Here is a 68377-nt window from a genome sequence, read left to right on the forward strand (position 1 = left end):
TTAAAGAAAACCTCTCGGGAGACTTGGGTGGCTCAGTTGTTAAGCATCTGCCTTCGGCTCAGGTCGTGATCCCAGGGTCATGGGATCGAGCCCCGCATTGGGCTCCCTGCTCTGCGGGAAGCCTGCTTCTCCCTCTCCCACTCCCCCCTGCTTGTGTTCCCTCTCTCGTTGTCTCTCTCTCTGTCAAATAAATAAATAAAGTCTTTTTAAAAAAAAAAAGAAAAGAAAACCTCTCTTAGGGAGTGACCAGTGTTTCTTACCCCATGAGCTTCCCTCATCTGGATTCCTGTGGCTGCCACCTTGCCTGGGGCCCAGAGGTCCCAGTGTCCTTTCTCCAGCAGAGGCTGGGACATCTCTGATCCCTATGACACGCCCCTCATCTTGGCCTGCAGGGACCATGGCATTTACCAGAAGAACATCATTTGAATTCTCTGCCCCCACTGCAAAGAGCTGCTACCTCTTCCTTGAAACCGGGCACTTTTGGCTGAGCATATGAATGAGGTCCCTTCCTTGATCCCTCCACCCCACCCCCCGATTTCCTAGAGAGTAAAAGTTTCACTGTGGGGACTTGATTTAAATTCAGATTGGCTTCAGACTGCCCCAGACCTGGGAGCCAAATCCCTGGTTCAGTCAACTCTGTATTCATTTCTGAGTAGAGGGTATTAGGGAAGCACGGAGAATCTTCTCCTGAGCTCAGCTCTCCCGGGACTCGGAGCCTTTCCTGATGAGATGCGAGGTCTGCCTGCCTCCCACCCATAGTCCATGCTCCAAGGACCCCAACCTCTTGAAAGGGAGGAGACACTTTTTCTTGCTCCGTGATAAAAGTCACACTATAGAGAGACAGAGGCAGGCAGTGCTTATGAAGCCCCCTGGGGGGGAGGGGGGAGCTATGTATTTAGATACACTTTAAAATGAAGATGGGAACATGCAGTACGCAGTACAGTACGATAGCTTTGAACATTTCTGCACGCCTTTGGATACTGTTCTGCAACAAGGACAGAGTGATTCCGGGGGAGAAGGTGCCCCAGCCAACTACCCCTCCCCCTCCCCCCCCAGACACCCACAGAAGAGCCGTGGTGGCTGCAGACGCTATCCAGGTTACTTCCAGCCAGCCCCCCCCACCCCCCGCCCCAGGGAAAACAGCCACTAACAGGGCGTGGGTAGATCTCTTCAGCTGTGGGCCAAACATCACAGGCTCCCTTAGCCCCGGAACCCAGTCTCTAAGCAGATGGACCCTGTTCCCTCGGCTTCTCTTCAGGTGTCACCTTGGGGACTCTGTAGTTTTGCCCTCCTGGCAAGGCAGGAGCTTTTACTTCGCATTCAAAACAGGCTTCCTTTAGCTCTGTGAGGCCAGCGTACTCCAAAGCCCCAAACACTCCCGAGGGAGTGTCCTCAGCCTCTTGACTCTTTTAACTCAGAAACCTGTCTTGGTGCCCTGGAAATAGTCACCCTGGTGCCTCTGATAAGCCCTCACAGAGGTGAGAGAAAGTTGCTCCTGACTGTGCCTAGCAAGTGCACTTCAGGCGGAGCCCTGACTGCAAAAGGAAGGCTCATTTACTGCATTATTACTGTTCCCTAAGCACCGACATGTCCTATTTCTAATTCTCATCAAGGTAGACAGTATGTCCATTATGCAGATGAGGAAACTGAGTCTTGGGCATCGGAACTTTAGTTCCCCTAGGGTCACACAGTGAGTACTTCAGAACGGATTTGAACTCCTCATCTGTCTGACCTGGAGATGGAGAACAGAGGTCAGCAAGTACAGCCTGCCTCCTGGTTTTGTATGGCCCTCGAGGCAAGAATGATTTTTACTTTTTTTTTTTTTTAACGTCAAATGAATGAGTGTGGGGATCTAATGTACGGAATGATGACCACCTGTCAACACCACCACACTGAATACTGGAATTTTTACATTTTTTAACAAAAAAATTAACAATATTTCATGACACATGAAAATGACATGAAATTCCAATGTCAGTGCCCACCAAGTTTTATTGAAATACAGCCATGCCCATTCACTTACGTCATGGTCTATGGCTGTTCCCACATTATAAAAGCAGACCTGAGTAGTTGTAACAGAGACCTTACCATCTGTCAAACCTAAATATTTGCTGTCTGGCCCTTTACAGAAAGAGTTTGCTCACCCCTAGTCTAGGATCACTTTGGGGGTCAGAGAGAGAATGTTCTGATTCTCTTGGAATCCTAGAGGATTGGAGCAGGCAGGTATGACTCAATTTCCCCTCCCGATGAGGCCAGCGAAGCCACAGCTGCCCTGAGGAGGGAAGTTCCAGGTAAGTAAGCTGACTGGTATTCATGCTCTCAGTGTGGGCAGCGAGTTGTGGCCTGTGACCACCTTCTTAGAGTTTTCAGGTGCCTTTGTTCCTAGGAGTGAAAGAAACTGAACACATTAATCCTCTGCCCGGAAAAGGCAAAGTGGGTAGTGGGGATGGAATAAACACCCCAAAAGAGGAAAGCGGATATGAGCAAGGGAAGTTAGCTGGCGCCAGGATTTAGGTCTCTATGCCATGGCAGTGTCTCCATGAGTGGTAGAGAAGAAGGAGTATCCACCAAAGAGCTGAGGTGATGGGAAGGAAATCCAGTCAGGAAGACTGCACGGCCTGAGCCGCGGCCTGGCTTAGGGTGACAGTGAGAGAGTGTCCTGGGCTCAGAGCGAAACTGGCTTAGAGTGACAACGTTTCAGTCAGCTGAGCTGGGAGGAGCCCAGCGGTGAGGCCAGATTAAGGACCGGAGGCGGCCCAACTCTCCCCGGTTACTTATTTTAAATTAGAATTGTCTTGCCTCTGAGAAATTTAGTCTATTTGTTGCTCCTGACAGGCCCAGCGTGGGGACATGGGGACGGGTAGTCACAGGAGTTGACAAGCTCTTTGCCGAGTGCCGGCCCTCACCGTAGGAGGGGCTCCCTGGACACGGGGCCGAGAGAGCCACATCATTCCCACAAAGACTTGCAAGCAGAGGGAGAGCCAGACAGGCAAACAACTAACTAGAATACACACATCCCTCTTCGGAGGGAGGACTGGTGAGAGCTTCCTTCCATCCCACACTGTCAGTGCCTTCCTTGTCCATCAGAAAACCCTCTTCCTCTACCTTTCTGGAAAGAACTGTGGCCTTAAGGTCAGTATTTCACATCGGGACATGGCTGGGGCAGGCCTTCCAACAGCCTCCCCTCCCCAGGAGCTTTCTACACAAATCCCCCACATTCTGGGCACTCAGCATTCCAAAGCCTATGTGCCCCGCACCATGTGGGCACTGGTGATACAGAGACGAGAAACATGATTCCAGTTTCACAAGCTGGGGGGTGGCGTGGTGGAGAGGGGCTTGAGGAGCATCTGGTAAACAGATCATCACTATCACTGAACGATGGTAATTCTTAGAAGAGTCTGTAGCGGGGGGAAGGGCACCAAGGATGTTGTGTCTGTCCTGATTTCCAGGGGAAGGCAAATCCATTTCCTAAATGAATCACTTTCTTCCTAAGAAAGTAGAGAACCCCAGACTTACAAGTCTTTTTAAAAAAAATTTTAAGTACAATCTACCCCCCCAACATGGGGCCCCAACTCATGACCCCAAGATCCAGAGTCATATACTCTATGGACTGAGCCAGCCAGGTGACTGAGGCAACCAGGGTCCCCTCGACTTACACGTCTTAATAGAGTGCGCCACCTTCTGGCCTGGGTCCTGCCTACCTCCCAGCCTGTTTGCATCTGAGGGCCAGGCTCTCTTATGGTATCACACATTTGTGACTGGAAAACAGAATCACTCCTCTCTACCCCTTAGAGGTGCTGGTTGGAGGATCACAAAATCGATCTTCCACTTTATGATGAGTAATGTTGGGGAAAGCAGAATTTTGAGGCTTCTATCATGGGTAGAGGATTCTAATAAAATCCCACTTTTTTTTTTTTTTAAATGCAGTTAGGGTCAAGATCTGCACAAAATTGGGGATGAGAGGAGTCCGATGCTGTTCTGTATGATAATGTGAAGAAGCACTCCCAATGCAGTTGCTTTTGGAGACATATTTCTCCACTCCAATCAGGATGTCGATGGTATTGTCTAAAACTAATGGATGTCTCTGACAAGTGTGTGTGTGCATACATACAATATTTATCTGCTGGATAGCCAGAAGTAAATCCTTATCACATACCTCACTCTAGTGGGCAAGTCTAGAAGAAAGGGGACTTGGAATGCCAGTGCCCACCCAAAGCTATTGTGCTGATCCCCCTTGTGGTGTGGGGCTAGCGTGAGTAATTCAAATGTAAGGGTGTGGACTGTTGGGGATTACTGCATCCCTTGGTTGGGGGGAGGGGGTGAATGTTCCAGCATGATCAAGTCCTGTGGTAGTAGGTGGGACTTCTCTAGAAAGGAGAAGAGGTTCTATGCTGTGAGAAAGAAATCTCTTGGGAATGGAGTGGTGTCTTTAGGTCTGGATATCAAGGAAAGAAACTGGAAAAGAAGGGGCTGACAACTTTTGAAGGTATTTTGGTTTGGTTTGCTTCTTTTTTTTAATGCATTCCTCTTGAACTGTGAGGAGAGTCTTATGAAATTTCCCATTTTACAAATATATTTTTCATTTCTATTACAATACCTTCAGTTCCTCAACCCTTCAGCAAAGTACATTAACAGTCTCGTGATGCTGGTATGGAAAATGAGAAAATGGAAATCTGGCTGCTTTATGTTCACAGGTCAACAGCTGGTCAGTGGAAAGGCATCCTGCCAGCCCACTGAGGTCCAAGGTGCAGGAAATTCTGTTGTGCCTGTAGCAAAGCAGGGGAGGTTTAGGGAATAGCCATGGGCAGAGGGAAGGAACTTATGAGCCAGGGGGGCTTCTGTTGAATGGACAATTCTTGTAAGGCACAGCACCTCCTTCCCAATTTATACTAAAGGTAAGCGACATCTGAAGCAGAGAAAGCTGATGCTTGGATTGTAGATAAAATGCAATCTTTGTGTCAGAAATGCCCTTGTTCCCCACTGTGGTCCAGGGAACTCACTGTCTCCTCAGGCATACAAGGAATCCTGTGTACCTGACCACTGATCATAGCTCTTTCAAAAGAACCTACAGCCCTGTCTGATCAGATCCCCTTCTTTTTGAGGCCCAAATCCTCTGAGGACTCTCTGGGTATATGGTCATTATGTCACCTGTCTCTTCAGACTAATAAGCTCCATTTTTTATTTTGAAAATTCTCTAGAATGCATAATTTATTAGTCTTCTAAGGAAGGCAGCTGTAACCTGTATCTTATTCCTCATGGGAGTATCCCATTTTGTTAAGGTCTGACAAAACATCCTTATTCCTCAATTCATTCTGCATAGAGCTGTCCAGTCATTTTCTGTTCTCAGTGGAAAGTGCTGATCTTACGTTTCCATCCTCAACCCCCAATGTAAGGTTGAAACTGAGCCCACAACAGTTCCTAAAATCTGCTAATGCCAAGAGCCTACCTGAAATTCTTTACTGTCAGCCCAAGAAACAAATTCTCCACATACACTTTAGGCACTTGCTGTGCTGATTCCCATCTGCTTTCTTGGAGTCATATGGGACAGGCTTCTGGTGGTACTTGTCATTTAACTCAATGTTCTTGTTTTTCAGACATAGCTGATTCTAAAACTTTTAAGCATTAAAATCTTTATTCTTCATAAGTGCAATTAGGATTTACTTAGAAAATACTCTCTTTTGGTGACTTTTAATTTATATTCAAACATAACAGACAGAATTTAAATGTGTAAACTTGGTTTCTATGATAGCGTAACTAGAGGCACAATTTTGCTCAAGATTCTTTGATCTATACTGTACCGAGTTAGTAACTTTGAGTCAGAATCTTGGAGTATCTTAAAGCTCAGCTTTTAAAAACACCTAAATCTGCTTGAAGCCTCCAGTTTGCCCAAAGCCTCACCACCCCCATATTCTTCCACTCCCAACTCCTCAGACATTCCTTGCCTAGCCTCTGAAAGCATTGTGTTTGCCACTCTGGATTTTCATTCAACTCCCTCATTCTAGAAAAACAGACTGCAAAGAGAGGAAACAACTTGCCTGGGAAAAGCCGCTCTGGAGAGTGGAACACAATTTCCTGCTCTCTCACTATAATATTCTTTCCTTTTAGGCAAACAGTACCATGGCCAAAATCAACATTTGTTACCAAAGAGAAACGGAGAATCTACGACTCTCCTACAGTTTCAGAAAGGAGAGTTGTGGGAACGGCAACAATTTCTTGTCTGTTAAGTGTGTCCACGTAGGTAGATATTTCACCCAAATTCAACCCCCAGTCAAACTGACCGCAGATACCAGGGAACGCGAAGACGGTGTCCGCAGCAGGAACCTTCTTTCCTAGCTCACGTTTCTACCCGAGCCCGCAGAGATACGGACCGGAAGTGACGCGTAGTCGGCAGACAGAACTACCTACGTATACCGCGATTGCTCTGGCCGGAAGAGAAAGGTGCAGCTCTTAGAAGGCTCCCCTCCTAGTTCCTGCGTCTCCGCTGTTGCTGTCGCGGACGTAGGAGTGGATACCTGAAAGCTTCCGCGGCTCTGGGTTGTGAGATGCCGGGCGGCGGTCACTGCCCCGATTGCGGGTCCACTGAGCTCGTGGAAGACTCGCACTATTCGCAGAGCCAGCTGGTGTGCTCAGACTGTGGCTGCGTGGTCACCGAGGGGGTCCTTACTACCACCTTCAGCGACGAAGGCAACCTCCGAGGTATCTGTGCCGGCCTTTCCCGGGCCGTGGGTGTAGCCTGGGGTGGTGAGGGATTGACGTCAGAGTCCTCTGATTCCTCTCGCGCCCTCTCGCCACGTGTGTGTTAAACTACGGGAGAAAGCGACCGAGTGAGCTGCAGGAGCTCAGGGACTGCCCTTCATCTGTGTTTTTCTAGCACCTAGTGCGATATCTGGCATCCAGGTGTGTGTGTGTGTGTGGAGAGAGAGAGAGAGAGAGAGAGAGAATAGTAAACGTTGACCAAGTGAAACAAAGAGAAACAAAGTTCCACTCAATTTACCTAGTCTGGGTGTGATGGAAGGATTGTGGGTCAATTCTTTACAAATACGGACAAATTATTACCCCCGAAGTAGTCTTTAGTACTAATTGGCAAAAACATCCTTTTTTTTCTTTGCTTTCTGAGTCCCTGGCCAGTGCAGCCCTCAAAATCAAGTCAGGAAGATTGCCTGGATTGGATATGCAGGAGGGTGGGCTGAAAATTTGGAACACTCAGAGCCACTTTAGTGCACTCCTAACCTTCCTCAGTCTCTGTATTTGATACTGCTTGTGGACATAGAAGACTGGATAGACTTCTAACGCGCAAAAATGGGTACCTTCTGTGAGACAGGGAGCAGAGCCTAATGATACGATTTCTCTCTGGTTTTGTGTGGTGGGAGGCCAGGGGTCTGGTGAATAAAGGCTAAACAAGCTGTTTCTTGTCCATTATCTTTCAGAAGTAACCTATTCCCGAAGCACAGGGGAAAACGAACAAGTTAGTCGCAGCCAGCAACGAGGTGAGAATCAACCTTTTGTGATGTGGTGACCTTAAAGAAAATTCTCCTGATGGCCCAGCCCATCCTCTTGCTTTTCAGCATTATTGTGTACGGTAGAGTAGAAGAGAATGGTAAATAGAAATAAGGAATGGAGGTGGTTCTAAGAGCCTACAGTTCTAATTCAGTGTACAGTTTGGGTTTGTCGGCCGTGTTAGAGGTAGAGCCGCATATCCCAGATCATACTTTGGCTTGGCTCTGAATCAAGCCAGCCTCCAAAGAATGGTGGGTTAAACTTGACTCTTTCCACAGATCTGTCTTTAGAATGACCTCACCAAATGTCACTCTTGTCATCGTAGAAAGGTGCATTATTCTTGCATCTGGTGTTGGAGGCAAATTTAGCAAAAATTGCTAGGAGCTGCACGGTAGCGCCTTCAACCCCTCTTAACTCCTGTGGTGGGCTTTCTTAGGTCTCCGCCGAGTGAGAGACCTCTGCCGAGTCCTGCAGTTGCCATCGACATTTGAGGACACAGCAGTTGCCTACTACCAGCAGGCCTACCGGCACTCTGGAATCCGTGCTGCCAGGCTGCAGAAGAAGGAGGTGTTAGTTGGGTGCTGTGTCTTAATCACCTGCCGGCAGCATAACTGGCCCCTCACCATGGGAACCATCTGCACCCTGTTGTATGCAGATCTGGATGTGTTTTCTGGCACCTACATGCAGATAGTGAAGCTCCTGGGGCTGGATGTGCCATCTCTGTGCTTGGCAGACCTGGTGAAGACTTACTGCAGCAGGTACTCGCCCGCTGGGAAACCCTGGGATGGGCTGGCTCCTTAGACCTACGTCCTTTGACCTGTGGCTGGCTCTTTTTCACCAAAGCCCCTCGAAAGGGATTTGGGAGAAAAATCTATTCTCCCTCCCTCGTGTCTAGTATTAATAAGGTTAATCCGTTTTACAGTTCTAAACTGGTGCCATTTCCAAATCCCTTTGGCCTTACTGCAGCCTAATGTTGCAGGCAGAGTGGGTGTTAGCCTTGGCACGGGGCTGCTGAGTTGCAGCTCTCCTGTTGTGCATGGCCTGCTTGGCTGTGTGTAACAGCCCTGCCTCAGCAGGATCATCTGTGAATGCAGGTGAGACGATGTTAGTGATGGGGCTGGAGGCAGAAGCTTGGGCCTTTTTTTTTTTCCTCCTAAGTAGCTGTGTTTCCTTTTTTTCTGAAAAATACCGTAGAAAGCAAAGGCTGTCAGTGTCAAGTGGTGTTGGTTTTGGTTTGCTTGGTTATTTCCTAGCTGGATGACTATGGGCCTGTTTTTTTTAAACTATAAATGCATATAATGGGGTGTAGAGGAGATGAAAGGAGAACATTTGGAAAGCGCTCAGAATAATGGCTGACGGGGGTGCTGACAAACGTGCGCTTCCTTGTGGGTTCTCCTGCCCTTCACCACACAAGTAGAACACTCCACCTGTCTTCTCTCAGCACCTGTAGAAACTCGCTGCCCAGCGAGCTTGAGTGTTCCAAGGGGAGAGACTAGCTTGCCCGTCGTGAGTAGACTGCTTTTCCTCACTTTGGCAGAGCAGCCCCCTCCCCCATAGGCACGGAGCCCAGACTCTCGTTTTGGTTCTTTCAGCTTCAGACTGTTCCAAGCTTCCCCATCCGTGCCAGCCAAATACGTGGAAGACAAAGAGAAGATGCTGTCGCGCACACTGCAGTTGGTGGAGCTGGCGGATGAGACGTGGCTGGTGACCGGGCGGCATCCCTTGCCCGTCATCACTGCTGCTACCTTCCTGGCTTGGCAGTCGCTGCAGCCTTCAGAGCGTCTGACATGCTCCCTTGCCCGGTTTTGTAAGTTGGCAAATGTGGACCTGCCCTGCCCTGCTTCCTCCCGCCTGCAGGAGCTGCTGGCTGTGCTGCTGCGGATGGCTGAGCAGCTGGCCTGGCTGCAGGTGCTGAGGCTCGACAGACGGTCTGTGGTGAAGCACATCGGCGACCTCCTGCAGCACCGCCACACGTTGGTCCGCAAGGCCTTTCGAGACGGACCGGCAGAGTCGGAAGCCGGGGAGGAGGAGCGGCAGGCACGGGGCCAGGGGCCAGGGCAGGGAAAAGAGGAGGTGGCGAGTAGGTCCTTAGATCTGCCCGAGGGCAAGCGGCCAGCCAGTCCTGCCCTTCTCCTCCCACCTTGCATGCTGAAGCCCCCAAAGCGGGTCTGTCCCCCACCCCCTATCTCCACGGCCACCGGAGATGAGGATATTTCTGACAGTGAAATAGAGCAGTATTTGCGTACCCCTCAGGAAGTTAGGGACTTTCAGAAAGCTCAAGCTGCAAGACAGGCTGCCACGGGGGTTTCTAACCCTCCCTGATGTGCATCTGAGGGAGCACTCCCACCATTTGGACAGCAGCTTGATCATAGGCCTGTCCTATCCGGAGAAATAAGTGTATGTGAGTCCTGAGGCAGGTTTGTTTTTTTGTTTTGTTTTGTTTTCCTTGTTTAAAGGAACCAAGGGACTCTGCAGTTAATTGGACCCTGGGTCCTGGAGCAGAAGTCAGGAGCGATGCAGGGACAACTGGGTTGGAGAGAATCCCATCCCTGAGAGGAGGGTGCACACATTCGTATTATGAGGGATGGCTTCCCTCCTAGACTGGCTGGAGAATGTCAGGCTTTCCCCTGGTTTGGCTTTGGGTACACTGCTGCTGCAGGCCTTATGGGCCCTCCCTGCTGGTGTGGAGCGGTTGGCGTTGCGAATGCCATCAGCCCTCAGCGGATGGGAACTGGGCACCTCTTGATCCTGCGTCCGTCTACAGGCATGGGTGGTTTCTCATGTACAGGGGTCACAGAATCCTCTACCTCATAACAAAAGGACCGTGGGTGGACTAAAGTTATATAGCTCAAAGGGCTTTGCAAAATTTTAATATATTAAAACAAGAGGCATCTGCTAGAAAACATTCTATTGTATAAAACCCGAGCTTTTAAAAACATGTTTTCTTTGGCACTTTTCATCCCCTCCCTCCCTTTTCCCCAGCGTATTGCAAAAAGCTCTCCAGTGCTAAGGCATTGGCAGGGTATGTAAACAGCCAGCGTACGTGGAAGAATAATACGAAGCTTTTTTTTTTTTTTTTTTTTTTTTTGGTCTAATATTGTCTGTGCAGCAAGCATAAATAACAGGATTCATCCCAAGGTGTGTGGATTTTCTCCCCTCCCTTTTGTCTTTTGCCTTGGTGATCAGACTGCGGGAATATGGACACTGAGAGGGGACCTGGACCAGGTCTGGTTTTCCTGTTCCTCTTCCCCGGGCTCAGCTTTCCCTCCACTTTTCACTGGGTCCTGTAGTAAAAGGCTGGTGGTTGCTTTTAGGTTGGGGGAAATATGGGTGCTGGTGTTTGAAAGTAGTAAAGGCTCCACGTGAGCCGCAGGTACCCTACCTGCTGCCCTGGGGGATTCAGCTTGGGCTTCTGTGAGGCAGGAAGCCGGTTAGATGTTGGGGAGGTTTCTCCCTAATACGGAGCTAGAGATCAAATTCTTGGAATGGTCCTTGCATATGGCCTCATGGAGGCAGGGAAGTGCTCTTCCCCAGTGCCTCAGTGTTGGCAGGTTGAGACTGGGGATGTGGGTCTTGTCATCAAACAGTAAGTGCTTCTCCAGCCCCGCCTGCGGCCTTGTGGTGGCGCCTCTCTTCAGAGCACTGTTTATAGGGTCAGGTTTAGGGCAGGACTGCGATCAACTCCAAATCTAAGCACTACTCTCTACTTGCCTCAGATCTTTCCTGGGTATCTGGCAGAGGCAGCTTCTTAGGCGCAGGGCCTTGGCTTTGTCCTGAGGCACCACCTCTAAAGCCCTGCTGTATGATTTGTGCACCACTCCTGTGGGACGTGTCTGTCCCCGATTGTGCACCCTTTTCCTAGAAGGCCATCTCCAGGGCTGCCTTGCACACTGTTCCACCTTCTCTTGCATAGTTTATCTTAAAAGCAGCACCTATGGGTCCTGGCCACCTGGCACATCTGCTAGGCTGGCCGCCTAGTTGGCTGAAAGCTGGGTGGGGGAGAGGCCCTAGGATCTAGGCACAGATGGCTGACTGCAGAGGAGGGCAGTGAGGAGAGAACACGGTTCTCAAGCTCCCGGCATCTGTGTTTTCCTGATGCGGCGGACGGCCACCAGCGAGGCAGGGTGGATGAGATGTGGGGAGTACCTAGGGAGGGGCCCACCTGGGGGCCGACAGCACCTTCCCCCACTACCCTGGACGGCACTGAGTCGACTGCCCAAACTAGCCTGGGCTGGGACGGAAATGTATCCCGCTCGCGGTCCTGGGATCGTCGCTACCCCGGAGGGACGGCGCTCAGGGCGGTGGCAGGCCTTCTGCCTGTCCTTTTCCCCAGCCTCCGGGACTAACGCCGGTGTGCCTCCCTCAAACCTGCTGACGACGCACCGGTGGACGTCTTTAGGGCCCCAGGGAAGCCGCGTGTCCCACAGGGTCGCCCGCCCCCGCCCTAGACGGTGGTCTCGCTCTTCCAGAGGCCCGTCTTCATGCAGGCGCCCGCCGCCGCGGCCGCCCCGCCGAGGTCGTCGTACTTGGCCCCCTTGGGCGCGCCGTTGAGACTGGCGGCGTTGAGCGGGTACGAGCGCCGCTTGCTGTCCCGCTCGGACGCGCCGGCCCCGCCGCCCTTGAGGTTGTCGCGACTGGCACTGCGGCGCTGGCCCGGCCGTCCGGCCTCGGGGGGCGGCGCGGCGCTCGTGTCGCTGCCCTCCGACGGCGTGAGCATGGGCTCGCCCTCGAGCTGCAGGCCCGGGCTGTTGCGGCTGCTGCCCGGGTAGCTGTCGGACGGGCTGTTGTGCAGGCTGCCGCTCTCGCTGGACAGCAGCTCGGGCGCCCCGGCCGCCGCGCCGCCGCGCAGCGCCTTGAGCCGGTTCTTGGCGCCGGCCTCCCCCGCGCGGTGCCCCTTGGCCCGACTCTTGTGCGCGCGGCGCCCGTGGTGCACGTTGTTGGGGTGGCGGGCGGCAAGGCCGCCTCGGGAGCCCGCGGGCTCCGGCTCCCCTTCCCCGCGGGCCCCCGCCTCGCACACCTGACTCTGGGCCAGCTGCAGGTTGGTGAGCTTGCAGGAGCCCAGGGGCGGCGCGTGGCCGCTGCTGCCGCTCGGGGAGGACTTGAGGGAGGGGGCGCCCTCTCCGAGTACGGGGGAACCGTCCTCTGGGGCGGCGGGCTCGGCCCGGGGTGAGGCGCGGGAGGCCGGGGCCCGGGGGCCGCAGGCACGCCAGGAGGCCCTAACGTCCCGGCGGCGGGCGCAGTGGTGGGTGAAGACGAAGAGTCCCAGGGCGGAGGCCGCCGCCCCATATAGGCAGCTGCACACCACCCGGGGCAGCCAGTGCTGCGACACGGCCAGAGCCCCACAGGCCCACATGGCCAGGTACAGGAAATGCGTGGTCACCAGCGCCCCCAGTTGGACTCCCGGAGAATAGAGGCCGTCACCATCCTCCGGGGGCCCGGGTGTCACCACCCCAGCGCTCCCAGTAGCCAGAAGGGAACCTGAGTCATTCAGGAGGGGGCCGCTGCTCCTGAGCCTGGTGGAACCCCTCAGCTCCTCCCCTGTCTCCAGGGAGACCCTGCTGGTGCCCCCCTTTGGGCTCTGTGCCAGAGGACCCCTTAAGCGCAGCCCCGCACACAGGAAATAGATCCAGGTGATCAGCAGAATCAAAGCCACCGGGATGTAGAAGGCTCCCAGGCTTGGACGCCACACCAGCCAGCAGCTGAGGGGAGACACAGGCAGTGGGTGAGGACGGGGAGCATGTCTGAGGTGGCTGGGTGGTTGGGGACATAGGACACGGTGAGTGGCAAGGCAGAGACTGGCTTAGGCAACATGCGTGGGTTTGGGTTGGGTCACTGGCCGGGTGGGCCTGCAGGTGCCCCCGCCAGTGAAGAAGAAGGCATCCGGTGTAGGGGCGGGTAGGTGTGGGGCAGGCAGGCAGCGGCGCTCACTAGGGGCTGTGGTCCCGGTAGTTGTGGATGCTCACTGCAGCTGTGATGCCACAGATAATGAGTGGGATCCCTCCGGCGATCAGATAGAACCTGGAGAGGAATGGGGTTTGCGGTCAGAGATGTGGGGAACCAAGTGGGTTGGAAACAGATGCTCAGAAGCCTTGACTCGGGGTCTCTGTCCCATTCTCTTTCCCCTTTAAATTCTCTCAGATTTTTTTTGCAGGCTCAGTAGGTTCCTAGGGGACTTGGCCATGACTGCTCTAAGGGACAGAGGCCAGAATTGTTCTCTCACTTGAAACAGTACAGAAGTCAGCGTGCCACTCGGGTTGCCAGGATCCCTACCCAACGCCCTTTGGAGTCACTTCCTTCCCTGGCCTTGTCAGCCCTGAAAAGCCCTAAGGATGCACCCACTCCATGGCCTTGGGCAACCTGGTGCCACCTAGGGCTTTGCCTCTTCTCTCTTTGGAGAGTGCTCACCCAGGACTTTGGACCCGCCCTGCCTCCACCCTGGGAAAACAGACGGTGGTGTCCTTCACCCGCCTGGGAGCCCTTCACCCTTGCAAAGCTGATAGTTGGAGGCGTCCTTCACCCGCCTGGGAGCCCTTCACCCTTGCAAAGCTGATAGTTGGAGGCGAGTACCGGAGCATGGGGCGGGGCGCAGGCGGGGCCGAGTCCCCTTCTTGTGGAGGGGGCGCTCTCCAGGTGAGCTCCTTGTGGAGGACTCGGGCCTTCACACCCATCCAGAGCAGTGTGGACAACGAAGAGTAGTGCAGAGTGATGCCCACCTGCGGGGTCAAGCCACAGAGGCTGGGGGGCCAGGCTGATACTACTGGAGCCACCCCGGGGCCCCAGTCCGCAGTATTACTCTCCCATTCCTCCCACTGTCCCACCCCCAGCTCTACCCTGAGCCTCCTCAAGGTTCTGTCCCTGCTGTCACCCTCTCTCCTTCCACCCCACGCTTCTCTCCCACTTGGGGGACTTTTCACAACCCTGCCGTTGCTGTCTGCCTTGTCCCTGACCTCTCCTCCATTGAAGATCCCCAATCTCCACTTTGAAGACCCATCTCGTAGTCTCTCTATTTCTTACCACCCCGACTCCCATGGCCCCCACCCCAGCAAGGCTGGACACAACCGTGCAGCTGGGACCTATTAGCATGAGCCCCTGTTTTTTCCCCTGCACCTCCCGACTCTGTGCCTAGGCTGCCATCACTCATCTTGGAGCGCCCCCCGGCCCCTTCTCCTGCTTACTGCCTGGCAGACCATGTGGTAGTTGGTGAGTGTGATTCCTCCTGCAAAGACGGCGGAGGTCATGGCCATGTGGAAGCACAGGTTCAGCAGCATGTGCCAGCCCTTCCGGGACACATGGATGGAGCTGCCCCAGAAACAGTCTTTAATTAATGGGCCACCCACCCAAGGTCAGGCCCATGGGGTCTTCAGGCCATTGGGAGAGCAAGGGGGGAAGGCAGATATCTGTGCACATGCATGTGTGTGAATGTGAGAGAGGCCCCAGGGCAGGGAGGGCTTAACCCCCAAAATGTGTTTTCCAGCCCTAGAGCCTTCCAGTAAAATGCTAGGCAAGCCTGGGAACGGCATGTGGGCCCACTTGGGAAAGGAACCCTTGGCCAGTACTCAGGGAGATCCACAGCCTTCCCTCCATGCCCTCCCCCCCGCAGGGGCCCCCACCTGTGGTTGAGGATATAGGTGATGATGGTGGAGAAGAGGCAGAGCAGCAGCAGGCCCGTGCAGGGGTACACGACAGGATGCAGCCCTGCCCCGGAGCCCCCAGCCTCCCTGGGGAAGGCACTCAGCTCCTGGAAAGAGTAGGGAGGAGGAAGTAGTAGGAAGCCAGGGGTAGAGGCCACCCCATGGAGTCCTGGCCAGTCCCCCACACCATTCTTCCTCTTCCCAAGCCCGGTCAGCTTTGGTCCTCAGCTTCGGCCCCTCGTCCATCCAGGTGGGCGAAGACGTAAGTGCTGAGACAGCCACTCATAGAAAGTCCCAGGTAGTGTTAATGATCTACCAGTCCCTCCCTCCTCGTCTCTTGCCCCTCTGGGGACTTTTCTCAGCCTAAAAATCAGAGATGACGAAAGGGGGGGAGGTTTCTGTCTATAATCCAGGTGCACGTCTGCTCAGGATCTGGGAAAGGGGAGTGCAAAATGTGAGGGAGGGGGAGCCGGACAGGAGTGAGGAGGTTGACCAGAAAGGAGAAATGGTCCCAGATTTTTTCCCCCCACTTTAACAATCTGGGTCTCAGAGAGTGCAGGATGTGAAGACCGGGCTGGGTAGTTCCAGATCCATCTGTCTCGATGAGTGGGGGCAGGACCTCCCTGTCTCCTGAAAGATGAAAAGGTGTGGGGAAGACCAGAGGGACATTTCCCCATGAATCCTACAGTCACGAGGCCTGATGAGGCCGCTGTCCTTTCTGTAGTTCAATGTGGCTCCAGGGGATCAGAATACCCCTACCCTCACCCCCACCTCAGCCCCGTTCCCTGGTCCCTGGTCCTCCCGAGCTCCCACCGCCATCCCACTCACCACGAGCACGGCCACGTTGCCCAGGTGCCGGCAGTGCAGGGAGCTGACATTGGGCTGGCTGGAGTGGAGCTGGCAGCCCTCGGAGCTCCACCCCCCAGGGCCCCCCGGCCCGTCCTGGCTCCACCAAGCTGCCACAGGTCCAGCCCCCTCAGCCCAGTGCCGAAGCGAAATGGCCACTGGCTCGGTCAGGTTGCCCACACCACAGCCACCTGCAGGGGAGAGGGAGGTCCACATGGGTAGAACCAGGCCGCGGGAGGCTCGCCCTACAGAGCTAAGCAGCAGCGAGACAGCAAGGCCCCCCGGGGCAGGGCGTGCGCTGGGCTTCCAGATGCAGTTGGATGCCAGTCCGGGCCCTGCCTTCCAGGTTGTCCGTCTCACCAGGGAGACCCAAGGATGAATCAAAAAGCACTGGGAGGTGGCCCATTCTAAATGCCCAATGAGTGATGGCTGGGCTCAGGGAAAGGAAGGGGGAAGGTAGTTCTGAGGGACAGGAAGGTGACGAGAGGACTCGGGGTGGGGGGGGGGTTTGTAACCCTTTTGAAATTTGACAGATCTGGGATATAAATTCCAATGTCTTCCAGAGCCTTTTCTCCAGCAGTCCCTTCCTTGAGAGGACGTCCCTGTCCCTTATCCCTCTGGGAAATGCTGAGTGGCCACTCTCCTTGGCCCCCTCCCCCAGGGCGTTAGGGGGGCTGTGGGTGAGGGGAGGGCAGGGGGAAGGGGCACGGGGCAGACACTTGGGAGCACTCCGTGCAGCACGGGGAGCTCAGTCCCTTACTGGTTCCAGCAAAGATGACGGGGGTGGCCACACCGCGTCTCTTGCCAGGCCCAGCAGCTCCAGGGCGAGAGGTGTTGCCGTGGCTGCGGAAGAGGCGGCCATTTCGGAAGACCAGCAGTTGCAGGGTGCAGTCTGGGGGGACAGGGGGAGCCAGGGCAGCCGGAAGGGACGAGAACAGACTGGGCGGCAGCTGGATGGAGGCCAGGGCCACGCTGTTCTGGGGGGACATTGGAGTTCCTCAGAGACATCTGGGAACCCCTAGGACTCTGAGGCCTTCCGGTCCCCTCCTCCCACCTCCCCTGAACCCCTTTTCTGGATCCGCTTCCACTCACACACACCACCCCCCTCCCCCCCCCCCCCCCCGCCCCAGGCACCTGCGTCTAGGCACGTCCGCCCCCACGGCCCTCCCCCAGTGCCCACCTTGATGTGGAAAGAGGACAGAGAGATGCTGGGTCTCCCTGTGGTACAGCGGAAGCGGAGCTGCTGATCAGCCAGGGGCTCGGGCTCTGGTGAGGGGTTCTGGCCAGGGCCCCCGGGCCGCACGCCTGGCACTCCTGCCTCCCTTCTCTGGAAGGCTGTGCAGGTCAGCCCCACGTAGCTGTGGGGCTTGATGAGGTAGGCCTCCAATGCCACGTTCCTTGAGTTCTAGGGACAGGGAGCTTGTCACACCCCCATCTGAGATACGGCGGCTCTCTCTTGGCTTCCTGCCCGCCACTGCCCAGTCCCTCCCTGCAGGTTCGCTCAGGCTGTGCCCCCCCTACACGTTATTCCTGACTGCACCCTACCTGGTATCTGGCTCACCTCTTAGCAGATACTAGTCCTGCCACCCCAGCCAAGCCATGGAGCAGGGTCCACGTCCAACCTCCTTACACCACCCGGGGTGCCTAGCACAGTATCTTGCATGTAGAAGATGCTCTGTGGTGGTTGTTCATTGGTTCACAACCCACCATTGGCAATATCACCCTCTTCTTAGGGAGCAGGAGTCTCCGTGACTCCTCATTCCATCACAGTGCTGTCGCCCTGCTTCCAAGTCTCCTCTTATATTCATCCCTTCGGCTCCTTTTACTCTTCCTCCAGTTTATTTCCGTTGGGCTAGCGTTACAACTCGGTTCCCCACCATGAAGCCTTGTGTAACTTCTCCCCGTCACTGGCCCCTCCCTCTCCACTGCCCCTGACGACTTGGAGGCAGATTCTGCACAACTGAGTCATGCGCGGGGGTTCTTGCTAGCTGGGCGCATGGCAGGTGCATACTTGGAGGACCTGCTGCCCGGAGACAGGAGTGTTTTCCTCCTGGCAGGCAAGGGCCGGCCCCAGTTGACTCTAAGGTCCCTCCCAGGGCTGGGCTCCCCAAGGAGCTCCCTCCCAGCTGACCCATATTACCACAGAGATGTGCTGGGCGTGGGGGCTGAGGGCAGCCCCCCCGATGCGCTCCAGGGCGCCCACGATGCCACTGCAAGCCTTGTCCTCGCGCTGGGCCAGCCACAGCAGGTGCTCATCCACCAGCATCAGGTTGCTGGCCATGTCCACCATCACCTCCACCAGCTGGCGGGGGAGGGGGGAGTCACTGAGGGCAGGAGTGGGGTGTGGGGCCCAGGGGCTAGGGGCACAAGAGGCTTGAGCAAATGGGGGGCGGTTTTCAAGGGCCCCAGAGGCCGGGTTGAATCTCACCTCTTTGATCTGGTCGACATAACCCAAAAATTTCTGGATCATCTGAGCCACGTAGACAACATCCATCATGTCTGAGAAGCTGGCTGCCTCCGCCGTGTACACGCGCAGCTGGTGAGCCAGGGTCAGCGCATTGGAGGCGTTGATGGGCATCTGGGAGAATTGAAGGAAGAAAGGAGATGGTCCAGTTGTGCCCCTTCTCCCCAAGAACTGCCCCTAGGGGGCCCCCTTGTCTGTGCCGAAGCTCAGGGCGACAAGGCCTGGGGAGAGGGGTCTAGCCCACCAGCTGGGTCTAATCAAGACAGGAGGCACATGGAAGGAATGAACTCATCAGGACTCAGAGCCGCCCACTTGTAACACCACTGGCCTAAGGATAATGGGACGACCTCACACTGTCCTTGTTTTCCTCCTTCAGGCTGCCCTTGCTGTGTTTGGGAATAAAGATGCTTGGAGTGGCCCTGGAGGGGGAGGAGGAGGGATCTGAATGCCCTAGAAGGAGAAAAGCTAGAAGAGAAGAGCAAGAGCCCCTCACTGCTCACGCCCACAGATCGGAGGAGCAGCAGAGCCCACAGCCATGAGGGGGCTCCCTCCCCATTCCCCAGAACCAGAGCTGATGGGATGCCACCCCTCCCCCCCGCGCCCCTCTCCTCTCCTGGCCTCACCAGCACGAAGGTGTAGAGCACCCGGGTGATGTCGTTGGTGTACAGACAGTGGGAGTAGTCCCCTGGCTCCCAGCGGCCAGCTCGGTCACACCGGCGGGAGGCTCGGGTGCCTGGGGCCCCCCCGCTCAGGGGCACCGAGGTGAAGGGGTACTGTAGGCAGGACTGGTAGGCTGTGATGCCAGCCAGAGTCCGAGGCCACCTGGGGGCAGAGGCGGGAGGTTGCTGATGCCCCAGCTCCTCAGAGCAAGGGTCCCTCCTCTGCCCTTAGACCTGGGATGCTGAACCCCTCGGGACCTGGGGGAGGGATTCAGAGAGAGGATTCGGACTGGCCTTCGACGGGCTCCGCGGGGCTCCCGAGCTCCACCTTCTCTCTAAGTCCGTGTTTCTTCAGACTTGGAGCCCTGATTTCAAGCCCCTTACCCTTTCTGGGCTTGAGTGTTCTCAGCTGTCCATGGGGAGGATAATACCTGCCCTTCCTCACGGAGATGCCCATGGGGGTATTAAAATCTGATATCCATTGTGGAAAAGTTTTGTAAACTATTAATGCAAAGAAGACAAAGAAACAAAAAAACCCACCCAAACTTTTTGTTCTGCACAGCATATGTCAGATGGGGACTTTATACAAAAAGATAAGGTCTCTGTAAAAACAACAGCAAGACAGTGGGACTTGGGGCCGGGGCCTTACAGAAGATGGGCAGCCCGGGCGGGCGGGGCGTGTTTTCCGACGGGGACGCAGGAGCTGGCACGGGGCGGGGGTGGGGGCGGGGCCGGGGTGGCAGAGGGCACCGCACCTGAAGTCCCCGCGGTTGTTGGCGACGCGCTCAGCGGGGCAGTAGGAGGCGGAGGTCTCCAGCACCACAATCTCCACCTTCTTGCTGGCGTTGCCCTGGGCCGTGGACACGGAGCACTCCCACTCCCCTGACGCCCACACGCCGATGTGAGACAGGGTCAGCTCGCTGCGGGCGGGCGGAGGGCTGGCTGCGCGCGAGGCACTCTCGGTGGCCGCGCCACCCTCCCTACGCGCCCTGGCCCCGTCCACCCGCACGCAGCCCCTGACTGAGGGCGTGCGGGGCAGGAGCTTCGGGGCTCTTCTCTTTGACGGAGCGAGGGATACAAGTACATACTCCTTTAACTCCGACTGGCCCTCTGGTATGGTTTTCCTGAGCTTCAATTTCCCCACCCTTAGCATGGAGCTAATTAATAAGACCTCCCTTGCAAGTCTCTTGGAGAGATTCAGTCCCATAATTTGGTGAGAGTCACTATATACATTGTAAAAGCACTAAAGAACCGTCAGTTGTAATCTTTTTTTTTTCTTTCTACCAGGCGTTGACTTTCTATCGCCTAGCCAAGACCATTTATGACTCAGTCCTGGATTTCCATAAACACACACGTGCGCTCTCACGCACAGGACCGTACTCTCCAGAACATGTCTGACTGAGCAGGGCTCCTTCGGGGGGCGGCTGATGGGCACTGTAGCCTCCCCCACCCCATGCCTCGGGCTGGGAAAGGGCAGCAGGGCCTGTACCTGGTGATGAAGGTGCAGTCGTGGATGAGGCTCTCGGCCAGGAGGATGCCCGCCTGCTCGTCGCCCTCTAGGGGGGCCCGGTTGTGGTACCAGCGGATGCGGGTGTCATTGCCCAGGTAGCTGGCGGAGCACTGGAAGGGCAGCCGGTCACCCTGGAACACGACTTGGCGCAGGGACGGGATGAGGTGGTGCGTGTGCAGCTCCAGGGCCCCTTCTGTGGGAGGAGACACGGGTGGGGAGGCCTTCATGCACCAGGGTGGGACCCCCAGCGGGATCTGAGGGAGAGGACGCATGCCCTGGAGAAGGCGCCCACCACCCAGTAACCCTTAAGGCAGAGGGAGCGCGGAGCCAGCGGGGGGCCCTTCTGGAGCGCGTCTGCACCAAGGGGCAGGTGTGCAGGGGGGGATGTGCTCACCGCAGCGCAGCTGGGCCTCCTGGAGGCCCCCCAGGGCCTGGGCATGCAGGGCGCTGGGGTAGGCACAGAGCGTGTGCTCAGACAGCTGCAGGGAGCGATTGCGGGCCCAGGACAGTAGCCAGCGCAGGCGGCAGTCACATGTCAGGTACTCGGTGCCCAGATCCCTGCAGAACGGGGAGAGGGGCCACCGACTAGAGCACAGCGAGTGTGGGCTCCAGGGTGGGGATGGAGCCCTGCGAGAGACTGCAGCTGGAAGGGGCACACGGGGGTACGCGCGCACCCCCAGCCTGGCGATGGTGGGAAGGCAAATACGGCGGTTTCAGCCATTGCCCATCCTGCCTACTCATAAGGCCGGCCACCGTGGTCATGATGCTTATGTGTGTCCTTCCTGGGCAGAGAAAGGCAGCAGGGCTCTGAGTCCTTGGGCTGGGAACAGATACTCACACAACCTTAAGGGCTGGCAGCTCATCAAAGACCCCAGGTTGCAGATTGGAGAAGATGTTTCCAGATATGTTTCTGCAGGGAACAGGGAGCCAGGATCTTAGGGTCTCCCTGGGCCGGAGGAGGGAGGAGCAAGTGAAGGGAATGCAGGGGGCCTAAGAGGGTCTGCTGCTGCCTCCTTCCTCCCAACCCTTCCTTGGAGGCGAGCCTTCCCCCCACCCCCACCCCAACTGCCCGTCACTCACAGTCGGAGAAGCCTGGGAAGGCCTTGGAAGGTCTCAGACGTGAGACAGCCAATCCGGTTGTTGGAGAGATCTCTAGGGGGACATACACAACCTCAGCAAGCCGGCCACACGGTCCACACGGATCCGCATGTGCGGGACACACGTGTGTGGCCGGGGCTCATGTGGGAGCAGGAGGAACAAGGAGATGGGCTTGAAGTGTCTCCCCCATCTACCCCCCACATGCACTGTGTGGAGAGAGAGGTGCTGTGAGTGGGGAGACAAGAAGGGATAGCTGGTCATGGGATCCAGGGGACCATCTCCAGGGAGGGGGAGGGCTGGGAGGGCTTGGGGAGCGGGACATGCCACTCACAAACGCTTCAGCTCCCCCAGGCCCAGGAAGGCACCAGGCTGCACCGTGCTGATGACATTGTTCCTCAGGTCCCTGTGGGAGGCAAGTGGGAGCCTTCAGCCCTCTCCCACTCTGGGGGCCACACATTCCCCTGGGGTGGGGAAGCCCCATTTTTACCAGCAGTGTTGGGAACTGGATTTTCTTCTAATCTCCTCAGCCCCGGTGGGGAGGTTGGACGAAGGACCCCAACTCTCAGATAGGTCTCCTTGCTGCCCCCCCCCCCGGCTACCATCAAGGGGTGCTGGTCAGAAAGATGTCAGGAAGAATATAGAAGCCAAGAGATGGGATGGGGTCCCCTTGGGTGGAAACAAGGAATGGAGCCAGCACTGAACTAGGAGCCGGGAGGCCTCGCCCAGGTCGCTCCCATCTGAGCTGCCAAGGATCTCACAGGAGCTGCTATGAGAACCATTTGAAAATGGGGGGTAAAGTCTTTTGTAAATTGCTATACAAAGGTAAGATCTTCTGGAGCCTGGCACTGGGGGAGGTACTTCCATAGCTGTTCTGTCCATGTTGATCTCTCCACCTGACAGGTGAGGAAACAGGTCAGGCAGCTGATGACTGCCTGCAGGCTGACGCAGGTCTCTGACTCCCAGGCAGAATTATAAACCCCCATGGCAGCCCCTCATTCCTCAGAAGAGGAAGGCAAGGCTGAGGGGGTAAAGGCTGGCTCACCTGCCTCCCCCCGCACCCCCCAGGGTCTCCTAGGAGCCCACAGTGCTGAGAGAAGGTGGCAAGGGAAACGCCATCTCTGGGCTGAACTCCAACAGGTCCAGACAGTAGAAGGTGGTGCCCCCCCCACAGGGCTCCATGGGGCCAAGGGCCACCCACTCAGGGGAGTGAAGTGCAGGTCAATCATCCGAGCAGCTTCTGTCCCAGGATCTGGTTGCTCAAAGGCAACCACATGACCAGACAGCAACCCTCCTCCCTTACATGCCCTCCCCCAGTGGTGGCAGGGACAGAGCTGAAGGGGCAGTTCCTGCCCCCCTGGGGACCCACCGGTGCCCACCTGGCCCCAGCTCAAAACCAGACTGGCAGCTCTCTGGGGCCACTAAGGACCAAGGTGAGTGCTGGCCCACTGGCTACCCTCCCATCCTGTGCTTCCTGAGCACAGCCACCAGAAGAGGTGCTTAGACCACCAACTGGCCATTCACCCAACTACTCAAGGACCACCTGAGTCTTTCCTGAGCCCAACCAGCACGACTGCAGCCCCACGAAGCAATGTAGCAGGAAGCCTCCCTGCTCAGCCAGACTGCCTGCCCTCCTGGGACCCTGGGATGGGGGCTGCGGCCTCCTTGCTAGCTATCTGCTCTCCATCCAGGCAGAGGGTGCTTATGAGCCAGAGGGCTGGGGTGGGGGATTCCTGGAACAATCAACCTGTTGGAAAGAGCCTGCACAGGAAGGAGAAGATTGACAGAGATATCTGGGGTCAACCTGTTTTCCAAGGCCCTGTGACCCTCCAGCCCAGGCTGACACACGGGGCACTTGGCCCTGCCTGCCAAAGTCTCACGGACATGGCTGGATTATGGGCACGAGGGGGTTAACCAGCCACTCCCAGCTCTGGGAGAGGAAATGGGTGTCCAGGATGGGGAGGTGCCATCCCACCAGGGGGCCTGTTTTCGCATAGCCAGTCCCAGCTGGGGACAAAAACACCCAGAGAGAGAGAGAGAGAGAGAGAGAGAGAGAGAGAGAGAGAGAGAAATGAAACACCCTCATACCAAGGACTTGGCCTCCTTAACCCTAAGCCCCTTGAGAAAGAAGGGAAAGCCACCAGAAGGGGCCAGCTTCCTAAAGAAGGAATGGCTTCCATACCCAGGCGGCTGGTGGTACCCCAGCAGGGAACGTGCAAGAACGCAGACCCTGGATGCTCACGCAGCATGGAGACTGGAGATGGCCGGGGTTGGGGGGGAGCGCCCCGCCTGCCCTGGGTTGCCCCTCCTGCCAGCACCCCCCTTTTGGTTCCCCACTCTCAAAGCACCCCCCTCTGGTGCTGTTCCAGCATGTGCCCCCTGGCCCCGGTTGGGGTCTGGCCATTCTCAGGGCTCTGCCTCCCACCCCCACGCAGGGGACGGGCAGAGGGAAACACATTCCTCATTGTGTCACTTCCCTTCATGGGCTGCCAAGGGGCTGAGGCTGCAGCCCCCCGCCCCTTCCCTCTCCGCTCGCTGTGTTTATTCTCATTTCCTCCCCGGCCCCCCTTGAGAGCCCCCACCCCGCCTGCCCCACTGATGCTCTGCAGATGGGAGCAAGGCGGCCACTTGGGCCCCAGCCCCTTCCTGCCCTGGATTTCCTGCCGCCCAGAGCCACGCCGGGGCCCTCTGAGAGGGGAGCTTCCACCAAGCACTGGCATTCCTGCCCCCTTGCCTCACGCCCACAGAGTGGTTTCAGGGGTGACCCAGGCAGCCCCTCGACTGCCCAGACGGGCCAGGCCTGGGTCTTCTCCTGAGGGGTGCAGGCCCACGGCTGCTCACTGGGCTGAGCTCTGACAGCCCGATGGGGTCCTGGTCCCTAAGGTAGGGGAAGCAGGTTGGGGCTCTACCCTCCCTAGCAGCAGGAGGAAATGCTATCCTTTTTTTTTTTTTTTAAAGATTTTATTTATTTGAGAGAGAGAGAATGAGAGAGAGCAAGTACATGAGAGGGGGGAGGGTCAGAGGGAGAAGCAGATTCCCTGCCGAGCAGGGAGCCCGATGCGGGACTCGATCCCGGGACTCCAGGATCATGACCTGAGCTGAAGGCAGTCGCTTAACCAACTGAGCCACCCAGGCACCCCAGAGGAAATGCTATCCTAGAACTGGGATTTTTTTTTTTTTTTTTGGACCAGCAAGGCCCCTATAGGTTGGTGCTTCTTGCTATGGACTCCTGCCTCAGAAAAATTCACTCTACCCAACACTGTCCATGACTTCAGGGGGCTTGTGGAACCTAGGTGATGAACCCCTGCCCTGGATTGTCTAATCTGATCCTTCATTTCTTTCTTTCCTTGAATTCCTACACCCAGTGTGGGGCTCGAACTCACAGCCCCAAGATCAAGAGTTGCACACTCCACCGACTGAGCCCTCCAGGCACCCCAAGATCCCTTCATTTCTTAGGTTAGGTTATGAGGGTGAACAGATGTTACTATGATGTGGAATCTCTCATCTTCTCCCTGCCTCCATAGAGCCCAGGTCTTGGAAGCTGGGAAAGGTGTGGTGTGTGGACGGCGCCTCCGCTCCCGACCACCCCTCGCCCAACCCAGAGCAGGCTACCCTGACTCAAGGCATACTCCTCTCCCTGTATCTACGCCAGAATGGAGAAGGACTCTGTGGCAGAAGTCGGGGAGGGGGGCTGTTCCTGGGAGCAAATCATACCCTATACCCTTCTTAGGAAAGCTGGAGCTCAGGAAGCTGAGTGTAAGACTGAGTGTGGGAGTAGAAGCAACAAAAGAGCAGATTAATAAAGTGGACTTAATAAAAACTTAAAACTTCTGCTCTCTGAAGGACACCATCAAGAAAGTGAAAGGCAACCCAGGGAATGAGAGAAAATGTTTGCAAATCATATATCTGATAAGGGACTCTTATCTAGAATATACAAAGAACTCTTCCAACTCTATAATAAAAAGACAAACCAGCTGAAAAAAATGGGCAAAGGACTTACATACAAATGACCAAATAACACACGAAGAGAGATTCGACACTGTTAGTCAGTAGGGAAATGCAAAGCAAACCCACAGTGAGATATCACCTCATACGCGCTAAGATGGTGATAACAGAAAAAACGGGCCACAGCAAGAGTTGCTGTGGGTGTGGAAAGACTGGACCCCTTATACATTACTGGTGTAAAACAGTGCAGCCACCGTGAAAACCAGTTCGGCAGAGTTACCAAGGGACCCAGCAATTGCACTCCCAGGTACATCTGCAGGAGAAACAAGGGTACATCTGCACAAAAACCTGAACAGGAATGGTCACAGCCCCAGAGTGGAAACATCCCAAGTGCCCGTCACCGGATAAAGCTTCTGTGCTCTATTCGCACAACAGAATACTGTTCGGCCGTATTGTATGGAATGAACTGATATATGCTATAATCTGGATGAAGCTTGAGACCATTATGCTAAGTGAAAAAAGCCCAGTTATGAAAGATTACATATGATATGATTCCATTTAGATGAAATGTCCAGAATAGGCAGATCTATAGAGGCAGAGAGATTAGTGGTTACTGAGGGCTGGGAGTAGGAAGGGGAGCGGGGAGTGGCTGCTAATGATGCACGGTTGCTTTTGGAGATGACAATGTTCTAAAATTAGACGGTGATGGCTGCACAACTGTGTAAATCCGCTCCGAGCCATCGGATGGCACACTTTAAGTGGGCGAACGTTCCGGGATGTTAATTCTATCTCGAGTGAGTTTGCACGCCAGAGCGCGCACGTGTGAGGGCGAGCCGTGTCCCACGTTTGGACAGGGTGGGGTGGCCCCAAGATGGCTCCCTCCGGCCCCCACAGACCTCCCTGCTTGTGGGTTTAGAAACCAAATTATAGGTTCGGAGGCCGCAGAGCAGCTTTCCCTGGGCCCTCCAGGACTTCCAAGGTTCTTTCGGAAGCGGGGGCTGGCCGAGAAGCCAGCCAGACCCCCGCGCAGGTATGGAGGGCGTGGGGGGCAGGGCAGGGAGAGCATCTGGCAGGAGAAAACCGAGCTGGGCCCACCCCGGGCCGGGCCCCTCTTGTCTCTGAGATCATCCAACAGGTATTTATTCAGCATGTACACTCTGCCAGGCGCTGGGGCTACGAGAGCAGAGGGCTGTCCCCAAGCCCACAAGCCTCCCTTCCCAGCCCTCAGCTGTTCCCAGAGTCAGCAGCCTCTCTTCTGCATTCCTCCCCAGTGTGAGTGGGGATGGGAAGGGGAGGAGGACGCGGGCCAGGCGGCCTCGCTCGTGGCCCCGCCCACAGATTAATGGAAACCACCTGGCGGGTGAGAACCACTCCACCCCCAGAGCCCCCCCATTCCCATGAGCATCTGCTTCTAATGAGTGCCCCAGCACCGCTGCATACCAGCCCCCTGGGCTCATTAATCTCATTAGGCAATGACAAATCATCCTGGGGCTGACCAGGCTCCCCTCACCACGTCCTCTCCTCCAGGCATGCACAGGCCTCTGGGGCCGTGTGTCCACACAGAGCCCCTCGCTCGCGTGCATGCCCAGGCTCTCTCCCTTGGCCTCTTCTGGGGGCTGGCTGTCCTGCGGCCCACTTGGTCCCCAGTCTGGGGGCTTCTCACTGTGGCCGGGGCACCCTGGGAGCCCGGGAAGGTCTTCTGGTGGCCTGCTCCCTGTTGAAGGCGCGTGGTGGGGGATGTGGGCGGAGATGCCAGGGACCAGACGGGTGGGCCAGCCGTGAGTACTTTCGGCACGCATGCACGCACGCTCGTTTCAGCTCCAGGACTGCCCGCCAAGGCTGGGGAGCTCTGGGCAAATCCCATGCAACGGGGGGCTGCCGACATAACATCTTGCAACTTCAAACTCTCCCGAGAAGGGAAGGGAACAGGCATTTACTGAAAGCCCATGCCGTCCCCACGACAGCCAGTCTAGGAGTCCCGTATTGCCCCCTTTTCCAGGGGAGAAACACCAGGCTTGGAGAGGCACCCAGAAAGTAAATGACAGAGGCAGGACTCAATCCCAGGCCTCTTTGACTCCAGAATGGAGTTCTGTGCCCTTCCTGGCCCGCCCGGTCTCCTCCACCCCAGAAGTCTTTCCTCTGGGTAACAGGCTTGTCCATGCTGAGGGCTGGGGGGATACAGAGGGGAGGGCTCAGAGACAGGGCCTCAGCGCCCATCTGGACGATTCCGTACACGCCGTGGGCTGGCGGTGAACTGCTCTGCTGGACCCTGTTTCAGGTTTTCTTGTCCATCCTGCTTGGCTGATAGAGCCTACAAGGTAAGTCCCCCACTCTCCCCCCAGTCTCTCTGGAGCACCTGTCCTCCCCTGAGATCATCGAAGGCACATTCACATGCGGTGCCCTTTCTGTATCCCCTCCCAGCCTCAAGCCCCTGCCATTAACAGGGACCAGGCGGACCTCCTCCCCCCATATGCTTATACTTGACCCATTTTCAAAGGCCAGAGAGGCGCTCAGCACAAGGAGGCAATGCTGGCATTCTCTGCAGCCCAGACCTACCATTTCAGTTATTAGGCTAGGCCCCAACCCTCCCACGGGACTTGCAGCTCACAGACTGTGGGATGTTAAGCTGCCATGGACTCAGCTGCCCAAGCCTGGATGTCTGAGCTTGACAGGACAGAGAGATCAGTGTTTCCTGGCACCAACTGCACGCCAGGCCACAGCGTCTCATTTGTGATGAATAGGCCCACAGTCTCGGGGTCATCTGGTCCACTGGTTCCCAACCCCGGATGAGCATGAGAATCGTCTGCATACCTTGTAAAAAATTCCCAGGCCCCTTCCGACCTGATGAATTAGCATCTCTGGGAGTAGGGCAGAGGATCTCTCCCCATCCCTGGGATGGTGGGACAGTGGTTTTGAGGACTAGTTTTATGTGTCCACTTGGCCACGTGATAGCACCTTGTGACTTAATCAAACACTAATGGAGGTGTTACTGTGAAGGTAATTTGTAGATGCGGTGGACATCTAGGAGCAGTTGACTTTAAATAAAGATTACCTTGGATAGCATGGGTGGGCCTCATCTAATCAGTTGACGGGCATAAGAGCGAAAAACTGAGGTTTCCTGGAGAAGAAATTCTGTCTGGAGACTAAAGCATCAACTCCTGCCTGACTTCCCAGCCTGCTGGCCTGCCCTACAGATTTTGGATTTGCCAGCCCCCACAATCAACATGACCCATTTCCTTAAAATACATTTCTTTATAAAGAACTAATATAATTTCTTTATATATTTATATAAAGATACACACACACACACACACCTCCTATTGGTTTTCTTTCTCTGGAGAACCGGACTGAAACAGTGGTGATCAGCCAGGCTGGAGATCCTGGGCTCCTACCGGCCCTGCCCGGCCTTTCTCTCCCTGGGAAGCATGCATACCTGCTGAGCACAGCACACGCCTCTGCCCAGAGGCTTCCCCTCTTCTGGAAAGCCTGGCTGCAACCTTGGGTGCTCTGATTTTTTTCCTTCTCAAGCAGCACTTGTGGGTATCACACGCATACACATCCAAGGATCATAGAATTTAAAATCCATAATGTAGCTTACAAATCACCCTGTCCCCCTCTTTTGTACAGATGAGGAAACCGAGATCCCAGACCTGGCACCCACTGCAGCATCACTCTGACCTCATCTCTTACCACTTCCCATCGACAGGTCCTTCTGCTCCTCAGACCCACCAGGCATAGGGTGGACCCAAGGGCCTTCCCTTCCAGATTCCTCCCTCCCTTAGACCTTGGGCTCAGTCACCTTGTCAGCGAGGCCTTCCTTGACCTCGCTACACCAAACAGCAGCCTCCCCCTACCGTCACTGCTTTCTTTCCCCCTTACCCTGCTTTGTTTTTCTTTGTAGACCTATCACCTGATACATTATATATTTATTTGCTATTTTCTGTGTCCCGTAGAGGGTAAGTTCCCTGAGGGCAGGCGCTGGGTCTATTGTGTTCACTCCCAATGCCTAGAACAGAGCTCGGCACACAAAGGGGGCTCAGTACATATCTCTAGAATGAAGGCCTTGGGTGATTCCTAACAGAGCAGGGCTCACACTTGGGATTCTGAACTCTCATCTGTCTCCCGCCCCGCGCTCCTGCCCCGCCATGAGATTCAGCTTTTCGTCATTGTTCCTTGACCATGCTCTCATTCCTCCTGCTTTCCATGCTTTGAAAGCACCTGCTGCACAGTCACCTGGGTCCCCGGTGCTGGGGAGATTCAGTACGTGGGCAGGGGTGGGAAGGAAAGGACCCTCTTCTCTTCTTCATCAGGAAGTTGACCCTCATGAGACTAAAGGAGGAGAAGCGGGGAGACCCGGTGCGTCTTTGATAAAGTGAGAGGGGTAAAGATGGGAAGATGCCAGTGGGGCCACGAGAGGCTCAGAGCCATCTGGCTCACGGCAAGGAGAAGTGACAGCGCCTCTGGGTGGCAACGGGCTGGAGGCAGCTGCAGTTTGTCATCCTCCCAAAGATCCCTGGAAGGAGCGAGCACTTTCCTGCCACTCAGCCTTCGGAGACCAAGCTTGGGCTGAGCACAGGAATCAGAGCTCCCGCACGCCTGACTGCCTGTGGGAGAGCAAAACATTCCCGATCTGTCAGTACCCAGGACACTTTTTACTAGCCGCTCGGTGGCAGCCCTTTCTCCTCGTCTGGACACCCGGTCTGTGAGCGACAGAGCAGATGGTGGAGGGCTCTGGTCACGGCGCTGTGTGCACGCGCCACCATCAACAACCCGACACCCCCTCCCACCCCGGCACGCCCTAGACCAGACAGAACATGCTCGGCCTTCCACCCCAAACATGGGGTTGCCCCTTCCCACCGCCATGAAGCCAGCCAGGCCACTGCGCCTTCCTCACAGGCTGGGGAGTTTGCGAGACAGCTTTTCCCTTCCCCTGTGAAGTGGGCTGTCGTAGAGATGACCTCGTAACTGTTGTCATGGTTGAAAATCTACACTCCACCTCATGGAGAGACTGCATCCCAGTTACCCTCGAATTTTCCAGCCTTCACCGGTCAGTGACGTCCCTCCTTTGGGTTTTATGGAAATCCCAACCTACTGAATTCTAACACACATGGCACTGGCGGTCTCCACTAGACCGTAATCTCGGGCTCTTTGAGGGCAGGCTTCCACCTTATTTCTCTGTATCCTCCATCACACTGATCCATGCCTGCCGGGAGAAGTGGAAGTCAAGGGGCAGGGGCCCTGTTGAAGGATTTGGGAACGCCCCGCAGGGTGGGAGCGGAGGTAGGAGACCGGGTGCCGGAGGCAGGGGAGAATGCAAGGATCAGGCTCCAGAAGGGACGGAGGCCCAGGTCTCCTGGGGAGGAGACAGGACCCAAAGCTGTCGTACAGGCTGTGGTTCCTGGAGCAGGCCAGCTGAGCAGGGAATTGAGGGGCTGGTTCAGTCCCCAGTGTGGCAGGTTAAGTGACTTGCCCTCAGCTGAGTCAGGCCCCCAACTCTGGGAAAAAAGTCCCTCTGGCCAGCAGGGCCCCTGTAGTCCTGAGCCCAGTGCCAGGCTGCCTGGGCCCGTGGGGCAGCCCGGAGGATGCAGCTCCAAACCAGGGCAGGTGGGGTGGGGGCCCTTTGGATGGGATCCACTTTCCCCACCCTCAGCCCAGGGCACTAGCCCCATGGGGCTTTGTCTGTTGATCTGTTTGGTGGGGCGGAGGAAAGAGGCCTCAGTCCCACTAAATCCTCCTCAGCCCTTTATGCTGGGCCCCCAGCTGGAGCGGGGAAGTGGCATCTGGCCAGCTAAGGGGCTCAGCCCTCACAGCTAATTGCTCATTTAAGAGCGTTAATGAACTTCCCTGAGCCCCATCCTTCCCTAGACCAGCGAGGTTTCCCTACTCACTGCTGTCACTGGGGAAGGAGCTGGTCCCTCTCTCCATACCCTCCACCTGGTGGTCAAGTCCTGGGCAGGTTTCCCGTGGGTCTGACTCTGGGCCCCGCTTAGCCAGCAGGTTCTGGGGTTGAGGGGTCCCTCGGCACCCAGGGGTCCTCATCCTGCCGGGATTGACTTCTTGCCCATGACCCCCGGCCCCCAACTCTGCCCCACTCTGCCCCAGCACTTACAGCTTCTCCAGCAGGGACAGTCCCCAGAAGGATCCATTCCGGAGCCCAGTAATCTTGTTGTTGCTCAAGAGCCTGAAGGAACAGGGAGAACACAGGCAGGAGAATGTGCTGTTACAAGCCAGAAGTGTGGATGGAGAGGGGATGCGGTTTCCCTGGTATAACCATGTTGCTTTCTGTATCAGTGGCGCCCCCTGAAGTTGTGCAGGGCAGGAGCCCCACCCTCTGCTCCAGATTATAGGAAAGAGCCAGTGAATAGTTCAGGCAGACCGGTTAGCCCACTGAGCTCCACATCAGGTGTTTCACCTGCCCTTGGTTCCCCCATGGCCTGGATCTGACTTAGGGCTCTGTAGGCAAGTGGGCTGAGCGGGCGTCAAGTTGCGATGCCCCCATTTACACCTTGGAACCACAGGCCTGAGCCACAGAGCTCTCCTCCTGCCCCCCGGGGCTCTGTCCTTCGCAGGCCTTCAGCCCCACATCCCGAGGAACGTGGGAGGGAGAATGGCCCGAATTGGGTCAGGGCTCTGGCGGGTGGAACAGGAGGCCAGGCAGGTGGGGAGGCAGGTGCGAGGAGCTGCCCTTCCTTGGGCCCCACTCTGTGAGTGGAGGACTTCTCACAAGGGGACTCTTCCCAGCCCTCAAAGGCCCCAGTTCAGAGGCACTGCGCACCCTTGCCTTCCTCCCCAAGCCTGTCTGCAGCCTCAACAGAAAACTGATAGAGCCCTGGGGCCTGCCTGGTGGAGGCCCAGGCCTCAGCCTTTGCCTCTGCCCACTCAGAGGTTCTGTTTATTTATTTGTATTTAGAGGGGGAGGAAAGAGGCCCCAAGCTACTGACTAGACCCACTCTGCCCACCCACTTAGCCTTTCTCTGCCAGACTCCCTCCCTGGGAGGAGGAAGTTCCAGACCAGCCAAAGGGCTCATCCTTTGAGTTAATTGGTTATTAAAACGCTTTAATGAGCCTCGCAGCCCAAACTCTTGCCTGCTCTGGGCCGAGACAAAGGGTTTCACTTCTTTGCTCTTATTGGTGGACATGGGAAGGCCAGAGGTACAAGTCTGGAAACTTCTCTTGAGTGGGCAGCCTCTGGGATGGACTTCAGCTCTCAGGTGGGGGGTGGGGACAAGGCATGCGGGCAGCTGTCTAGAGTTCTGCCCCCAAGCTTACTGGTGAATACTAGGTGAATATATCAAGACGGGCGGGGAGAGGACCCCAGACCTCTGATGTTCCAGACGTTCCAGCCAGTCCATCTTCAGGAGGCTCATGGAGAACAGACAATGGCCAGGATGGAGGCAAGAGTGGAAGGGGGCTTCCTCCCTTCTCTGCTTTCCAGATAGACCCCCTCCTACCCTTCTAGTCCCCACCTAACTGTCCTCCAACGCTGACACTTCCTAGGAGCTCCTGAGGAGTGGTTGTGTGAAGGGGTCATGGGTGCGGGGGTGGGTGTTGGGTTTCCAAATGGTGCGCTCTCTCTCTCACACACACACACACCATCTTGACATTTCAAAAAGTTCATCATAGTTGTCATATGAATAATTAGAACTCACATGGCCCCCTTTATTCTCATTTTAATTGGCATTATCCATGGTGGTGGTAAATCACAAATAATCGTGTCAGTTCTTAGGGCCTCTAATGGTCTCATTCAGGCCCTGGTGGTGGCCCCCTCAGTGGTGACAGACTCTTGACAGTGTGACTTATAAACCAAAGCTCGCCTCACCTCATCTCTGCTTCATCCCCTTCATATGCCCCCAGAGTTTGAGGCTCAGAGGTTGCATTAAATGTCAAAGAGGGTGAGAGGACCCCACAGTACTTTTAGTAATATCAGAGAGGGGTCCTGAAGTGTCAGGAAGAAGGGTGGACAAAAGGCATGTGTTTCAACCTCCCCCGTCCCGCAGTCCCAAGGGTCTCTCCCAGGGACTGCCCCCTCCTGGGTTTGTGGGGATGAGGATGCTGATGAGGCTGGTGCAGGCAGGGGAAGGAGGAGGTATGGAAGGAGACAGGGACAGGGCTGCCAGAATAGCCCAGCCCCATTCATGAAGGAGGAAGCCCGAGAATATTAGTTCTCAAACTTGAGTAGAGACCTGTTAAAGGGAGGGGAAAAGTATCTTATTTCCTGAGAATACGTCTGAGGATTCTAGTGTGACAAACATTGACTTTCGAAATGAAAATCTTACACTAGGAAAATACCTTCTAATAAATAATTATCTCAAAATTATCTGCAGACGATTTTTGTTTAAAGATCATTGAATTGAGGGGCGCCTGGGTGGCTTAGTCAGTTAAGTGTCTGCCTGCTCAGGTCACGATCCTGGGGTCCTGGGATGGAACCCCACATCGGGCTCCCTGATCAGTGCGGCGGCGGGGGGGGGGTCTGCTTCTCCCTCTCCCTCTGCCCCACCCCCCACTCATGCTCATGCATGCGTGCGTGCTTTTTTTCTCTCACTCTGTCTCCCTCTCTCAAATAAATAAAATCTTTAATAAAAAAAAAATAAAGATCATTGAATTGAAAACAGGAAATTTTAAAAAATCCTCCAACTCCCTGAGATTAAAATCTGGGATCCTAATTTGAGAATCCTGTCCAGACAGGCCTAGAAGTGGTATTGGGGTACACCCCACATTCTTCAGACTCTTCAGCCTTTAACCCTTGAACACCTTTTGCATACCCCAAATTCTTTTACCCAGAGCTGGTCAGTGGAAGTATGACGATGTGAACTGAGTATGTAATTTCAAATGTTCTAGTAGCCATATTTTTTAAAGTTAAAAAGTTAATTCTAATCATGTATTTTAGTTAACCCAATGTATTAAAGTTATCATTTCAATATGTAATCAATATGCAAAATTATTAACAAGATATTTTCCTCTTTTTTTTTCTTTTTTTGTACGGAGCCTTTGGAAGCTGTGTGTGTTCTACTGTTCTCGCACATCTCAGGTCAGACCAGCCACGTTACAGGAGCTCAGGGGCCACGTGTGGCTGGTGGCTTAACCCTTATCTGGTTTCCTCGTGGCCTGTGCCTCCCCAGGAGGAAGTCTGGGTTGCTTGTGAGATAGGAGGCAAATTGGGGTGGGGTGGTGTGTGTGTGTGTGTGTGTGTGTGTGTGTGTGGGAGTGGTGTGGGAGCAGAGCACAGAATTGGGGAGCAGCCCCTGATGCAGGTGAAGATGAGACGGTGGCCCAGAACAAGGCACAACTCATCCCTTGGTGTCCTAACCCCCTCTGGCAGCCCCCTCCCCCAGTCTGAGGTAGCCACTGTTGTGCTGGGAAGGAGTAGGAGGTCAGCTGCAGCCCACGTTTCCAGCTTGACTAGCCTGGTGCAAACCCCAGCCCAAAAAGTCTGGAAAGGAGATATTTCTCTGGGGCAGAGAACATGTCCCTGATCCCCAACTCTCCATAAGCTATTCACAAAAGCAGGGATGCCAGGCAAACGGTGGTTTGTCCTTCTCCTCCAATGGCCCCCGTTCTTGCTGCATTTCCAGCTCTTGGACAAACTTCAGGCAGATATCTCTGTGATCCCAGTCCCCAAATACCCAGAATTGGATCTTTTGGCCTTTACAACCTAGATGGGGCTGAGGAAACTTTGCTTGAGACCCAGATTGTCCAGAGAAGGGCTTCAATTGTGCCTATGGGTTCAGTGGTTCAGCTCTGGGAGCTGCCCTTTTGGGCCTGGGGGGTGGGGAGGGCAGTGATTGGGGCAGAAAGTGCTTGGGTCTGGCGCTGTTCGGGGCAGGTAGGAAGCTGGCAGTTACTGCGAGTAGAGGAAAACACACAGCCAGCCTCGTCCAATGGGAAGGAAAATGTTCCCACCACACTAGATTGTCACATGGGATGGAAGCAGGCAGGGCGGCCCCAACCATCGGGCCGGGAAGGAGGAAGCCTTGGCCCTATGGTTCTGTCCAGCTTCGTAGACACAGTGTCAGCTTGGCCCCCTCTTCACCGCCCTGCCACCCCTACCGGACAGCTACTTCCTCAGCCTGCATCAACCCCTCGCCCTGCAACCGCACAAGGAGCCTGCCAGGTGGATTTCCTTCCCAACCACGCCAACCCGCCTCTCAGACCTCTGGCTCACCCAACCCAGCATCTGCAGCTTTCTTCCCTCCCTCCCTGTCTACCACTCCAACATCATCAGATTTCACAGGCAGGGGGGCCGGTCCCTAGAGTCCCCTGTTCTCTTAGCCTAGAGTCTGAAATCTGGTCAAGGAGAGGGGGCACACTGAGTCCATTCCAGAACTATCTCCCAGCTAGGGTCCTATTTTAGGGAAGAGAAGCAAGCAAGCGGAGTTACCACTAATGAGGCTGGAGGCCAAAGGAGTGGCTGGCATCTACAGAGAGGCCATGTGGCCTTTGGGCAGCCACAGGAACTCACCAGATCCCAGCCCCACATCAGAGATGACCCTGTAGGGGTCATGTGGGCACCACTCCGTGAGACATGGGACCAACGCATGTCCGAACCAAATTGTTCTCTCATGTGCTGGAAGACCCATACATGTCAGCGCCCCTCCCCCTCCACTTGTAACAGATGCAAGGACCACAGGCCTGGACACTTGGGCAATCTAGCTTCTCCAGGGAGTCTGAGCCTGGAGTTCAGGGCATCACCAGGGCCCTCTGGGCTCAGAAGGACCTGTCTCCAACATCTGCACCTTAGCAGTGAGTGTCTCAGGGAGACCATCAGTGAGGGGGTCTCAGGCCCATAGCCACTCTGAACCAGCAAGTGAAAATGGACTCCCAGCCCTTCCTGCAGGCGTAGTGCGCAAGGCCTCTGAGCAGTTCCAGGGCCCACAAAGATGTCTGAAACCTACAAAAATAATCACCGCCTCTGAAATATAAATGCTATAAAATTGCAATTAACACTTACCTAAATAACAACCAAATGTCATACCACATTGATTGGCAAGAGTTACTATGTTTCACGAAGGAGGGGGGTGCATTACAGTAGGCTTGATGTGATGACAAGGTCTCCAAAATCGAAACTGCCTCTGGTCCACAGGCCCTGCCCTGGCAAACAGCCTCAGGCTAAAGACTGCCCTCCTGTGGCCTCCCTTCCCTTCCAGTCTGCCCTTCACGTCCATTTAGCCTCACTGCAGGGGACTTAACTGGGGAGAGGACACACAGCACTCCCGAACTTCCTCGCCATCCCTTCCCCCGGCTGGAAGCCTGTCTGCACAGCCCGGAATACCTGATTAGAAGGAGACCCAGGTAGGACCTTCTTTCCCCAGGCTGTAGGGGGTTGTGTCTGGATCTGGCCTCTGACCTCAGCCTTGAAGCTGAACTGTCCAGGCAGCGCCTGAGGTCAAGGTCAGGAAAGAAAAGAGTCTTGGAATGGCTCCATGCATGGGGCCTTCTTGTCTCCTTTTCTCTAACCTACCCTCTCTACAAGGGCACCCCAGCTTGGTGGTGAGCGGGCAGGACCAAGAAATCGGGGCTGAGATGAGGAGGACTAATCTGAGGGAGTCCGCAGCCTGAGAAAAGGGGCTTGGGGTGTTTATGGTAGGTGGTCGGTGTGCCTTGCTGGGGGTTTGGGGCCCCAGCACCCTAGCTTGAGTGCATGGAATCAAGTTTGCTGTGATCATTCATGCCTAGGTACTCATTCAATCTTCAAGTCTACACTGACGCCTTTTGTGTGCCCGGCCCTGTGTAACACAATAGTACTACAAACATCAATGAGACGTGGGGTCTACAATCTTCCATTCATGGAAGGCGGAGGGACATGTGTCAGACCGGATGGAATGCTTGTGTGTATATGTGTCCACTCCATTCAAGGAAGCTGGGAAATTACTCCCAATCGGCCTTTAGTGCTTCTCCAAACATGGCCTAAAATCTCAGCCCAGGGGAAGCCACGATTTTGGGTGAAGAAAGTGGATTTCTTTTCAAATACAAATAAACCTGAAAGGATCAATTTGTTACCAGTCTTGGTTTTTTTGTTTGTTTGTTTTGTTTTTGTTGTTGTTGTTTGTTTGTTTTTTTGAGAGAGAGAGAGAGATCACAAGCAGGGGAGAAGGGCAGAGGGAAAAGCAGAGGCTTAACCGACTGAGCCACCCAGGCACCCTGTTATCAGTCTTTTACACTCAAGTATAAATTAGTCCTTTAATCTTTCTACCCCAGAAGTTTTCCTTGGGAGCCCAGAGGCCCTGATCCTGTTCTGCTTTGTGAGCCTGTATCCAGTCTCCACGATGAGATCGGATGGCCCCCTGAGGTCAGACGCCAGATCTCTCACCTCCTGGCACTGGTGTGGGGCTGGACACAGCAGGCACTGGCTGAACGAAGGGACCAGGACCTGGAGGCACAGAGCTCTAGGCAAGGTGGGGGTGGTCGACGGACAGGGTTCATGCTGAACCCTCGTTTTCTCAAGTCATGGAGCAGTTTCCTCCTACCTCCACTCGCTCCCTCTCTTCTGCCCCCCACCCAGTCAGTCTTAGCAGAGCTCAGTCCTGACAGCTTGGAGACAGCACCATCCCTCGGCTCCACAGTACAGCCCTCCTGAGACTTCACCTGCCACCTGGGTGTGTAGTCCCGAAGCTGTGCATGGTGCGAGAGAGGGAGAGAAACACTAGGAAGGATGCTTTAGAGACCACTTGCCCTGGGTCCATCTGATTTCCAGTACTCTGTGCAGAGATTTTGTACAGAGGTCCCCTAAGTACATGAGTGTTTATTAGGTTATCTGCCCCTTTTCCCTGGCTCATGTCTATCTCCCCTGCTCTGTCCCCAAGGATGAAGCCCCCATGGAAAGAGGCTGACCCAGGACCAGGAGCCCTGGGGTCTGGCTAGTTGCTGTGTGATCTTGGGCAGGTCAGCCCCTCTCTGGAGGTTTCTTCTCAGTAAAAGAAGGGTCTGGACTGAAGACTCCCACTTCTTATATTTGATGGCTTTTCTCATCCTGGGTACTGGGTCTCCTGGAGCCTGAAGTCTAAAGCGTCTGCCTCAACACACAGTTCCCAGCAGGCAAAGAGCCCTAGGTGGGTGGGTGGGAGTGGGGGAGCGTCTTCCAGACTTTCCCTTCCCTTTCCAGCTGGGAGATGTCTGGCCCCTCAAGTTCGGGCTGGAACTCCCTCCTCAGGCCTCTCTCCGCCCCCGTTCCCTGCCCTCACCTGGCTCCATCCATCTTACACACCCCTTTGCTCCCCCATCCGGCCTCTCTTCTCTCCCAGGGCTAGGGAAGCTGGGTCCTGGGAGGTTGCTGGAGTTAGCTACACTCCACAGTTTCTCTGCTCCCCCACCCCCATTACCCAGTCCAAAAAGCAAAGGAATGTTCTGGAGTTTGGGAAGGATGGGGGCCCGCCAGAGGAGGGAGGAAGGGGAGGAGGCAGCTTTGTCCTGTCAGTGTCTGAGCTCTAAATAGAACAGAGAGCCTGGGCTGGGGGAATGAAAATAAACAGCCCCTCCAAGCAGCCCCTTCCGAGCAGTTACCGACTTTCCTTCTAGTTCCTCAGCCCAGGGCCATTTCCCTCCTCTCTTCTCCCCTGCTCCCCGTCAGGTCCCAGGGAGTGGGGGGGTTCTCTATCTCAGGATCATGAGGGAGTGAGGAGTGCTGGTCCAGGCTGTGAGGCGCTGGGGACCTACCCTCCCCTCTCTGGGCTTTGGTGAGGAGAGCCCACTGAATGGATGGATATGGATCAACTCAGAGGTGGTTGGAACTTTTTCTCCTTCAGGAAAGTGTTCTTACCCCAATGATTCTCCTGTGGCATAAACTTGGAAACTCTCTCCCTTTAAAAACATGACCCCCAATTTAAGGGTCAATTTATGGTCAGGTTCAAATTATGCTGGTTTGCCTGTGCCTTTGGGGGAGATTCTCAGACTCATACCCCCAGGGCAAGGGATTGCCCACCACTCCCGCCCCCATCACGGAAGGGTGATCCATGGTAGTTGGTGGGAAGGGACCATCTTGGGGATCAGGAGTGGCTGGGTTCATGCACATGTTCTGAATAATTCAGGCCAAATTACCCATTCTGGGTCCTGGAACCACTGGGATGATGAATTATAGGGGTTGTCTTTGGAGTTCAGTGTGGTGGCCTCTCTAGTCTCTTTGGCGCAGTGAGGACTCAACCAGAGGGCTCTGTTCCCTGTCCAGTGCTTGCCCTGAGATGGGACCATGGACCCTGACATCCTGCACTTGAGGGAGCCCAAAGAGTCCCCAAGAACTCCAGGAAGGGGCTCCTCCAGCTTCTCCTGCAGGTAGTTGCGAAGTTAGAGGGGAACCTGGATTTTTTGGGGGCCCCTCGTTTCAGGCAGGCGGGGTCAAGAGCCCACACTGGGCATGCTGCAGCTGAGACCCTGCATTGGGACGGTAAGGTAGTGTGCTGGAGTCTCCCAGCTTGCTCCCACCTTCTGTCCCCAGCCTCTTCCCTCTTTTCTTTCCTTCTCTCTCCCTGCTCTCTGCCCCTCCCCCTCCTTCCCTCACAAAAGCTCTCTGTACACAGCCACTTCCTCTGACTGCTGTCTCTGAGCCCAGACCTTATGAGAACCATATGGGGGAAAGAGGGTGGAAGAGAAGGGGGTGGGGAAGATGGCAAGGACCCGCCCCTCCAGCCAGCATCTTTCCACTCCCCTCAGGCTATGTGCAAGGCAGTTGGCACACTTTGCCCCAAACTCCCCTAACTGGATCCTGGCAGCCCGGGTGAGGGGCACTGAGGGGAGGGACCAGTCCAGAGCTGGAGGTTCAGAGGGAGATCTGTGTTCCAGAACCACTTTCCTGAGGCTGGAGCAAACACAAGGCTGTGAAGGGGCCTCCCCTTCCCCCATGCTACCTTTAAAGACCACCAAACCCCCAGCAAAAGGATGTGGCCACCGGTAGGGGCATCCGAATGGCAAATGCCCCTTTTCCCCTATGTGGGCTGCTGATGCGGTAGACAACCCCTTGCCCCAGAAAGGGGAGGCGAAGTAGACAAGGGTTTGTGGGTTCTGGGAGAATCCAGAGTGACCTGTACCTTGCCTGCCCCCTCCTCACCCAGCCTTGGAATGTTCCCAGGTCAAAAGGGCCTAGGTTCTCCTGGGAAGGAACTGGGTTTTTAAAAGCGGCTTTGTGTCCATTGGGTCCCAAGTCCAGCCAGGTGAATAGCGAGTCTGTCACCCGAGAGAAGTTTAAGAGAACCCAACCAGCTGATCCTCGTGTCTGCTAGTGTGTGACTGACTGTAGGGACACTGGTCCCCCCCCCTTCCTGGCCTCAGTTTGCTCAGCTCTAAGATGAAGATGCAGGGGCTGGATTTGCTGATCTATAAGGGCCTTTTCAGTGCAGACGGTCTAGGAATTTATGACACTGGCTAGAATCCTCTGAGGGGCTGCTCAGATATCCCAGAAGGTCCTTGTAGGCGATTTCCTTCTGGAGTTATCTATTATCAGTCCTTTCCTAGAATTCTTTATTATCCCCCCTACCCCCTTACTCTCACTCCCAGAGCGGAGAAGCAGGACAGGCCCATCAGCTGCTGCCCAGGGATGGGTGGGGGATTCACAGGGGTCTCCACCTCCCTCCCATAGCCGGGCTCTCCCTGAAACTCACCACCCCCCATGAGACCTTTCGCCTTGGGGGAGAGCCATAAAGCCTCCTGCTCTAGATAGGAGCATCGGCGTCGGGTGTCCACAGCTGCCCTGTGGACTGAGCTGAGGGGTGGGACAGATGGATCAGGAAGGAAGCCAAGAGTTCTACTTTCCTGGAAAACTGCAAATGAAAATCCATTAGAAGGGGAAACGGTAAAGGGTGGGGGAGAGGGGGCACAGAGTCTACAAAAACAGAACGCAGAAGTTAGGATAATAGGGTGGAAGGGTTTTCAGTGAAGTAAACAGGACTAGTCACAGAATTGCCTCAGAACTGCCTGGAGGCTTTCTTTGAGCAGAGACCGGAGGCTCCTTGCAGACAGGCATCTTTTCTAGCACTTTCTTCACCTGAAGAGTCCCAGCACTGGTGGCTACCAGGCTTCCCAAGGTGGAGTCCTGGGTCCCCCGAGGACCCAAGTGAGCAGGGTGGGGTGTGAAGGGGACTGGGGCCGGGTGGCCCATTCTGGAGGAAAAGAGGGGAGGGGGGAGGGAGATAAGGTGGCCGTTCTGGAGGAAAAAGGGGAGGAGGAGGGAGATAAAGCCACAGGTGCAAAATCGATCCACGAAAGTCCTGTTGTTTGCACCAGGTGACAGGCAAAAAGATGGCGGGGGAAATCTGTGTGGAAACAAAAAGAGTAAGGAGGAGGAGTCTGGGAGGGTGTGGAGAAGGTTCTTGAGCTCCTGGCCTCCTGTTTTGCTGCCAGGCTGAAGCCCCTTCCCGGCACTTCTCTTCCTTCTTCCCTCAAGAGGCATGCTGGGCAGGGATGGGTACGCTGGAGGGGCTGAGCCCTGGGAAGAGAGCCACTGCCCAGCAATCAGGGTCAGGATTAGGTGGAGTCTGGAGGGAGAGCCTAAGAAATAGGTCTGTGGCTGGGATTCAGCCACACTCCAGGCTGAGGGGCCAGTGGGCTCTCTGGAGCTTCTAGGGCCTGCCCTGTCATCACTGTGGGGATGCCCACCCAGGTCCGGGGCTGTTCCTCTGGAAGGTATCTTAAGCCAGCTAGGTCAGTGGCCTGGGACAAAGAAGGAGCCCTTCGTCTGGGAATGGTTTGGGATGGGAAGGTGAGCTAGCAGTCACGTTTGCTGCCACCCTGTCACCATATATTCTCACCAAGAGTCAGCTGCGCTCGCTCCTTGGAGTGGCGTCGATGGGAATTAGCTATGGCTGGAAAGCGTTAGTTACCAAATCATTCTAAGATGTACTGCAAAACCACCTTTTAATGTTTTCCCCCTCTTTTCTGCCTTCAGTATGTGTGGATTCCTTAATCCCAACAAGCAGACACACAGAGAGACGGTGTCCCACATATGTGTGTGAGTACAGCCACAAGATCGAATAGACACACACAACACACACACACACACCCCCGCTCTCCTGACCTGAGTTACCATTGCCCAGCGGGGGCTCCCCCAGACACGGGCCCAGCCATTCCACACGGCAAGCATACTTCTCCTCCAGATCTGAGTGGGCTGGGGAATGCCCGGGCCTGTCTGGACCCTTCAACACCCGTGGACAGTCAAAGAGGCCAGGAATGAGCAGCCCCAGCCGCCTTCCCAGGCCACGGCCAGATCCCGGAGCTGCTGCTGAGACGTGGGAGAGAGCAGACACACTGCTTCCACCCTCCCCCCGCCATGCACACACATACACTCGAGCACACACACACACACGCACACACACACCCCAGCTGGGGAAAATGCAGGCCGGGCGGCCAACGTCAGAGGCTGACCAGTCGTGTCCTGTCAGGAAGCCGGCAGCCTCTGAACTCACCCGACCAAAGGCACTACTGTATTGTTCTGGACACAATCAGGATAGACTGTGCGCCAGCCCCAAGTCTGGGCAAGGGGCGGTGGGGAAACGGTCGCCACCGGGGTCAGGAAGACAGGAAAGGGCAAGCGCTCGCAGGTTGGATCCGGGACAGGAAAGGCACGGGTCGCCGCTCGGGCCGGACCCTCCACTCCACGGCGTGCGTGGAGCTGGGAGCACGTGGTCCGAGCAGGAAACCGCCGCGGCGGGCGGGGGTCGCGAATTCTCCTGCGGCGGTGGGGGGGCTTCGGACCTCCATTGAGGAGGCTTGGGGTCGGTGCGCGGCCGCCACGGGCCGCGCTCGCAGGCGGCAGAGTGAGGGCTCGGTAGGGCCCTGGCTGAGAAAGGAAACGGGAGGACGGAAGGAGGCTGGGAGGCAGCCGCCTCCCCCTCAGCCGGGTTTCTTTCTTCGCAGTCTTGGAGCGAAGGAGTCAATCGATTAACAGCCAAAGCTCGGGTTATACCCAGGGGAGGCAAAGAAGAGGGCGGGGTGCAGGACCCGGCGCAAGGCTCACTTCGCAGACGCGCGGAGGGAGAGGGGCCCGAGACGAACCCGGACACCGGGTCTCCTTCAGGCCAGAAGCGCCGCAATCCCAAGGACAGATTTTCCGACATCCTCCCCCCTCCGCCTGCCCTATGGAGACGCGCTGGAAGCTGGGCTGGCAGGCTGGGCGGGGCGGGGGGGGGGGGGGCGCAGATGGGGCGCCCCCCACTGGAGGAGCCAGGCCCGCGGGGTGAACCTGGAAGACTCCTCCAGTCCGGCCAAGGACGCGTCCGCGGGGGTAACGACCTCAGCCACCTTTGAGGCCGCGGGCGCCGATCTTTCCCGAGCCTCCCCCCAGCCCACCCACCTCACGTCCCCGAAGTCTGCAACACCAGCCCAGGCTGGAAAGTCAAGGGGCGTGGGCGCCCCGCCAGCGCGCATTCCCTTCACCTGTGCAGGTGAGTGGGCGCCCGCGGTGCCCCTCCCTCGGGCGCAGCCGCCCCCCCAAGTCCCCTCCTCCCTCCACACCCCTGGAGCCCTAATCCTCCCCGTACTTCTCCAAGCCTCCCTGCTCGGCGCCCGGACTCAGGCGTGTCCCAGAGTCTCTGAAGTGGCGGCAACGTCCCCGTCCCCCTCCTCCCGCCCCTCCCGTCCTGTCTCCGTTCGCCCCCTCGTCGGGGCTCGCGCCGGGCCGGGCCGACTAGGGTACTCACAGGGTCACGGTGCCGTTAGGCAGAAGGCCGGGCTCGGGAGGCTCCGGGAGGTCCCCGCCGCCGCACACCACTCTCCTGCGCGCCGGGTTGGGGGCGCCGCCGCTCAGCCCCTTGGGCCGCTCCCCCGAGCATTTGCAGCTGCGAATGGGGACGGGGCAGCCGGGCGCGCCCCGGGTCTCGGGCGCCAGGAGCAGTAGCCACGGCAGCAGCGGCAGCAGCAGGCGCGCTGGCGCCCCCCGCATCCTGCGTCCCGCGGCGCCCATCAGCCCATCGCCCCGCGGGCACCCACAGCGCTGGGGCCCGTCTGCGCGCCGGCCAGAGGGACCTGGGCTTGCGGGAGGCGTGCTCAGCGGGGGCCCGGGGCGTCCGAGGGCGGGGCGGGGGGCCCTGGGCGGAGGCAAGCCCCGGGGTCCCCGCCGCCGCGCCCCGGGGGCATGTCCGGCGAGCGCCCCGGCGGGGAGGACGCGGGCGCGGCTGTCAGCGCGGCGCGGGCGGCCCCCGGCGGCGCGGCCCGACTCTCCGCGCCGTGCTCCCGGGCCGCCTGAGGCCGGGCCCCTCCGCGTCGCCTGCTCGCTCCGCGCTGGGCTGGGACCTAGCGGATCGCGCCGGGCTCCTCCTGCTGCCGCCGCCGCCGCCGCCGCGCCGTGCCATGGATGGAGGCAGCTCGGCGCGGCGCCGCTCCCGCCGCCGCCAGCCCCCGCCCGCCCTCCCGAGAGGGCGCCCTCCCCTCGCCAGCTCGCCCGTCCGCGAGGCCCTAGCGCCTCCCGCTACGCAGCCCGGCCGCTGCCCTCCTTGGAGCGAGAGCGGGCCAGGCTGCTGGAGGCCGCGCGTGTCCCCGAACCCGCCCTGGGCCGGGACTCCTTCTCCCTCCCGCCCCCCTCCCCCCGGGGCCAGGACTCTTCCTCTCCACAACCCATCCCAGCCCTCAAAGCCAACCACCATCACTTTCCACAAAACCCTCCCTCGCTCCTGCTCATCCAGCCCGCACCCCCTTGTTCTGGGTCTTTCATTGACCTGCGGGTTCGGCCAAAGATGGTTGGTGCTCCTTGTTTGGGGTTGAGATTGAACTTTGTTCACCGCCCTGGCGTTGCTGACACTCGGCTTCCCTTGGCCCCTGACCTGATGGGCCAGTCTGGAAGCCGGCTCTCCCTCCCGCAGCCCTGCTCCAGCCACTGCAGGATACAAACCAGAGACTTAGGAAGGCTCAGACCCTCCTCTGCTGCCAGTGACCTCACCCAGCGGGGGGTGCATGTCACTCGGCCACGGAGGGGTCAAAGGCCAAGGCAACAGGCTAGATCTGGCCTCCTACCTTTTCCATATCCCAGTGTGTGTGTGTGTGTGTGTGTGTGTGTGTGTGTGTGTGTTCCGGGGGCAGTAGGAATGAGAGAAATGGGAAGAAAAGCAGGGATCTGGGCCGGGTGTGGAAAGAGCACAGCACTGTGAGCCAGTCAGGAGAGCTTCATTCTAGATGGCTCTATTTGACTTTGGATACGGCCTCTAACGTCCTGGAGTATCTAATCTCTGGGGTCAGCATGGGGCTCTTCGTGGTTCCTAGTTGGTGAAGGTCAGTTGTGGCATTTGAATGAGCGAGTTCAAGAGAGGGGGCACTCAGTTTCCAGAGACACAGGGCTGGTGGCTTTGGGTGGTGTCTGACCTTGACAAAGGGGGATGGGAGTGAAAGTTGCCTGAGAATCCTAGATGGACTGTGATGCAAGCTGGGAATGGGGCTGGGGACAGACGGAAAAGGAAGTGTGGCCTAGTGTGTCTGCTCCCTCAGTTTCCCCACAAACGCTGCCTTTTCTGACACTTAATAGACCCTTCGCTGCTGAGGGGCAGGCTGCCTGGGTTGGGGGATCCCTGGTCAGAACTCCTATTCCTCATTTTTCACTGTATCGGCAAAGAAGGTCGCCGCCACCTCCTTTCTGTGGTTTGGCCCTGCTGGTGTGTGTGGCACCTTTTCCAGCCCCGTGGCCTTTCCGTCCAGTCTCCCACCCCCCTCTGCAGGGAAGCGCCTTCCCTCCCTGGCCCTTCAGAGGCAGACCCTGGGCCCAGACACTGGCTTCTTCACTTTCCCTCTCTGGCTCCACCAGTCTCTCCCGGCTGCAGGCTCTGGTGCCTTCAACTTCCAAAGATAAATAAATAGTGATTGCAAATGGAGTAAGAGAGAAGGGGAGTGGACTCCCCAGCAGGAGCCCTCTGCACGCGGCGGGCAGGCTGAGACTGCATTCCTTTGGCAGGGTCGAGATGGAGCCTTGGCCACAGGCAGGGTCTGCCAGTCAACTCTCCTGCTCCCGGGCAGGGGAAACTTCGAGAGGAGGAGGAGAGGCCTCTGGTCCAGGTCACACAGGTTTTTTATTTGTTAATTCTTTTTGCCAAATAAGTAAAAATCTTAAAAAAAGAAAAAAAAAAAGAATGAAACGCTGTCCTGTCCTGTATGTCATTATGTTTGGCTTCTCTACCCTCCCTCCCAGAGAGGTGAATGGGGCAGAAGTTACTTTCCCATCTTACAAGTGTGGATGAGGAAACTGAATCATGAGCAGTTAAAGAGCCAGGGGTGGGGATTTACCCTCGGGTTGCTTTTCAAGTGCTCTTTCCTCTGAGCCCCTCAAAGCTTTTCCTACAGGAAGCTGGCTTATCTGTCCTCAGAGGAGCAGGGTGGGATGGATGAGTGGCCCACATGAACATCTTTTTTGTTTTGAGGTTTGTTTGAGTCGGAAGGAGAACTCAAATTTAGTCCCAATCTCAAGAAATCTGGCTACGGAGTTTGGCCAATTAAATACATACACCCTGATAGTGTGATAAGCTTTTTAACAGACTAAGGATAAGGTACCATGATAATAGAGAGGAGGCTGAATTGATCCTATTGAAGCAAGAGAGAGGGAGCTTACCAAAAGTTTTAGTCCAGTTTAGGGCAGAAGTGTAAGCCACCTGACTCTACTAAACCATCATTATTCCCTTAAGTATCTGGGGCTCACGTCCGCTCTGCCTCTCTCAAAAGAAGTTTGCCTTTGCTGGGTTCTAGCTGCTAGCCAACCTCTCTCTGTCCTCAGCTTCAATGCTGATCCAGTCCTCCTTGTCAAGCAGGAACTGGGGCCTCTTACCACCTGGTAGACTAGCCCCTCCACTAGGAGCGGCTGAGGGTGGAAGGTGGGGGTAATGGTCAGTGTCCCCTCCCTCCGAGCTCAGAGCAGACCACGAGAGCTAACATCTACTGAGTGCTTATCATGTGCCAGACATTTGTTGACTACATTTTATAAGAATTCGCTCATTGAGTCCTCCCAACAGGATGAGGATGACTGTTTTAGCAGACTGGGAACTGAGGCTTGAAGAGGCACCTTAGTAGTCCAAGGACACAAGCTGGTAAGTAATAGAACCAGGATTTGAACCCAGTCACTCTGGGCTCCAGAGTCCAAATTTTTAACCACCGTGCTCTGTAATTTGTAGGGAGGAGAAGGGGCTCTCAACAATTCCCCCCAAAGTTTACTTCTCCTTGAGGTTTTCTCATTTTGATTCCCTGGCCCTTTCTGAGCAGAACCTCTAGAGATGTCCACCTCCAAACTATAGCTGGTAGCAGAGCCAGGCCCCCCTCCCCTAGTCTAATAGAATCGAGGACGGAAGGAACTTTCCAAAGTAGCCTTGCTGCTCAGCTAGAAGAAAGGAAGGGGTGACTAAAGACTCTGAGCCGGCAGGAGTCCCAGCCGCATGTGCTACTCTCTCCCCCCAGCTGTCAGGGGGCCCCATCCTGGATGTTCACCTTTGAAATCTTAGGTTTTCTTTTTTTTTAAGTTTTTATTTATTTATTTGAGATAGAGAGTGAGCAAGAGAGAGCATGAGCAAGGGGAGAGGCAGCGGAAGGAGACGCAGACTCCCTGCTGGGCAGGGAGCCCGATGTGGGGCTCGATCCCAGGACCCCGGGATCATGACCTGAGCTGAAGGCAGATGCTTAATCGACTGAGCCACCCAGGCGCCCCATGAATTCTTAGGTTTTCTAACTCCCTTGTGGCCTTTCAGAAGTAGGATCCTAATACAGACCCAGGACTACAATAGAGGAGATAATGGCCCATAATTGGGTTGGTAAAGCAAATATGACATTTCTCTAGGGCTCCATTAGCTTAGACAGACACTGTGGAGGCACAGAGCCTGTGACACCCACCCCCACCCCTCAGCCCCATTCCCCTACCTGCCTCCCAGAATGGCTGTGCTGGGCAGTCCTGGGAGCTTCTCTGTCCTCTTCCCTGTCCTGTCAATGCTGAGCTGCCTGTCCTGTTGGAACATTCACACTGGGTATTCATGAGGGAGAAATGCTCGTGCCTCAACCAGAAGGAATGAAGAAGAATTGTGAGAAGCTGGGGCGCCTGGGTGGCTCAGTCGGTTAAGGATCCGCCTTCGGCTCAGGTCATGATCCCAGGGTCCTGGGATCGAGCCCCATATGGGGCTCCCTGCTCAGCAGGGATCCTGCTTCTCCCTCTCCCTCTGCCCCTCCCCCTGCTTGTACACACTCTCTCTTGCTCTATATCTCAGATAAATGAAATCCTAAAAAAAAAAAAAAAAAAAAAAAAAGAATTGTGAGAAGCTACCCAGGTAAATATTTGGGCCTGCAAGGGCTTCTCTTTGGTGATCAGATTTTACCACATGTTAGGTACCTGGGTATAATTTAGGCACTCCCACAGGAAGTGGTCATGATCTCTGTGTCTATTAAATTGGACTCACCCTTGGGCACCTGGCTGGCTCAGTTGGTTAAGCGACTGCCTTCAGCTCAGGTCATGATCCTGCAGTCCCAGGATTGAGTCCCGCGTCGGGCTCCCTGCTCAGCAGGGAGTCTGCTTCTCCCTCTCACCCTCCCCCCTCTCATGCTCTCTCTCTCTCTCTCAAATAAATAAATAAAATCTTTAAATAAATAAATAAATAAATTGGACTCACCCTTAAAGTGAAATCTACTCACATTCCCTCAGATGTTGGACTACCTCCTGCACTTTAAGTTTAGTGACTAAGGGCATGGACTCTGCAGCTGGATCCAAATCCTGGCTCTCTAGCTTACGGATTTTGTGACTTTGGGCAAATCACTTAATTTACCAAAGTCTCAGTTTTCTCACCTGTGAAATGGGGGATAAAAAATAACATTTACTTCCGAGAATTGTACTGATGTGTGAGTTGTATATAAATGATGCCTGTGTGGTTCGTCCTGGTTCCTGACCTGGAGCTCCTCAAACCCTTGGCATTTCCTGAGTGACTGGAGTGTCTTTTGTTAATCATAAGGAGCTTCTTTGATCACACCTGAGTTTATGCTAATGATTGAGGGTGGGACTCTTAGGTAGCCTCAGGATGGGGCTGGTCACCAGAAAGACCTAGTGATTAGTGGGGGTTGGAACTTTCGTTGCCACTGGCCTCTGCCTCTGGGAAAGGGATGGGGGCACAGGAGATTGAGGTCTATAAAAACTCCAACAGTGAGATTCAGAGTGCTTCCTGGTTGGTGAGCACATCAAGGTGCTCGGAGGGCCACACACCTGCAGAGGGCATGGGAGCTCCGTCTCCTCTCCCCATACCTTGTCCTAGGCATCTCTTCCATTTGGCTGTTCCTGAGTTGAATCCTTAAAAATAAACCCGCTAGTGTAAGTAAGTGTTTTCCTGGGTCCTGTGAGCCATACTGTCAAGTTACCAAAACCGAAGAAGGGATCATGGGAGGCTCGGATTGACAGCCAGTCAGTCAGAAGTATGGGTGGCCCAAGACTCCCAACTCGCATCTGAAGTGGGGGGACTGAGCCCTTAACCTGTGGGGTTTGCACTATCTCTTGTTTTTTTTTTTTAAAGAATTTATTTATTTGAGACAGAGAGAATGAGAGACAGAGAGCATGAGAGGGAGGAGGGTCAGAGGGAGAAGCAGACTCCCTGCCGAGCAGGGAGCCCGATGCGGGACTCGATCCCGGGACTCCAGGATCATGACCTGAGCCGAAGGCAGTCGCTTAACCAACTGAGCCACCCAGGCGCCCTTGCACTATCTCTGAGTGGAACTGCACTGTAGGATACTCAGTGGAGAATTGATTGGTGTCAGAGAACACCCCAGCCTGGCACACACAAGTACTCAGTAAATGTTAGCTAGGCTCCTCCCCTAGGCTTGTTGCTGTTTTTCTTATTGGTACTGTTGAAAAAGAAACAACAGATGCAAAATGGAGTCACTTGTGCTAAGCCCCACATCAGCAAACCAAGACTTAATACCTAGCCTAATTTTAGTCTTAGCCCTCCCAGAAATCTGACCTTTAACCAGTCAGTCTGGAATTACCTTGTCAGCACTAGTGAGGTAATCTGCCCGATAGACCCAAGCCTTTTCCCAAAGGAAGGAGATCTTGCCTGAACCAATCCACTCTTTGCTAGAAACTTCCTTTTCCCACCCCCTTCTGCCTATAAAAGCCTTCAGTTTAGTACAGCTTCAAGGAGCCCCGTTCTACTTGCTAGATGGGATGCGGCCTGACTCATGAATCAGTGAGTAAAGCCAATTAGATCCTCAAATGGAGTCAGTTGAATTTCATTTTTTTTTTTTTTCAGTTCTGTCCTCTCTTAGAGTTCACTATTTACGTGTCTGATTCTTCCATTAGCCTATAACGTCCCCGAGGAGGGAATTCTCTTCTTTATTTCTATGATTTCCAGCCTGTTCTAGTGCCCAACAAATAGAAGACACATTTATTTAATTTGTTCAACAAAGTGTTATGGAAGTCTTAGTCATTCATTTAAGCAACATTTATGGAGCATCTACTATATGCCAGATACTGTTTCTGGCACTGAAGATACAGCGATAAACCAAAAGAAAGTCTGTGGTTTCATGACACTAACCTTATAGCAGAGGGAGACAGATAATATGTAAATAAACAAATACATATAATCTAGTAGGTGGGGATAAGATCATGAAGCCAAATTAAGCTGCTTAAGGAAATAAAGTGTAAGGAGGAAGACCCCTCTGACGAGGTGATCTTCGAGCGGAGTTAGGAAGGAAGCAGGTCACATGGGTCTGGGGGGACAGGGCATTCCACGCAGACCACAGCGGCAGCAAGGTGGGTGGGCACTCACGGTGCTCACTCAAGGAAGAGTTGGGGACCAGGCGGCTGGAGCAGAGCGAGAGGTGTGGTCACAGTGCCCTTTGACCTCATGTCCCCATCACCCACGGTACTGAAGACCCTGGGCAGGACGTTGAATTTTATTCTGAATGTGAGGAGAAGCCTACAGGGTTTGAAAAGAGGTGTTACCTGAATTAGACTTTTAAATCTCCCGTCTGTCTGGCGCGTGGAGGATGACAGGTGTGGGGCGCAGGAGACCAGTTAGGAGGCCCGTCCAGTGGAAGTGCCACGGCACCTTGGACAGAGGGGGTGGTGAAGGAGGCGGAAAGAGGTTGGATCCTGGGTGTGGGCAGAAAGCGAGTCCAGCAGGATTCCCTGACACACTAAAGTGGGGTGTGAGAAACACTTGTCAAGAATGACCCCTAGTACTATGTAATGTATAAAACTGTCAAATCACTGTGTTGTACACCCGAAACCCAAAAGGATTGGCCCCCTAGGTGTTTGGCTTCAGCTGTGAGAAGAATGGAGTCGCCATTCTGGAGAAGACTCTGGAGAAGGATAAAATTGGGGAGAAAATCAAGAGTTTGGCCCATCACTGGGGGCCTCGGTGCTGGTATCCAATGGTTAAAACAAACAAAAAAAAGCTATGGTTGCCGCCCTCAGGGAATTGAGAGTCTAGTAGGAGAGGCTGTGATTGAACAGAGAAGGGCACAAATGATTCCATAATTACCAACTGTGATATGGGTGATGTGTGTGAAGGGAAGGGGGCTGTTAGAATAAGGGGGGGCACAGAGAGCCTGTAAATGTCCACTGGGGACCAGAAAGTCCTCTCGGAGGGAGATTGGCTAGGCTAACCTGGAGGATAAACAGGCATCAGCCAGGTGAGGAGGAGGCCAGGAGCTTCCCTAACCCTGGGCAGGGAAAAGCTTGGTGCCTTAGGAGGGAATCCGTGTTGTGTGAGGGAGTGAAGGGGGCTGGTGGCGGAGGGGTGAGGGCTCCCCTCCTCCCCGCTTCCTCTCCGCGGTGGGCCCCAGGCACCTCTGCAGGCTCCTAGGCTGCTCAGAGCTCAGGGGATAGAGTGTGTCTCTCCTGCTCAGGATCCTACAGATGCATCAGGACTCAGGAAGCCTCTCGATTCACAGCCTTTTTTTTTTTTTTTTTTAAAGATTTTATTTATTTGAGAGAGAGACACACAGTGAGAGAGGGAACACAAGCAGGGGGAGTGGGAGAGGAAGAAGCAGGCTTCCTGCGGAGCGGGGAGCCCGATGCGGGGCTCCATCCCAGGACCCTGGGATCATGACCTGAGCCGAAGGCAGACGCTTAATGACTGAGCCACCCAGGCGCCCCTCGATTCACAGCCTTATCAGATCACAGAAGGAAGGCCTTTTCTGGTGAGCTGAGGTAGCCCAGCCCATCAGGGCCTGGCTTCCCATCTGGCTTCGTGGCTCCTTGGGGATCTGTGACCTGTTTCTTCTAGGCCCCCCACTCCGAGGAACTGCTCCATCCATTGCCTTCTCTCCCCAGAGGCCGTCGAGAGGATGAGGCCGGTGACAGGGTGACACCCCTCTCTCCCTGAGCCCTGCTGGGGTCAGACTATCCCAGAAGGAGGACAAGCAACACTGGCCGGAAGAGCGCGTGTGAGTGTGTGTGGATGGGGGTGGGATGGGCTGAGGTGGCTGTGGAGGAGAGAGCATGTGGCAGGGGGCCACGTTTTTATGAAGGTGTGTGGACATGTGGCGTCAAATGTGTAGAGAAAGAAGTGGGAGGAGGAAAACAAGAGTGACATTAACTGAGGTGTTGAGGCCCCGAGGGTGCCATGTGCCTACAGCCGACCCTTGAACCACCCGGGTTGGAACTATGCAGGCCCGCTTCTCTCTGGGTTTTTTATAGTACGATAAATGTCTTTTCTCTTTTTTATGACTTTTTTTTTTTTTTAAGAATTCGTTTATTTGAGAAAGAGAAAGAGCACAAGCAGCAGCAGAGGGAGAGGGAGAAGCAGGCTCGATCCCAGGACCCTGGGACCATGACCTGAGCCGAAGGCAGACGCTTAACGACTGAGCCACCCAGGTACCCCCCCTTTTTTTTTTTATGACTTTCTTAATAACTTTTTCTTTCTTCTAGCATACTTTATTGTAAGAATACAGTACATACTACACATAACACACAGTATGTGCTCAGTGACTGTTGATGTTATCAGTGACCAGAAGGTCAGCAGCAGGCTAGTAGTGGTTAAGGGTTTGGGGGATCCAAAGTTGTACTCAGATTTCTGACTATGCAGAGGGTTCGGTGCCCCAACCCCCCATGTTGTTCAAGGGTCAACTGTATTTCATTTAATCCTTACCAGTGCCCCATATTGGGTTGCTATCCTCTCTTACAGATGAGGACATTGGACCTCAGACAGGTTAAGTGACGTGCATGTGTGCGTGTGTGTGTATGCGTGCAGATGTGTGTTGAGGCTGGAGAGGGCTCATTTGGCCTCACTCCTCTCTGTGCTCTGACAGGGTGACTCAGTGGAGCAGCTGGGTAGGGCCCCGGCTTTCTCAACACCCCTCCCATTCCACCTGCTACCTGGCACATGAGGGGCGAGTGTGGGTAGGGTGAATCTCTGGTCTCCCTGATGACCCAGCGCTGAGCCTCACACATCTGGGCCCCTCTCACCCCAGGGGAGGCCTGAGGCAGCACTAAAGAAAACAGAAGAGGAGCAAAAAGCTACTTAGTGGCTTTTCGTGTTATTCTGGGCAGGAGGAGAGGCCCAGACAAGCCTGGAGTGTTGGGGGCCCCCCGGTTCAGGGAGACGGGGTCAGCTGGGAGCTGGTGAGATTGAAGACTGGGCTCTCCCTTTGCAAGGCACATGGCAAGGGGCCCCGGTCGAGGCCGACCTCAAACTTTGTCTAGAGTTAAGCCTGCTTCCAGCCCTCACCACTATTTAGAAAAATTATTTTTATCGAAGTAGTACACATACATGGTTAGAAATGAAATAGCATGGAAGCAACATTCGCCTCCGGAACCAGCTCTCCAGAGGTGGCTCTCACCTGGTCTGCTTTTAGTTCTGTACTTCGTGGATTTGTGGACGCAGCCACTGAAGGGGCCTTAGTACCGAGAGGATGTCCCTGTCTGAGGGCGGCTGTGCAGGTCCAAATTCGAGAAGCGCCCCCTCCAGCTCCCCACCGGTCTGGCGTGGCCTTCAGGGCGGTGGCTCTCCATAGATTTTCAAGCCTGATTCTCTGGGTCACTGTTAGCTTCTCCCTGTCCCCACAGGGCACTCTGGCCCACTTGGAGCGTTTGAGAAGCCCCTCCGGTCATGGGGAGCCTCATTAACACCCAGCTGAGGCTGATCAGCAGCCTGGCAAGTTGGATTTGTAATTTGCGCGGAACCCCAATGCCCCGAAGCCACAGTGCTCTGGACGCCTAGCTGGCCATGGGGCGTTTCTGGGCTGGCCCTTTGGCCTTTGTCTCCCTTATCTCCCTCGGCTTCTTTCCCTCTCTCTGTCTTTTCTTTCTCCTTTCCTCTCCTGTCCACCCCCCTCCCCTGACAACCTCACTGGAAGGTCAAGGTCAGACTTCTGGGCAGGAGGTTGGGTTCTATTACCTAAGACCTGGCTGGCTGCCTTGGGGCCCTGGCAGGACTGTGGTCGTGGATGGGGACGTTGGGAGAAATGCAGAAACAGGAGCCCCCTCCCTGGGCCTCCCTCCCGGGGACTGCACCCGGGGAGTTTGGGTGTGTCACCAGAGTCTTGGCGTCCAGGGTATGTGAGCCAGAGTGTCTAGTTTTGGTTTCACTCTGGGCTGATTTCGCTGTTTTTATGCCCCGGTCCCCAGCTAGGTCTTTAGTTAAAAGCTGTGGGGACAGGAAGGGAAGGCCTGGGCGTCCACATTTGGGCAGCACGTTAAGGGGACGCGGGGCCTTCCCACCTCTCTGCGTCCAGCCTCGTTATGTGCCCAGTGAGGTGCCTGCGAGGAGAGCTTGTCGTGGGCACTCAGAGCTTTAGCTGCCTCTCGGACCGTCACCCTTCCTCCTCGGCCTCAGAGGATCATGTTTCATCTGTGAAGGAAGGCCCCAGCTTTCCCGACAGTGCTTATCTGCTCGGTCCATCAGAGCTCCACCCGGTTTCTCCATGGAGACTCGAGCGGACTGCAAAGCCCAACCAGGCTGGGTCCGGCGCAGAGGCACCAACGTTTACTGAGCTGCTATTATGTGCCCGCTTCTGTGCACAGCGCTTTACCTGCTTTGTCCCATTAAAAGAAAATGTGTCCTTGACTTTGAATGTTTAAGTCATCTCTACACATCACGTGGGGCTCGAACTTGAGACCCTGAGATCAAGAGTTGCAGACTCTTACTGACTGAGCCAGCCTGGGGGCCCCACGCTTTGTCACATTTAAGTTTTGCACCACCACCAGGGGGCAGTCACTCTTGATAACCCCCTATTTACCGACGAGGAAACTGAGGCACCAAGGAGCTTAAGTCTTTGGCCCAGGGTGATTTGACTGGTGAGGAACAGATGTGGGGCGTCAGACCCAGACAGACTGGTGCCAGGGTCTCGGAGCAAGCATTTTGGCTGTGCGTGTGCGTGCGCGTGCGCGTGCGCGCGTGCGTGCGCGTGCGTGCGCGCGTGCGTGCCTGCCCGCAGCAGCAGCTCCTCAGCCCTAGTGTGGGCCATCTGCTTTTACTCCTGCCGCTCCTCTCCCTGTGAGCATGTTGCCAAACTGACTGCATAAAGTCCTCTTGATGCCTGGGCCCCTTGAAGCTGACACAGTGAGAGCCCTGTTCATCCATCCCGCAGCCCCCCACCCCCATGCTCTGGGCCCCGGTTCAGGGCTCCCAGTGGCACGGTGGCTGCCAAGGTGGGCCTGGGCCCCACAGGTAAGCAGAGCCAACTGGGGACGGACGACAGCACGGCCTGGGCGCACACTCAGCCCTGGAGAGGGCCCGTGACCCGTCCCAGAGACGCACACCCAGGCAGGGCAAGAAAGTGGTTCTCCAACCTGGAAGAGAGCCATAGCCGGGCAGAGGGGCTGCCCTCTCCGGCCCGTGCAGACCCCAAGTCCCCATACCCTCAGCGGCAGGGTCCTGCTCCTGGTGGGTCAAGCAGGACAGTCCTTATCCGCGTCTGTGGCGAGAGTCTGCGGGGGACTCCTCGAGATCTCAGCTTCGAGGTTCTAACTGTCCCCCGTGGTTTGTCGGGGGAGGCTTATGAGAGTGCTCAGAGGGAAAGGTGGAGAGAAAGAGGATAGAGAGAGGGGGGAAAAGGAAGAGAGGGAGATGGCTGGGCTCCCCCCCCCAGAGGCCCCCAGTTGGAGGGCCACCCTCGCCCTTTCTCCATGTCCCTCTCTGGAAGCCAGCGGGGGGCAGGGAGGCCGGGCTGACTGTGCGGGGAGGTGTCCGTGGGGAGCCCTGGGGGATCAGCAGCAGCTCCTTGAGCCTGAGGCCCAGCTGGTAATCCCCTCCCCAGCTGAGGAAAGCTGTTGGCAGGGGCCGCCTCTGCACATCCTGGCTTTATCTTGCCCACACATTGCAACCATCAGGCCGGGCCCTGCGACTGCAGCCCGCCTGGCTCTGTCAGCTAGAGACAGTGCTCTTTCATCCAAACCAGGCCTGCCCTCCTCGGGGTCCCCACGCGGAAAGGGCGGGGGGCGGTGAGCACAGCCTCACTGGCGCCCCCCTGGGGCCAGTCTCCGAACTTCTTAACTTTTGTCCCCTATTTTGCTCTCCAAAGCGTTTCTGAGGCCACCTTCCACGCGGGGGCCCCTTGCTCCGCCCTCATCCTCCAAAGGGAATTCTAGTCAAAGCTGCAGAAAGTGGGAGTTCTGGGGGCCCCGGAGCACCGAGCTACTCCCTGAAAGCAGCGAGCACTCTCTTTTCGGGGCTGCATGTTCTGGGAAAGCCAAATCAGAGGCAAACCCTGAATTCCTCTTGCTCATGGCCAATAAAAACCTAGCTCTTGGTGCCTGCTTCCTCTGCTGCAATCAGATATCCTAGTCATAAACAAGTCCGAAAGGCGGGGGAAAGCTCTTGCTTCTTTCTTCTGATTAGTTTTTCTTCCCTTAAAAAAAAGTTTTCTCCTCTAACAGGACGCCGGCCCCAGAAACTTGAGCCCAGAACTGTGCCCTCTCCTGGCCTGTATCCCCGGTATCCCCCGCCCCCTGGTCCTTACCCTCTGGGCTCCTGCAGACCCGGGGGATGAGGGGCTGCCTTCCCCAACCCTAGGAGACTTGGCTCAAAGGCAGTTCAAAGGGTCTTGGGGAGAAGGGTCTTTGCTGCCTGGGGACCTGGCTGCCAGCTTACGGGGAGAGCTAGGTCCTCGGCCTTCTGCTGCTGCTGGGGGCTGGTCAGCAATGGGAAAGTGAGGACAGGGGACCCTTTTTTTTTCCCTAAGACAGTCCTTCTGAATCCCTCTTGGGGGATTCAGTAGAGAGCCCAGCACTGTGGGTTTTGGTGTTGAGTGCACAGTGAGAAAGCCAGACAGAGTGTACCTCAGCTGCGAGGGGGGCTCGTGGGGCAGAGGACTTGGGAGCTTCGCTTCCTGGGCTGCCCTTGCCTGGGCTCCCTGTCCTGTCCTTGTCCCATCCCAGGGTAAGTGCGTCTCCACACGTGGCCCACTGTGGAGTGCCTTCCCCCCCCCGGCCCCCCACCCCCCGCCGTGCTGACATCTCTTTTCTCCCCTCCCTCCCCCAAATAGGGTTTTAAGTGACTTTGCTGTCAGATGCTATTCTGTTTGTTTTTCCTTCTGACACTATCTCTCTGGAGAGTTTCTGGTCAAGAGAATTATGTCGAGGCTGCAGATTGCAAGAGAGTTGCGCCTAATGGGGAACAGACAGACAAGACACCTTTCAAGTCCAGCCAAGTTATCCCCCCTCTTTCTCTCTCTCTCCCAACTTCTCATCTTCCCTTCTTGGCTTCAAAGTTGGGCCTAGTTTATGCTAGTTTCTTCAGTACAGCTGGTGAGTAAGGTCACACATTGATCTTATTTGGGAGATTGGCAGCTGGCTCAGGCTTTGCTCTGGAGCCCGAGAGCCGGGGAGCTGGGCTGGGGCACGGGTGTGGCAGGGAGTGCGTGGGGAGCCCCCGGAGCCCCAGATTGAAGACACGCAGGCCCCCAAGGGGTGGCTTCTGCTCCTTTGTGAGCTCGGAAAACGTCTTAAATACAAGAAAGGTGCCCAAAGCCCCCTCCCCTCTGTCCCTAGCATATTCCATTTCAGCTCATCTGTGCTGGACTTCACGGGGAAAGGAGTGTTAGCTCTGAGGTCCCTTGGGCCCTTGAAGGGGTTTTAGGAGAGGAGCTGAAGGTTAGGGGTCCCCTACGCTGTGACTAGCCACCCAACCCCACACAGCTACGGCGGATGCCCGGTGATGCAGACTCTGTGGGAAAGGAAGCCGTTTTCTTTCTTTCTTTTTTTTTTTTAAGATTTTATTTATTTATCTGACAGAGAGACACAGCCAGAGAGGGAACACAAGCAGGGGGAGTGGGAGAGGGAGAAGCAGGCCTCCCGCTGAGCGGGGAGCCCGATGTGGGGCTCGATTCCAGGACCCTGGGATCATGACTTGAGCCTAAGGCAGACGCTTCACGACTGAGCCACCCAGGCGTCCTGGAAGCCGTTTTCTTCACCTATGTGCTTCTTGAGGGGAGAGGGCAGATTAGTAAAGCTTCTCGGTGGACAGTTTGGATTCTTTTGCCCTTAGTCATGAGGCTGATGTAATAGCATTCAAATGATTTCATGGTAAAGACGGTCACAGTTCCCAGAGCAAATCGGTTCCAATTGCACGGCTGGCGACACCCCCTCTTAGCGCAGCCCTTCAAATTGGTGGGCACGTCGTTCCTGTCCAGAGCTTTGGGGGAAAGCACAGGGCCGCTTCCTTTCAGAAAGACAGGGGTGTCTTGGGTTTTACGAACGTCCCATTTGACCTCATTTCTCCCCTGTAGCCATGGGGAACAGAATCGTCTGTCAGTCTGGCTCTGGGGGGAAAAGGGCACAGCTCTGCATGATCGGGGCCTCGCAGCCTGTGGGATAGTTTGAATCCGGGGGAGGAATGTGTGTGTTAGGGAAACAGGATGACAGAAGGGAGAGGCTAATTCCACTCAGGCTGGGCTTAATTCTCTCCTCCCTGCTCATCCCCACGGCCTGAGGTTTCAAAGTTTGTTCTGCATTAAAGATGTGTCAGTTCTCAACAATTACAATAGACTAAAAACATACACTTCTTTTATGGTAATATGCTTAACTTTAAACCTATAAATCTAAGAATATGCCACTTACTGATTGTTATAAGCCCGAGACAACAGAAGATACCGGTGTGGTGTAGTGAACTTCTGGACCAGGAATGAAGAGCCTTGAGCTTATTTCTCGTTCTGCCACCAACCCACTGGGACCTCAGAAAAGGAGAACAGGATCTTCTCTGGGACACCATGTCACCGAAATTATCCTGTCAGCTCTTGTGAGGGCAAAATGAGAGAATATAGGGGAGAGTGCTTTATGGGCCCGGAATTTAAAAAAGGGAGGGGGGAGAGTTAATTTGAGTACTTAAGAGATGTAATGGTTGGAATCTCTGAGGAAGTTTGCAAGGACAAAGCCTTGCTGGATTATCGGGAGCCTTTGAGCATCAGAACCTTCTGAGGCTGACACCAGGCAGACAAGGGCCCGGGCTGGGGGCAGGGAGAGAATGCTAGGCCGCATGGTGGGTCTGTCCCAGAACAGCATGCTGTTGTGACTCAGGAAACTTGCTGTGGATGCTATCACCGATCTGATGAAAATCTGGGAGGATTCGGACCTGCTGCCTATCACGTGTACCCAAATCAAAGTCACCGTTTTGCTCGCTTTTCTCTCTGCCAAAGGTCCTGGCCTGCTGTGGGTACACTGGACAGACCTACTTTAGTTTCCTTTTCTTATCTGGTTTTGACTCAGCCTCCCCTGGCTTGCCTCCTTCATTGTTCTCAATCTCAAGGCACAATCCAGAGTTCTTTATTTAAAAGCTTAGACCAGGTCACCTTTCCCAAAGTGTTCTGCAGCCCCCCTTGGACCCCTAGTCCAGTTAGCAAAATGAGATATCTGGAAGAACCTAGTGGCTTTGCAAGAGTCAGCCCTGTCACTTGGAAAAATCATGTTCTCTTTGGCCTCCTTTCCTGCCCCCTGAAGGGGTGAGACTCAGGGTGAGGGGCCCCTCCCAGGAAATTTGCGGGCCGGTGGAGCCCCAGTGCTTGCCCCAAGCTTAGCCCATGTCGCCACCTAGAGGCCACTTAAAATAGAGGTTCTTGTGGCAAGAGGTAACCTCTTTCCTTCATAATTCCTGAAAGGCTGGATTTCATTTTCTTGCCTTTAGAAGTTCAGAATTCCTCTCTCATCTACAGTGTGGCTCTGGCTGCATCTCTGACCCAGGGGAAGTCCTCCGCTAAAGCCGGGCTGGCACGGTGTCAAGCGATGGGCACAGCTGCTTCCCGTCGGCCCCGACGCCCCGCTCCTGTTAGACTCACTCATTACACCAGGTCTTAAAAAATAAATCTTTTAATTGCTTTGTAATTGGCACAGGTGGTATAATTCAAACTCACATTTTTATTTAACACACTCTGAAACATCATTTTATAGCTCTGACTGAAAGAATACAGGAATCATCATGGTTTTAAGTTTTACAAAATTACATTCAGCAGCAACAACAGGTTCTGAAAGTTATTTCATGAAATTAAAGACCAGGGCTTGAAAAAATAAGGAAAAAAATATCCAGAAAATAAACAACGCGGACCGAAGTCACCTGTTATGAATATTTGAGAATTGTGCTTTCTGGTTTTTGAAGACCTTGCTACTTTATTAACAACCAAGAAGTTGTAAAATTCTGCCTTATCAGGATAGCAGGGGAGGGGAGGCTACAGATGTGCCTGGAAAATGCTCTGCATGGGCGGGAACCTCAAAGCCAGGCCTCATCGAACGTGTGAGCCTGAACTGGCTTTGAAGGAATTTCTGGGAAGCGATGAGATTCACAGGTCTTTGAAAAGAAATTACCATTAAGAGGATTATGGTGGTGAAGACATCACAGCATTCAATTCTCCTCACTGGAGAGCCCAAGGGGAAAAAGCTCAAAGCCCTGTCTCTAGAGGAGGATGTTAGAAAGGTCCAAACCCATTTACGTTACCTCTGTCATTTTCAGGGTCAATACCACACGGTGGCGAGTGCCATAAACTCTCAGGAGCCCCGATTTGGGTCTGGAGCACTGCCTTGAGCCCGTTCCTGAAGGTATGCGTACTGCCGGTCCAGAGCAGAGAGGAATATCTACTGGGCGGGGTGGGAAATGGGGGCTGCAATCGCCTCGCTCCAGAGCAGCAAAGACAGTTACTCAGGAGGGGTCTGTCCTACGATAATTTTCCATGAAAGGGGACGACAAACGTGAATCCCTCTCAGTTTGGTGATTATAGGCATCAGTGGCCACATTTTAACCTGGGGCAGGCATTCATGGGCTGCTTGGTATTCCCGGGCAGGACTGGAAACGGAACTCAATCCCTGGCTGCTGACTTACATCCATTCTGCGGAAATGTCTGGATCTCTCAGCTCCAATCCACAGCCACTACCTGAAGCGAACTTCTTGGGTCAGACCCTAAGTACAGATGCCTTCCATCAACACACGTCATCATCAGCACGCTCTCTGCAGGTCACAAGGAGAGCACGGCTGTGGCTGTGGCTGTGACACAGGGACCATCAAGAGGGAAGTCCAGCTGAGTGCAGAGCTCGTCCTCCTGGACGGGCCCTGGCCTCAGTGTCCCTGTGCCACCTCCACCGGCGCCTTCAGGTCGGCTGCCGACTTGTCCAGGGCAGGTTTCTTGGAGTAATCTCGCTCTCCAAAAATGGTGCTTCCTACTCGGACATTCGTAGATCCCGCTTCAATCTGCGGGAAAGAAGAGAAAGTACCGGGGCCCGAGCTGAAATAAGGCAGCGACCGCGGAAGCTGTGTTAGTCACTGTGGCTCTAGAGGGCCTTCTACGAAGGGCGACGATAAGGCAGCTGAAGAGGGCCACGGGGCAGTGGTTAACCTTGGGTGTGTCTGAGAAATCGGTACGCGTGTCCCTGGCCGTCACCATGATTAGGGAAGACGACCGCCGCTTATCTGGGGCCGGGGATATGAGAGGTCACGCTGTGTGACTGAGACGCGGTGGCACAATGGAGAGGTCTCACAGCCCCCGGCCCTTCCTAATGCTCCATGATTAGGCAGGTGAAAAAACCTCCTCCTGATTGTTTGAGCACAGGATCAAATGCCATCGTACTTATAAACAAAGTATTTTTGCACTGTTCTGATTTATGTGACTTTCTAAGAATGCAACTACTGGATGCACAGTGAAGTTTGTATTTTGATTTTTAGCACTTAATGTCAAGTTATTTCCAGAAAAGCATATATGATAAATAACCTTAAAAAAATGATAGTTTAGGGGCACCTGGGTGGTTCAGATGGTTGAGCATCTGCCTTCGGCTCAGGTCATGATCCCAGGGTCCTGGGATCAAGTCCCGCATCGGGCTCCCTGCTCGGCGGGGAGCCTGCTTCTCCCTCTGCCTCTGCCTCTGCCTCTCTGACTCTCATGAATAAATAAATAAAACATTTAAAAAAATTAGTTTAATTTTTTTATTTTTAAGTAATCTCTATATCCACCGTGGGGCTTGACCTCACGACCCCGAGATCAAGAGTCGCGTGCTCTACCGACTGGGCCAACCAGGCATCCCTTCTTAGTTCTTTAGAATCCACTTAGGGAATTATATTGAGTTTTAAAAAGTTATGTGTCAGGCTATAATTTCTATACATTTCATTTCAAAAGAGAAGGGGGTGGGGGATGCTGGAACAGTTGAGAACCACTGCGATTTGGGGCCCTATTGCTACAATGAGGCATTTTCAAAGATTTCTCTGGCAAAAACCGCTTCCTGCTGTGGCCTTTTGGACCCTCCCCTTGAGGCAGATAAGGGCCCCCAGGAGGACACTCACTGCATGTTGGAAGTCCATGGACATGCCCATGCTCAGCTCAACCTGCTCAGTGGGGATGTTCAGCTTTTTACACAGCTCCTCTCGGAGGGACAGTAACACCTGACAGAAAGACAAGTGTGACATTTATTTAACTACTGCCTTCTCTAAGGATGCCTGAAAGTGGTTGGATCTGAAGACCTCTGCCAAAGATTATTGATTCCTCGTGGTTTCAAGGCCTGTCAAAATTTCCAGAAGTTAGTGAGTTTTTTTTTTAGCAAATGCTCCTACTTTCAAAAAAAAAACGATCAGCCATTGGAAAAGGAAGAAAAGAACTCGTGTTTTAGCCAGGTTCAAGTGGGGTTGAGAAAGGTCTGTGGGGTTTTGGAAACCTATTTTCTCCTTTCCTTATGAGAAGAGTTCAGAAGACGGCTATAACCCCGAGGCAATGTCTGGGATGTCTCTGAAGTTTATTATGACAGCCAGTCCTGTGACAGCATTTCGCTAAGATGCTTCCTTAGCATGCGAGCAATCCGCGCCCCCGGCCCCATCCTTGGCCCCCAGTACCTGGAAGTCCGGATTTGGTCCTTGACTGAAATCATGGCCAAAGCTTCCTATGGTCATCAGCCCCACGAATTCCAGGCTGGGGCAGTTGGCATTTATGTGTTCCACCACGGCTACTGTCTCTGAAGGCAGAAGGCCGTGTTTACCTTCACAAAAAGGAACAGAAGACACTTGTACCAACATGTTAGAAGTAGCCAGAGAAAGGCTTCATTTTCATCCCTTCCTTATAACAAAGGAGGTGACTTTCGGGCTAGAGGACTTCTTGAAAGAAATGTATCCTCAAGTCCTAAGGAGTAACTTTATTTTTGAGGTCTTTGTCTATGTTGCTTCCCTTCTGGTTATGAAATGAGCAATAATCATCTGAATCTCAGTGATCTGAGCTGAGAACAGCTAGAGCAGAGGGAAGAGAAAAAAACACTGCTTTTCTTGGGACACCAAGAAGACTCATATTGTCAAAATGCCAGACTCAGCAGAGAGTTCTTTTCCTAGCTCTGGTACGTCTATAGTTTCATTAATTTATTAGAGAACTGTAAACATTTTAAAATAAAGTATACATCACAGTGTTCACTATGTATCTGTAAAATTTAATGGAACTTGCTAATTAACTGGAGGAGGAATCTGCTGCAAATGATTATTTGCTATGCAGTTATAAGCAATATGGATATTCTCTTTCCCTCATTTATCAAATGGAGATGCTATGAATGTTCTCTTTAATCTTTAGTTACAGCAAATTATAGCTAATTATCAAGAAGAAATGATGTCACAGACTCAACCTGGAGTTAATTTCAGATGTACCTGTATTGATAACGTATTATATAATCTAGGTGCATGTAGAAATAATAATTGTTACAATTTACAGAACACTTACGTGTCAGGCACATGTGCCAAGTCCTAAGAGCTTTTCACTTAATATAATAACGATGCAGTAAGTACTCTTTCTATCTCCACTCTAAAAATGAGGAAACTGAGGCATAGGGAGGCTCAGTACTTTGTCCAAGGTCACACAACTAGAAACTACGCAACTGAGATTTAAAGTCAGGACACCTGGCCTGAGGGTCTATCTGGAAAACAGCCTGCACTGTGTTCCTTCATGTTACAGTTTGGTGAATACTGGGGTTCTGCTGGTCGTAAGCAAATGACTGGTCTGTGAACACTTACTCTTAACAAGTGCTAACAAGTAAGATGTACAGGGTTGCCTGCCAACAGCTCTGCCCATATTACCACTTTCAATCCTCACAACACCCTCTGACGTAGGCACCATTATGATTATCACTGTCTGCCAAGGAAACTGAGGTACAGAGAGCTCAGGTAACTTGCCCGAGGTTACAATGCTGGGAAGTGTGGGGGCTCAAATCTGAGCTCTGATTTCAAAGCTCCTGCTCTGTTCACTAGGTTACCCTGTCAACCCAAGCCCCTTAAAGATATTCATTAACTGGTGACTTTCTTCTATTCTCTCCCAATGTAACACTAAGTAATTTTTTTAACACCTGAGTGTTACACATGTAACTATGCCATCTCTTTCAGGAGTGATGGACTTCTAGGAATTTTCAGGAGATCAGTTACAGTCCCCCTTCCTGACTTTCCTATTCTGGGCCACCAAAAAATTAAGAATTACCAAACCACAATGTATGAAAGAATTATACATGGACTGGCTTAGATGTCATTGTGCCATCTAGATCCTACAGAAAACAGCTTACTTAAAGGTCTGTGATTTCCTTCTAGAACCTTAGCTATCAGATACTTAGGCCTGCCATTCTTCCTGACCTTCAACCATCCTAAAGGAAGAAAAATCTACAATTCAGGTCGCGTCACTTACTCTCCTCTCCACTGGTGTTAACCTGGACCATAACCTTTAACCTTTCAGGAGAACCTTTTTTCTGCCACGAACTGTTCACTTTGTCTGCCAACTTCACAGAATCCACTGTTTCCAGCATGAAGAGATTGGGGACAGCTGTAACAAGAAAGAGGCAAGGTAATTCTTCACTCACCCTACTGCAGCAAGCAACATACAACCAATCTTTTTGACTTGGTGGATGGAAGAACTATTTCCCAGAAAAAGACAAGACAGTGAAGTATCAGTTCTGTTCAGACTTATGTGACGGTTTTACTAGATGTCAGTTTGAATGTCGGCCCACTGCTATCTCATCAGAAAGGACCAATCAGGGAAACAGTGTCTACTGCAACCAGGTGGCACACGCATTCAAGAGGGCTGGAAATTGTGCAGATTCCCAAGAGCAGGCTCGATGGGACTACATCTCAGTTCACACTGTGAGAACTGGGTCAAGATGACCATAAAAAAAGGATAACTATGGAGGCCAAAGTGCTTCCCTGGCATGAAAACGCCATGTTCTTAAACTGTGGGACGGGGGTGCTCTGATTCAGCAAGGATATCAGAATGACAGCTAAGGGAGATGCTGACGTCATCAAAACCATCTCCTTTTCCAAAGAAGCATGTGACATGAGGTATCATCACTCTTGCCTCAGATACATAACAACAAACACATCAGCAACATGAGCAGCTTGCTCTTGTCAAACAGGCAATTTTACTGCTTTTTAATCTTTACCATGGTTCATGAAGCACTATTATTACCTCCACCTTACAGATAGGGAAACTGAGGCTCAGAAAGGATAAAGTTTATTCAAGTTTACAAAACTAACAAATATTAGAGCTGTGATTTAAATGATGGCAAACTCCTATTTTTAAAAAGATTTTATTTGTTTGAGAGAGAGAGAGTGAGAGTTGGGGGGGAGGGGCAAGAGGAGAGGGGCAAGCAGACTCCCTGCTGAGCAGGGAGCCCAACATGGGGCTTCATCCCAGGACCCTAAGATCATGACCTGAGCCAAAGGCAGATGCTTAACCATCTGAGCCACCCAGGAGCCCCATGACTCCATATTCTTTTTTTTTTTTTTTTAAGATTTTTCATTTATTTATTTATGTGTGTGTGAGAGGGAAAGAGAGAGACCAAGAAAGCACAAGCAGGGGGAGCAGCAGGCAGAGAGAGAAGCAGGTTCCCTGCTGAGCAAGGAGCCTGATGTGGGACCCTGGGATCATGACCTGAGCCGAAGGCAGACGCTCAACCGACTGAGCCATCCAGGTGTCCCATGACTCCATATTCTTAATGCTGAATTTGAGCTCAGGCTACTTCACTTGAAAAAATATGTATTTAAAAGGGGCGCCTGGGTGGCTCAGTCGTTAAGTGTCTGCCTTCGGCTCAGGTCATGATCCTAGGGTCCTGGGATCGAGCCCCACATCGAGCTCCCTGCTTGGTGGGAAGCCTGCTTCTCCCTCTCCCTCTCCCCCTGCTTGTGTTCCCTCTCTCGCTGTGTCTCTCTCTGTTAAATAAAGAAATAAAATCTTAAAAAAAAATGTATTTAAAAAAGAGACCAAAAGTAGACATGCTTGAAGTAAAAAAAAAAAAAAAAAAATGCAATATAGAAGTATATGCAGTAAAAACTCAAAGCCTCGGGGCGCCTGGGTGGCTCAGTCGGTTAAGCGGCTGCCTTCGGCTCAGGTCATGATCCCAGAGTCCTGGGATCGAGCCCCACGTCGGGCTCCCTGCTCCTTGGAGAGCCTGCTTTTCCCTCTCCCTCTGCCTGCCTCTCTGCCTACTTGTGCTCTCTCTCTCTCTGTCAAATAAATAAATAAAATCTTTAAAAACAACAACAACAACAAAAAAAACTCAAAGCCTCTCATCCTAGAAACTACCACTATTACCACTGGGCTGAGGATTCTTCCACATCTATTTTAGTGTATTTCCATCCAATCACACCCCCCCCAGATGTATAATTTCCTATTATTTTTTGAAATAACATACAGATTGGATCATACTGGTTTTTTCTTTTCCCTAAAGATTTTATTTTTAAGTAATCTCTACACCCATTGTGGGACTTGAACTTATAACTTATAACCCTGAGATCAAGATTCACACACTCCACTGACTGAGCCAGACAGGCGGCCCTGGATCATAGTAAATGTTTTATGGGTTGCTTGCTTCCAGTTAGCATGATTTTTTTTTCCAGTTACATGATTTTTTTTACATTAGTACCATAAATCTACTGGTACTTTTAACAACTGCAATATTCCACAGAACAGATGATCACAATTTACTTAACATTGTTCTTATTAATAGACATTGTTTCTTTTTTACTACAAAACCAAAGCTTTGAAACAGATCTTTGGGCACATATACAAGTTGCTATAGGATACATGAGTTCTAAGAACTGAAATTACTAGTTAAGGAGGAAGTACAATTAAAACTGTGTTAGATACTAGAAATCCAAAAAAGCCCTACCATTTTAGAATCTTCCTGGCAAAATGCGGAATGCTCATTTATTCATGCTCTCAAAACACTGGATATTAGCAGACTTTTTATTTTTTGCAAACCTGATCAGTGAAAAGTAGAATTTATTATTGTATTTTGCATTTCTCTTATTGAGGGTAAGCATTTTTCATTTGATTACTGGTCTTTTGTGTATTTTATCCTTATAAATGGCCTGTTCTTAGTTTTTCCCTATGTTTTTTCTTATGCATTAACAAATATACATATGGTTCTTTATACATTATGGACATTAATCTCTTCCCC

General features: G+C 54.1%; 3 protein-coding genes and 1 long non-coding RNA gene across 7 annotated transcripts in view; 2 read left to right on the forward strand and 2 right to left on the reverse strand.

The window, feature by feature from the left end:
* The first annotated feature begins 6407 nt into the window (after nt 1-6407).
* On the forward strand, nt 6408-10418 carry BRF2 (BRF2 RNA polymerase III transcription initiation factor subunit). The gene is made up of 4 exons (XM_045879833.3): nt 6408-6696; nt 7428-7487; nt 7934-8255; nt 9090-10418. The coding sequence occupies exons 1-4, from the start codon at nt 6543-6545 to the stop codon at nt 9817-9819; spliced, it is 1266 nt and encodes a 421-aa protein (XP_045735789.1). The 5' UTR covers nt 6408-6542; the 3' UTR covers nt 9820-10418.
* Nucleotides 10419-11584: 1166 nt separating this feature from the next.
* ADGRA2 (adhesion G protein-coupled receptor A2) lies at nt 11585-44928 on the reverse strand. 3 transcript variants are annotated; one of them, XM_045879831.3, is made up of 19 exons: nt 44265-44927; nt 31757-31828; nt 22037-22108; nt 21688-21759; nt 21446-21517; nt 21002-21165; nt 20587-20800; nt 19853-20017; nt 19062-19260; nt 18403-18552; nt 18115-18276; nt 17155-17379; nt 16735-16951; nt 15957-16165; nt 15108-15235; nt 14673-14796; nt 14065-14210; nt 13426-13515; nt 11585-13196 (listed from the first exon to the last, which is right to left on the reverse strand). In XM_045879831.3, exons 1-19 carry the CDS (start codon nt 44525-44527, stop codon nt 11942-11944), a joined length of 3999 nt encoding a protein of 1332 aa, XP_045735787.1. In that variant the 5' UTR covers nt 44528-44927; the 3' UTR covers nt 11585-11941. The 3 variants fall into 3 exon arrangements, with proteins under 3 accessions (XP_045735787.1, XP_064441623.1, XP_064441624.1); XM_064585553.1 differs by lacking the exon at nt 31757-31828; XM_064585554.1 differs by lacking the exons at nt 14065-14210; nt 14673-14796 and having other exon boundaries at nt 44265-44928.
* Nucleotides 43051-55559, forward strand: LOC135363696 (uncharacterized). Its single transcript, XR_010409689.1, has 3 exons — nt 43051-44009; nt 52835-52947; nt 53249-55559. It is a non-coding gene; the product is annotated as an uncharacterized LOC135363696 (long non-coding RNA).
* A 5227-nt stretch (nt 55560-60786) lies between these two features.
* Nucleotides 60787-68377, reverse strand: part of PLPBP (pyridoxal phosphate binding protein) — an 18256-nt gene continuing 10665 nt past the window's right edge. Inside the window, exons 5-8 of one of the 2 annotated variants that reach the window (XM_045879829.3) lie at nt 65611-65745; nt 63798-63940; nt 63255-63353; nt 60787-62171 (exon numbers count right to left, since the gene is read on the reverse strand). In XM_045879829.3, the coding sequence (XP_045735785.1) occupies nt 62040-62171; nt 63255-63353; nt 63798-63940; nt 65611-65745 (509 nt within the window). In that variant the 3' untranslated portion in view covers nt 60787-62039. The remainder of the gene's footprint in view (nt 62172-63254; nt 63354-63797; nt 63941-65610; nt 65746-68377) is intronic. The other variant, XM_045879830.3, reaches the window with a different exon arrangement.

This window comes from Mirounga angustirostris, unplaced genomic scaffold (genome assembly GCF_029215605.1).
Source record: "Mirounga angustirostris isolate CCGP_5_RB_7025 unplaced genomic scaffold, mMirAng1.0.hap1 SCAF_2, whole genome shotgun sequence".
NCBI lineage: Eukaryota > Metazoa > Chordata > Mammalia > Carnivora > Phocidae > Mirounga > Mirounga angustirostris.

What these genes read in the sequence shown, in the direction of transcription:
- BRF2 (XM_045879833.3), top strand. Translation starts at nt 6,543, where the DNA reads ATGCCGGGCGGCGGTCACTGCCCCGATTGCGGGTCCACTGAGCTCGTG. An exon ending in CGACGAAGGCAACCTCCGAG is followed by an intron (nt 6,697 to 7,427) that starts GTATCTGTGCCG and finishes ATTATCTTTCAG; the next exon opens with AAGTAACCTATTCCCGAAGC. An exon ending in TAGTCGCAGCCAGCAACGAG is followed by an intron (nt 7,488 to 7,933) that starts GTGAGAATCAAC and finishes GGGCTTTCTTAG; the next exon opens with GTCTCCGCCGAGTGAGAGAC.
- ADGRA2 (XM_045879831.3), bottom strand. Translation starts at nt 44,527, where the DNA reads ATGGGCGCCGCGGGACGCAGGATGCGGGGGGCGCCAGCGCGCCTGCTG. An exon ending in AACAACCGCGGGGACTTCAG is followed by an intron (nt 19,261 to 19,852) that starts GTGCGGTGCCCT and finishes CTCTGCCCCCAG; the next exon opens with GTGGCCTCGGACTCTGGCTG. An exon ending in TACCGGGACCACAGCCCCTA is followed by an intron (nt 13,197 to 13,425) that starts GTGAGCGCCGCT and finishes GTCTCCCCTCAG; the next exon opens with CTGCTGGCTGGTGTGGCGTC.